Raw genomic sequence first — 70187 nt, 5'->3', positions numbered from 1 at the left:
ACTCTTCCCTTTTCTTCGGAAAGAGAGCTGTTATAGGAGACCATGCAATTGTGCCAACAATGCACTTCAAACGTTCCATAGAATGAAACGGCTACTGCGTTTTGGATGTGGGTTCTTGAATCATCTTCTCCATTGGAAAAAAATAAACACAACATAAACCTACGCTCTTCATCACGAAAGAATCTTTTATACACGTTCTCTTGTTTAAACTTATTTTCTACATTAGATGACTTGGTTTTCTATTGATTTTGCAATTAATTTGCTAATGTTACACCACTCAAAATATGTATATCGTTTCATAAGATGCATAGGCTTTAAAGCCGACACCCAAACCGACGTTTTGCGTTGCCGTAATAACTCCGTTGGCCAGCATCAGATAAATCCATCTCATTATCTAAGCTTTCGTGGCAACACAATGTAGAAAGCGGCCAAGCCCGCGTTTGACGCAAACAGCGCACTCTGACGAACTGGGAAACTGTTTTGCAAACCATTACATGGGACAGAGATGGTGGAATAAATTTCCCGCGATGAAATCCTCCATGATATAACGCGTGCTTTCAGTGTTCGGCAGATGTAATAAATTAGTATAATCGACAGAATTCAGTGGACTTGAGGTGTTTTGGAAAACTATATCGTGCCTTTAGCTATAACTATACCGAACAACCCAAGAGTAAAACATTCTCGACGATCTGGGGCACATGCTATCAATAAAGGATTTCCGGGCAATATACGAGTGTGAAGGACCAGACCCATCATGTGGAAGCCAAATGGCGAAGTAAACGGCAGTATCTGACCGCTTCGTAAACAACGCACCAGAAGTAGGTCACAGGAGACAGAGTGAACCGTACTGCGCCTTCCGTTCCGGGTTGACACGCGAGTCGCAGGAAGTCTTCACGTGTCCTGCCCGGAAACTAGGACATGTCGACTCCAGGTGTCGCCCTGCGGGGAAATTTCTACCGCTTTTTTTTTTTGTCAGAATCACAATTTATTGCAAGTTGTAATTGCGTTGCGGAAAGGTGGCAAATAAATTAGATACCATTAGCTTTCCCGGTCGATAAACAAACGTTGGTTGGGCAACAGTTTTCCAAGCGGAAAAATGGTGGAAATCTATCTGCTTGTTTTATCTTTTCCGGTCCATCTTTCAGTTGTTTTAATTTTAATTTTTTTCCAAAGCTTTTAATGCAATGTGTTATATCCATCCTTTGCTGCACATCTTGCCGAATATTATTCAAATATTCTTTTCAACATTTTCCTTTTGCAAAAACAAATGGTTGCTAAATAAAAGATAATTTCTGCAACCGAATATATTCACCCCCCATGCTAATGAAATCGCATAAAATCTCATCAAAGAAGTATTTCAATATTTCGAAAGATTCCCGACCATCGGAATGGGTGGCGAAGGCCGACACGGACGTCGTTGTCGGCGAACGAAGACGACACGGATGATGATGAGCAGCGAGTGGTTTGGGCGGACCAGTGCGGACCCCTAAAAATAGCACCCGTGGTGGCGTGAAAATTTCGACCACTGCCACGGGCTGCATAACTGACCATCGGCTCACAAGACGCGAGCATGTAAATGTGAATGGCGATTTTTCCGCCGCCAGCCGGAAGGCAAAGGCTTCACCGGGTGTGCGCCCTTGGCGTTTCCTTTGGAATACACATATTTTGTAAGTTCCCTTACGACAAAGCATAACATCTTCTCTTTCGTTCGCACGAGCGGAAGAGAAATTGTACAGACACAAACCCTTTTCTATGCGCAATGTTTCCGTACTGCGAGAATCACGTGGCATCGACGCAGCTTAAGACATAAGTCAACACTTTAAGACGAACCAGTGAAATGGATACACAAGTGCAACGACGCCCGGGAAATGTGGGCCAACCGTTGTTTACTTTTCCGGCTTTCCCGGCCAATTGTAACAGCAAACAGTAATAAAATGGTTCTGTTTAGTTTACACTCTCGAAACCACCGAATAAACTCCCTTCTTTCCCAACTCGGGCTGTGTGTCTGTTCTGTTCCAGTGCCACGAAGAAAGTGGAATCGATCGACACTAGAGTGAACTGTACCCGTTCGGTTTGACCCTCTTTCGTGCGACAAACGGCCGAAAAACCATGAACCCACTCGTGAGAAGGATGATAAGGAGTCTCACGAGGCTGCTGAAAAGGCGAGGTTAATGAAAACAGTCCATTTTTATTGTTTATGCTACTTTTGCTTTCCCTCCACCTGTTTGTGTGTATGTAGAATACCTTCGTGGTGGTGTTGTTTGCATTAATTTCGTTGCACGATTCGAGCGTGTAATTTCAAATGCAATTTCACCGTTAGACACACCTCGTGTGCATTTCCATTCCATAGGTGTTGGCATTGATATATGTTTGCTACGGTTTGTGTGCTCGTTCGTACCATTCCGACCCGGTGCTAATCAGCTCCTTATCGCATAATAAGTCGCTAATGGAAAAGCAAACATCGTGTCGATTTTTCGTGTCACTTCTATTCTCTTTAAGTGATTAAAATTATGTGTAGTGATTGTGTTTCTTTTCCAATTTATTTTAATTTTACTGTTAGTACTAATTAACTGTATTTTGGATGTTGTGTTCACTTGAAAGTGGTTTCTTTTGCTAGATGTAATATCTGCGTCTCTTGTAACAACGTGTTTTGCGACGTGCAACGTAATTGAATTATCCGGAACAACCAAACTCAAGTGTGCGAATGCACTTTCATACTCCCTACCTCCACCCCCAGGTGCACTCAAGTGTTTCCCTAGACAAAACTGCACTCAGCAAATGCATCACCCCAGCGCATTACTCATTTTCCATCATCATTATCATCGATCGTCTCGGGACCGTGATCGTGGGGAAGGGCTCGAGCTTTCAGGGATGATAAGCCAAAGGGGAACGCTAGGCAATAGCAATAAAGCCATGCTCGTTATTATCCGCTCCGATCGGCATTGCACCGGGCGTCATTAAATCGATCGTCAAACTGGCAAGAACATGCTGGCGTGCAATCATGGAGAAAATCACAGTCTTGGCGTAGCATTATTGCGCGCATGGCTACACGTGCCTTGCACCGTTTGCAGAAGCGGTTTCGGAGAAGATTGAAGCAGTTTATGGGTTTGTTTTTGTCTATTATTTTTTGCCAACAACTTCCTTCCTTCCTTGCATCGGATGCTTCCGGTTGAGGCGTGTTTGACGCATCTTCAAACCGTTTGCCTAGTAATTGCGAGAACCGGAGTGGTTAAGTATCGAATTTGCAAAGCAATTACACCAGGGTCACGTGTTCCGGGTACGTCATGCATCGCGACGGAGTGAATTTTATTTAAAACAGAGGTGGAACTGGATAAGTTAGTGGACCATTTAAAATATTTCATCTTAATATCTTATTTATACAGGATTAATTCAATTTAAAGTACAATAACAAATTAATTCATGGCTAAAGATAATTATCTACATTGTATTTAATTTTAAATTTGATAAATTAGTCCGATTCAAAATCAAATTTTTCCGAAATGCTTGACGCCGGAAGGCAAATGCCAATGAGGTTAAAATGTGATGAGCATCTTTTTGTCGCCCAAGGTATTTTTATTTTTATTTCAAACCATAATTTCTGCCTCATGACCTTTGTCAACATCTTCATTTTCACAGCGTAAACGAATGAAGTAACTCCGACCGGAACCGATGGGCCTAAGCTCAAAGAAGAAAAAAAGGAAACAAAAACAACGTTTCGCTTTGTTTTCCGGCAGCGTGACATGGCTGCGTGTGGAATGAGTTTTAAAATTTAATGGCCCATTGCAAGTGGAATGAAAAACAACCCGCGCTGAGGGGTAGGAGGAGCACGGGGAGTTGACTATATACCTTGTCGATTACAGAAAAAAGGGTATCGATCGACGGTTACATGATCGCGCGCGAATCGCGGTCTCATAAATTTGTTAACAAAACCTCCGATTGCGTGATTGCATGGACGGATTCGGGCACTCACAATTATCGGTCGCCTTGCCAATGCCAATGTCGCCACGGTCGGTTGGCCGCATCCGATGGGTTTTGAGGACCACGACCCGGAGTGGAGTGGGGCGCCATTAGCTCTCCGAGGAGGAGGTTAGTTAGCCTTTTTTTCCCAAATGTTGACGTTCTGCATCGGCGGCATCCGATGGCATAATTGATTGTTGGCATCACCGTTTGGTTGGAGGTTTGATGACTTCGCGGTTGATCGACAAAAAATCAACTAATCACTCACATCTAATCCACAGTGGTTTAAGGGACACAGATTAAGGGACAACAAATCTGCAAAAAATATTTTCATAGCCAAATTACATTAAGTTGTTTTTAGGACCATTGCGCACATTTAGGTGTTTTTAATTAACCTCCCGAATATATAGCTTATTATTTACTGTAATGGGTGGCCTCATCGAGGCGCTTCCTTATCACCGAAATGTACCGAAAAACAAAAACTCCCAGCCGTCACGTCATTTTGACACTCTCTGGGACACGTCGACATGGTCTGTCCGTCCGTCCGTCCTTCTAACCTTCGGAGGAGTTGGCGCATGTTGTATTTTTCTCTTCTCCCTCTTCGATTAGCTCATCGAGTGCTGTTCGAATGCAAATTGATATCAAGTGGAATTTTTGAAAAAAAAAAAACAAATACAATCACTCACATATTTTATGCATTATGGCTTTTGAAGGCTTCGTGCACAAGGAAGAAACACGTAGAAGAAGACAACATTCGAAAAGAGGTTTTATTAACAATATCAAATCTTTGAATTTGTCCATGAGATAAGCAAACGTTGTGTTTGTGTAATTGACAAAATCGGAAAGTTACCTTAAATTTCTATAACTCTTTAAATTTTTCGATTAAAATGATAAATTTTGCGTTTACTGACAAATTTCACTGCCATTAATCCGAAATGAATAATGAGTGATGAAATTAATGCGAAGCAACGATGTATTATGGAATTATTTGCATGCTAGTAGGCAACGAAAATTCGAAGAGCTATGGCCTACTACTGAACCGAGGTGGATCTGCGTATTGGAAAAAGTATGGAAAAGTAGACATTGAAATGAGAACGATTGAACGAGAATTCTTGTGATTGATCTTGACCAGAGTGGCTGGCGATGGAAGATGGAGAAAACGAAGCAAATTGAGGAAAAAAGAATACTTTTTATTTGAAAATTGAGATATGTAAAGAAAAGATTTGTGGAGATCACGACACATACTAATATTCAATAAAAAAAAGCTTACCAGAGCTAATTGAACACACTTTGTGGTTCATAATGTTTTGCTTTTTTAACAACAACACCACAATGTTAAATTTTACTCAGTTTTAATTTATGTTTACAGATGCTTTATCAACTCGTATTGTAAAGAATATGTTCTATTGCATCTTCACTGCCTTTTAAGTTGTTTGTTTCTCTTTCGTAGTGCTGTTTGATCGATAGGCTACTAACTTTCTCTGCACTAAAACAAACTCCCTACATTTGTAGCTTTTCACTCTACGGACTAGTCTGGAGGTGAAGCTAGAAACTGTTCGTAGTAAAACCATCATGCCGATTGCCGGCGCAGCACGCACCTAATGCGAAAAAAGCATGCGATGGTACGTGATCGAACCGCTGCCGTCTGGATTGGCAATCTGATGTCATCGCCAACATCCAACGTGTCCGGCTCCACGCCCCAGCCGGCGGGACCTTTAACCGTAAATCCCGCCGGCTGCTGACGACGGTGCCCGACCGGGTGGAATCGTTATTAATAGCCAATCTTGAAGGTCCATCTCCTGCTCTCTCGCTCTTTCTCCGCCTGCTCTGCGCACTGGTGTACAACAGGGTCATCATATCGCGGACACCCGTTCCCGTGTGTTTACATTTTGCATCATCACACCGGAGGTCCCCGCCGTTCTCCCCCGGGCCTAGGCTGGAACGCCTCGTCCGCCATGGTCTCATCAGTCGGCTCCTGAGAAGCTGCACCTTCCGATCGATGTCGCAGCCAGCAACATTGATGGGCGATGAGTTCGAGCGGGGAGCGGGTTGTGGTGTTGGTAGCGGCGTAAACAATTCACTAATTGACATTTGATTTTGTTTAAAAGCCCCGGCACGAAGCGGAACGAGGGGGAGGGATGTTGGCCAAATAGCTGGCAACGGTGACGCAAATTGGTAAACATTTTTTCCCGGTCTCCGACTGCCTCTACCCTTCCAACGGTGACGCACTGCCAGCATGGATTTATTTTTATGAATTTCAAATATTTCACAAACATAATAGAAACGGCTCTGCGGAATTACAAACCGACCCGAGGTATGCTTCGTTTCTTCGCAAACACCGCAGCGTCCTTCGCAAGCCAAACAGTCGCATTTCATATCGTTGATTGAAAAAAACTTTACATGCTCATCGGTCGTATCATCTAGTTGCATCTACAAATATGAACCCGGGCGATATGACGTCATGTACTGTGGAATGATTGTAAGATTGGCGAGTTCCAGCTGGCGAGAGAACAGCAAGACTTTTTTCAGCATGGGTTGATTTTGTAGCGTCCGCTAAAGATTGTTTGATTTGACAATTCTGCACCAGTTTAAGGAATTTCGCATATGAATAAATAAGTCAACAAAATTAAAATCCATCACAACACATTTTTATTATTTATCACTCTCTACAAGAATTTTATGATATAATATACACGACATAATAGCATTTATGGACGCCTTTTTTCCTTTGAGTTCTAAAGTTTTTCTCCTAATTGTTGTGATCTACACGAATCATTTCTACATATTTCAATTTCCAAAATAAACTATTATTTTTCATCATTATTTATTTTGTTTCTTCGTTTTCCATCTTGTCGCCATCCACTCTGATCAAGATCAATCACAAGAATGTCTTATTCAATGGTTCTCACTTTCATTCATCCTCTTTTCCGTACCTTTTTTTTGCGTAGAACTATTTCTGTTCTAGTAGGCCATAGTTCCTTCAATTTGCATTGCCAACTAGCTTGCTTTTAGTTTGACACTTTCCGAAAACACTAGAGAACGCTATAACAAACATGTTTTTCTTTGTGAACGGGTACTTTTCGCTACTCCAAAGAGGTGTACAATGTATTTAGAGTTGTATTTCTTGTCTAGACGATGGTTTGTGAGGATATGAGAAAATATGTGCTTTTACCTTCGTCTCGATAATGCATACTAATCACGGAATGGAAGGATTAATCGTCGGCTTACTTCGCATTGACTGAGGAATCGTTTTGTCAAGACTGTTGTCAGCTCGAGGTTACAAGCTTTGGGGTTTCGACCACACAAGGCACCGGCACGCAAAACAAGGGCTGTTGCATAGATGTCACGACCGGCCAGCGTTCCCATTTTGGGGCGATGGAACGGCATGTCAGGGCTGGGTCCACCATCTCTCGAACCAAGAGAGAAAGAATGGTCCACAAATGGGTAAAAGGCAGCGCGTGCAATAATCCCGCCAAGGTTACGGCACCCAGCTTGGCATGTTTGACTGCTGGCACCATAAAATGCAGTTGAAGCCCGAAAAGGCTGACCGGTTTCGCTCGGTTCAAGAGCTACCAAATGCTGACTTCTTCAACTTAGTTTCACCATCGATAAAATAGCGTTGAAAAATCCGCGCGTGGACCAGGTCCGGTTCTGGTATCGCGTCATCTCGATGCCATCATCATCGGCATTCCGGGCCAATAGCGGGCTTTGTCACCCAGCAGTCATCGATCGATTAAGACCTTCCACCAGATTTGCTTGCCGACCACCGTTCCAAAAATGCGAAAGAATGGTAACTTTATGGCCACAGTCTTCTCCTTACCTTTCTCCGGTTTCCCCTGGCCACCTCGACGCGTTACTGGCGTAAGCATGCTGCCTTCCCCAGGCGACGTGTTATCAAAAACTTCCACCACGTCCGGAGACCATGGTGCGCCTGTGTTATGTGTCCCCGCCGCGGTGCTGATGTCATGCTGCAGAAGATTTTTCGCAGTTCAACCGGTACAAAGTTCTCCTTCTGCCCAACGTTCCGATTCTCTTTTACGGCAACGGTTAGAAAAAGTACAAGAGAATAAAAACAAAAGTTGAAGCCCACAAAACAACCACTCTCCAATCTGTGTCCGCTGCCATTCCGACCCCTTCTTCATGGCGTTGACAAATTGTGTCTCCCCGCCTCGGGGCCTCGCCTAGCCTTTACATAGTGGTACGTTGGGTTTGGAATTACATCGAGAACGCCACGAGCAAAAGGCTGATGGCAAAGGTTAGCAAAAGCTGGTGATTTATTTAATTGGCCCATTCTGGTTCGTCATTGATTTTTTGCAACTGCCAAGGGGTGATGAACCTGATGATCCCGTAAAGATATCGGAACGCAAATTGAGGATACGATTGCGGCTGATTGGGATCATTAGATGTGATACCCCAATCATTCCAGACTGTAAACTGATTGTAGAATGATTTGATAGCAACATAGGACAATGTACTAACATTTGATTTTTGAGGGATTCTACATGTTTTCATATTAGTTTTGGTGAGAACTCCTTCATGTATTCATATTGAGTGTTTATTTTTGTCCAGTTAGATCTTTAATGATTCAGCTTTTAAGTACAGTTTTAGCTGAAATATATCACAAGTTCCGGCTTGAATTCTTCCACGAACGTTCCGGGTCATGCCGTCGAATTCCAGCGAACCCTAAAACCGCTAGATAAGGGAAAGGACCGTATCATAAATGTGCGACAAATGTTTCGACTAATTTACCAATGATTCAGGTGGTAAGTGAAGTGGCCTTCGTCGCCTTTCACTGCGGCCAGGGTGGTCGCACCGTAACACCGTTATCAATCGTTATCGTAATCCAACTCCAGACGATGCTGGGTGGCCATTTATCCAACCGTGACCCGCACAAAGTGTTGCACCTGATGACTCGCGTGGGGCACCTGGGGATGATTTACGATAAATCCGACTCATTGTGGCATTGCAATTCGTCATGCGCGCCCGGAACGTGGGGGGAGGGAGGGGTGGGTTCGATACCATAAAAATAACTCTTCCTCCATCGTGGTGGGTGGCACTTGTTGAAGGACATAAAGCAATAAGACTCACTGCACACGCATGACGCACACGTTCCGATGTAGTGGCTCCACTTGAACTATTGACAAATGTGTTTGGCGAAAATTTTAACGGAGCGTCCGAGCGCCAAAAGCCATCAACAATGATGAGCACGCAGATTTGTGTGGCGATGATGTAAAACGGGACGATGATCGGTCGATTGGAAAAATGCTACATGCTCGATCCCGGTCCAATTTCCCGTCGATCGGCCGAACAAACACTTCACACACCGGGTGACGTCCGGTCGGCAGCGGAAGAGTGTTTAATTTAATATACACCGAACAAGCATACTGCATAACGATGAGATCATCGAATATTTTGCCTTCCCTCGAAGCTGATTCAATTATCGATCACAATACTGATCTGAAGAGAATAATTTTGAAGCGTTACTCAAAATACAGTAGACTCCCGACTGTACACATTCAAGTGCAAAATTGTTGTACGCACATTTTTAAATCCAACAAAAGGTTGGTTTGAAAATGAATTCCACCTTTCAAAAAAAAAAATCATAAGATTATCATAAGATAAAATACAGCCATTCTTTCTCAACACAAATCTTGTACTTAAAATATGGATATGAGATATACAAATTTACAGACTCTATTATCCGCGGATTTCGTTTTGTTGATCTTTTGAGCATTTTGCGAATTATCCACGATTACTGTGCCAACCTTTACTTCGGAATCGGGGGTCTACTGTACCTTAGACCGGTAGAAGGAACACATTCTTAGAAAAGGGTAATGCGGGGCTCAATTAACTTTTGAGCAGGTAAAATATTTAAATTTAACGTTTATTTTTCTTTTTTACTGCTGTGTTACTGATTATTTTATTCAACGAGATTAAAAATTCAAAAGTTTTATCAGACCTTTCAATTTCATTGGAAGTCAGTCACTAGCTTGGAAAACAATCACAATCGGGCTGATTCCCTTAAACATTAGGCAAAAATAACACATTCGTTCGAAACGAAAATAATGTGTTCAAAAGTAGCATATTCTTATGACGTTGGAACAGATAAATCGTTGCGGTCCGTACTCCCCTCTCATCTTTCAAATCGAATCTGATTTACGAGTCGTTAGTGGGGAATGCTAAAATGTTAAATACTATATGAATATTATGCAATCAAATTGTATGATTGTGTGACTAAAAAGTTCGAAAAAGGACACTGTTGCATCCGTTGGTGCTTACATCTCGAACACCGAACCCAAAGCCGTTCTTCGTGTCGTTTTCGTGCGTGTTTTTCGTTGGTGCAGTGATTAAATGTGATTAATATAATAATAATAATAAACATAAAACTCAACCCCACTCTCGTCCACTGTCACGCCAGCATCCAACCAACCTTGACTCCCTATACCATCCAACCACCAACATCACCACTTCCACCACCATCTCCACCACCACCACCACCACCGACCGAAAGTCCAACATAAAAAGAAACCACCAAAAAACGAAAACCCGGACCGCGCCCCCGGGTGTTATGTCGTGTCGCCGCGCAGGATCGAACTGCTATGGCCGAAGACTTGGCTGATCAAATTGACGATTATATCTGTGTATTTGAAGGAGCCGGTGACCTAACGATGGATACGTTCGTAATGCTACTGTTCGCGCTGATCGTGGTAGTGATCTCGCTGGTGTTTGTGACGAAGCTGATCTACGACAAGTACGTCCTGCGCAAGGGCGTCACCGGCAGCTCGGGCGTCGCGGCCGACGCTGGTAGCGTCGCCGGCGGCGTCGGCGTCGGCATCTCCGGGGCTACTTCCGGCGCCGTGTCGTCCGGGGCGTCGGCGGCTGCCGTGGCCGGTGGAACGCGCGTGTCCGAGCCGAAGGAGGTGCTCACCTCCAAGAAGGTAAAGCCGAAGCGTTCTATTTTCGTCCCCAAGGTCGTCTGCAGACATTTTCCGGAACCTTTCGCGGAAGGAGGCGAACTTCAAGGCGATTCCTGGGGAAATTTTCAATGTCTTGTTTTTCATTTCTACGCATACAGGCCTTTGGTAGCTCTAAAAACTTACTTTGTTAATTTATAAACAACAATTTATAAACTTTACTAAGGGCCCTCAGTTATATGTTCACTCAGAATGAAGTTCTCTTTATGGCAGATTCATGTTTTTAAAGATCTCTACGATACTCCTTTAACTTCTCCTAATTTTTTGTAGGAAAAACAAACATAAATTTATTCTGCGCTAAACATTTATAACTCCCATGAGAATGTGGCATTTATTTTAAGCTACAATTAACCATCCCACTGTTTTCGCAGGACGCGATCCTCTCTCAAGTCCGCAATGGAGGCGGTGGTGGTGGTGGTGCACGGATGGGCGGTGGTTTCGGTGGCGGAACTGGCGGTGGTGCCACGATCGCCCGTAAGCGCATTTCCCGCATGAGTCCCGGACCGGAGCTGACGCAGAAGAAGCGTCCGGTGATCCCCCCGTCGAACATCAATGGAACTGACCCGGTAAGCATCCTTAGAGCTTCGTATTCCCATCAGCATCGTCCTAATGCTATTCTGCTCTCCCATTACGACAGCAAATTACCCAGTGGGCCGTCCATCTGTTCCGCTGGCTGTACTCCGACCTGGTGGTGGTGAACAAGTTGCTGCAGGACTGGGTGTCGTCGGTCAACACGGCACTGCTGACGCACGTCGAGCAGCACGAGATGATCGTCGAGATTGTGCGGGTGCTGCCCGAAAGCCTCCCGCCGAACCTGTCCAGCATCCTGTGCGAGGCCACCGAGCAGCCGAACGAGGTGGAGCTGCTGTTCGACGTCGACACCACGCCCGTCCTGCAGATCAAGGCGTTCAAGTCGAACAACCAGAAGACGGAGGTGTCCCACTACAAGGCGACCATCTCCCGGCTGAAGTCGCGCGTCAGCGTGATCGTCAACTACTTCGCCCTGAAGGGAGAGATGAAGCTCGAAGGATATCCGGATGTAGGTATTCTTTCGCGAAAAGGTTTTGTCTAGAGTTGTGTATTTCAGATTCAGATTCATGAATCTGAATGAATCTTTCAACAAAATTAATGAATCTGAATCGCTGAACGAAAGATTCCTGAATCTTTCGGGATTCATGAAGATTCATGAATCTCTCAGGATTCATGAAGATTCATGAATCTCTCAGGATTCATGAATCTCTCGGGATTCATGAATCTCTCGGGATTCATGAATCTCTCGGGATTCATGAATCTCTCGGGATTCATGAATCTCTCGGGATTCGTGAATCTCTCGGGATTCGGTATTAATGAATCTTCATTGACTAATGAATCTTCATTGATTAATGAATCCTTAGGGATAGGAATCTTTAGGGAACAGCAAAGCGCGATAGAGGTAGGGGAGTTTTGGGAAATGTATATTAAATTTGAGCACAAATTCGGCCCAAAAAGTTTATTGAATTTTGACATATTTGTTTAGTTACGTATTTCATTCACCCTTGGTTAGTTTAGCGCATCTAGATGTAGAAATTCACTGAGAAAACAAACTAAAACAGACAACGACGATGTTTTGCCCCACCGTAGGAGGTATATATTTTCCCATCATCTCCTATTTTAATGAAGTGCACCCGATTGACAAAAATTCAAATTTTTTGCAGCTGTCATGTAGTTACAGCAAGTTTTTCCATGGCAGATTGCTGGGACTCTTGCTGGAACTACATGATAACAGCCAAAATTTAAATTTCTGTCAACCGGGCAGTTTGTTTTCTTTTCGGCACCGGAAAAAAACGTTGGTAAGAATATCAATTAAAACGGAGTTTTATAACTGAACTACATTTGAGAAGAGTAGAAATGAGTAGTAAAACAAAAACTCCGATGTTTCGTGGAGAATATATATTCAACAACGAATTGAAATACATCTTCTAATATATAAAAGTCACCGTTGTCTGTATCTATATATGTATGCACTCGCATCACGCAAAATCTACCGGGCCGATTTACACCAAATTTGGCAGGAAGGTAGCTAATTTTCCAGGATTGAATGATCTGAGCTTCGTTTGTTGATATCCCCATACCTCCCTACCCCTCCCGAACACCTACCCTCTAAAATTAATGAAAAACAATTATAGATCAACAATTATTGAACGAATTTTCACAATTCATTGGTGGATATCATTGGTTAAAATTTCATCCATCTAGGGGAAGGAGAAAGGGGGGCTGTCATAAAGGGTGTCCCAGAAAGTATAAGCACGATTTCAAAATTAGGTAAAAAATAAAACCTGTTCCAGAAACTGAACTTTTGTTTCATAAATTGTGTTTGGGTTCTGTTCTGGACTATTTGCGAAAGATAAAAATTTTAAAAATTTAATCGTATTCTAATGACCGCTTTTTTTATCTGTCGCCTCCGATATGGCTCAGCACATACTTATCGTGAACGGTTTTCGACACTTTTGAACGGTTTTACACTTTTTTTGAAAACTGTTGATGTTTTCCGTTGCTTTAACATGTTTTCTCAAGTGTGCCTTCGTTAGCGCCCAAAATATCTCAATTGGTCTGGTCTTGGTCGACTCTTCGTCGAACTGATGCATGAGGGTTGACCACACAGCAGCTTGTCGTACAGTTTCCGGGCCCGATGTTTAATGCATGCAGCCTAATTTGCAGTCCGTTTCGATTTCTTTTGGATTTTGTACGATTTTAAATTCAATCTTGCCTTGTCTCATTGGACGTTACTTTTTAACGTACCCATTTGTTGAGCCACATCGCGAATGGAACTTTCCTATTTTTGCTTGATTGCTTTTGCTCTTTCCCGGTTCAACTGTTGGTCGATAGGACCAGGTTTTTGACCACTTTTAAGCGTATCCTTGAAGCTGGACTCCTCCCGAAACTTTTGGATGGCGGTTCGTACGGCTCTGATACTCACACCTACCGATTTTGCCAATTTCCTTAGCGAAATGTAAGGAGTCGAACACCATTTGTGCAGAACGCTTTTGCGCTTTTTGACGGAAATGCCTCGCATTTTAACAGAAACGGTTTAACAAAATAGTTTGGATGCACTATCTAGTAGGTTTGAATGTAAACAATCAAACACCCGAAGAATCAACTGTTTGGCGTCATCCGTTTTCCAGAAACGTAATTTAGAAATCGTGCTTATACTTTCTGGGACACCCTTTATTACCCCCTACCCCAAAAATAGTAAAAATGCAAGATGGGTATCAATTTCGCAGTATTTGTGGTCTCTAAATCGAATGGCTTCATTCTTAATGTTCAATCTTACCTCAGACTCCCTTTACCTTTCTCCTCTTCAGTAAAAAAAATAGCAATGCTCTAAACGAAAAAAAAGTGCATTCTTATCATATGTATGCTACGCAAAATCTACTAAGTGTATCTGTACCAAACTTTACTGGAATGTTGCTAATTTTTTATTCTTTCGAATACCCTCCTTCCCTGCCCCCCTTTCGAACACCTATCGCTTATAATGATGAAAAATAATAATTATTCGTCATTTATTCAATGGGTTTTTACAAAAATTGGACCACATACTATTTGAACATGTAGCCGTCATGTGATAATATTTCATCCATTTGGCGGAAGGGGTAAGGGGGGCTACCATCCTGAATTCTAGCTCAACAATGGTTACAATGCAATATAGGTATCATTTTTGTACAATTTGGGGTCACTTAATCGAATGGTCACAGTTTGAGTGCTCAATCTCATCTCTCCTACGTAATAAATATTCTCAATCATACAAAATCGGTCAAATCAAATCAACCAAACATAATTATAAGAGAGCCAATTTTTCAAGTGCGAAATGTCCAACATTCTTATGCCTCCTTCCTGCCTATAATTTTCTATCACCTAATCCAGGGTTCTCCAAACTTTTTTTAACGTGGGCCGCATTGGGTGGAATAACCGTAGCGTTAGGCCACATTTACCCAAGGAGGAGAGGGTCGTAGTTTGGAGGCCCCTGACCTAAACGATAGAAAATATCTAAAAAAAATATGATGCCACCTTACGACAGATGCGACGGATTAAAAAAAAAGACGCTATGTAACACCATAAATATCGCGGGGGGAAGATAGAAGTGCTCTTAAATAATTGTCGATTGATTGTTGTTTTGGTCCAACTGTGGTTTAGGCACAGTTTTTCTCATACTTGCTTTAATAGATTAATTTTAAATGCTTGCACTAAGCTGGAAGCACAATTAAGTAATGAATACAAAATGTATATTTACATAGTTTCATCGACTAAAGGTAATACTAAAATTTTCAGCACATAGCAAAATTTAAGATAGTAAAACTGAAAACTGGAATTGATTTCTACCCGGATGAAATCGGGTTAATCGGCTAGTTTTCTATATTTATAAGATAATATCGGTTTTTTTGAATGACTGATTTGGCATACACGTGCAAGAACTGCTAATGTCCATCGCTAGTTGACTCGTATCAATTTTTTTAAACTAAACAAATATGTCAAAATTCAACAAACTTTTTGGGCCGAGTTTGTGCTCAAATGTAATATACATTTCCCAAAACTCCCCTACCTCTATCGCGCTTTGCTGTTCCCTGAAGATTCCTATCCCTAAGGATTCATTAATCAATGAAGATTCATGAATCTCTCAATGAAGATTCATGAAGATTCATGAATCCCGAGAGATTCATGAATCCCGAGAGATTCATGAATCCCGAGAGATTCATGAATCCTGAGAGATTCATGAATCCTGAGAGATTCATGAATCCCGAAAGATTCATGAATCCCGAGAGATTCATGAATCCCGAGAGATTCATGAATCCCGAGAGATTCATGAATCCTGAGAGATTCATGAATCCCTGAAGATTCATGAATGATTCTGAATGAATCTTCCGTAAAAGATTCATGTGAATGAATCTCGTCGAAAGATTCATATGACCCAACACTAGTTTTGTCGCATACCATTAACACCGTTTCCGTTACGTTTATAGATAAAGATTCACTTGAACAGCATCGGCCCGCTGAAAACCGCGAACGCTCAGGACGAGAAGAAGCAGATCGATCTCATCACGGAACTGCTGATCGGTTCGATCCGGGATGTGGTCTACCCGGTTGACTTTTCGATCTACTCCACCTGCCCCCGACTGATGGGCGAGGAGTCCGAGGAGGTTACGTCCGACTATGGATACGGTGTACGTTACCTCGCAGTTCCCTACAACATCGTTTCCGGCTCAATAAAGAGTGCCTTTTGATTGGTTTTCTCCTACCTTAGGGCTACAACGATGGATATCGTGCGTACCAGGACGATCCGTACGGTGGAGGTTTATCTGCGTCGCCAAGGAAATTGCTAGTCAAAGTGCTGAAGGCCGAAGGACTTCTAAAGGTAACCTCTGAAAAAAGGCACAACAGTTGGAAAGTTAAAATAATGCTCGTCTTTCCATCCGTTTGTAGTGCACGCAACCCTTCTGCGTCATCGAGATGGACGAGCCAGCCCAAAAACACCAGTCCGCATCCAAGCCGGGGCAAAACCCTTACTGGGACGAGTCTTTCTTGTTGTAAGTAGCCGACGATGAGCTGATCGTAGAGTTCGAAACGGTAGCCCTTAGAACTTGGCGGTAGAAGATCTCGATCTTAGAGGCGTCCTCCTACAGTCTACAACTCTTTGTCTCTGCTCTATCGTTTCATGTCGTTCGGAACATCCCTTTCCCGTTACTTCTCCCCCGTAGTGATCTGTCGAACCACTCCACCGAACTCCTGTTCGAGGTGTACGATACCGTAGCAGTAGGTAATGAACAGCCACCGCCCGCGGACATCAAAGATGATCCCGGGCAGGCCTGTGACGATGCCGGCAACGGTCATCTCCCACACGGTCTACCCGCGACGACTAACACCGCGGCTTCCGATGAAACTGCGAGCATGCCTTTGACACCTCCTGCCGTCGACAGTACTAATAACCCGCCGGGTGTGCCGGACGAGGTGACGGATACTGACCGCGTTGGTGCGTCTGCCAACGCTGCCGAGTGTCCCGAAGCGGATGCCACAGACGCAAAGGACGATACTGATAGTGCAGCAGCACCCTCCGATGCTGTTGTTGCTGTCGCTAGTGCCGATCCTGCTGCATGCTCTGAAACTACTAACCTAGCTAAACCCCGTAATGCATGTGAGTGTGAGCCTGTCAGATCCCAGAACCGATCTTTAATTACATTTCTTTAGAATGAAATAGCTTCAAGTAGAGGTAAACGATTCATAGATTCCGCTGGATTTAATTTGGAGTTTAAAGTGCAAAATGATTTACTCATCCAAAAGATAGTTCTGTAGTTCTCATCAGAAGTTTGTAGTTTGATACAATACTTACCGTGTTTGAACCTCTGCTTTCAGAAATCAAACCTGTCTTGATAAGATATCAAAGTTGCTTTCAATGTTAATACATAAATTAAGAAGCTATTTACCTAATGTATTAATTATTTTGCTCTTGCATGTAAAATACTAACTGTTCATATTCAACTATTAGCCTACTAGATGTAATTAAACATTGTTTTCAACCTTTCTTTCGTCGCACCACGCCAGCTGGTGGCCAGAAGTTCCTCGGTTTGGGCCTGGTAGGCATCGACGAGCTGTCCAACGGTCCGGCTACGACGCAGATCCTCGAGCTGCAACCCCGTCCATACGAAACGGAAACCATTACCGGTTCACTAACGGTTGAGGTAGGTCGTTCAAGGCGCGATCCAAGTAACCTGTTTTATCTTTTGTAACGAATTTCAATAACCATTTATTTTATTTTCATTTACTTTTACCACCACCAACTTAGTTTGTTTTCATCGATTCGCCGCCGGTTCCTGCCGCTCGACGGCAGTTCCCCCAGCAGCCCTTCCAAACGAACGGAATGTCCAATTTTGCTCGAGGTAAGTCTTTTAATTCTCTGTTCAAGAAAACACACTTTCATGGTCAAGGAATCATTCTCTCAAAAAAAAGTGCATCTAAACCCGTTTCGTAAATTTATATTTCACCATGTAATATTTATCGGCAATGAAAACCCTCCTCTCCACGTTCCATCAACACACCACAAACCGTTTCACACACCGAGTACAGTTGTTTTAAACAATTTTGTATTGTATTACTTGCACCTCGTCTTAGTCCTACGGGACCAGTTTAGTTTGTTCTTTTGATTTAGTTTTGTGGTTTAGTTTTGTTTCTTGGATTTCGTTTTGTTCACCGCCAATTGATTCGTTTTTTTTTCTGTTCTGTTCGTTTGGTTTGGTGTTACATTTTTTTTTATCACTAGCTGCCTTTCGTGTTTGTTTTTTCCTGTCCAACACGGAAAACACGGAAGGATACATTGATTTTTCCCCCTTATGGTATTTTTTTCTCTATTTTGGCACAAAGTTTGTAATCCATGCAAGTGGTATAAACTATCAAAATTTTAAAGTAGTGTAATAAAGCAACAAGAAAAAAGTCGTAGGTGCACGAGGCGTTCGAAAATGCATTTGTTTCAATTTCCTGTTATTTGGTAACCATGTTCACCCGAGCCCATGTGCCATTTCCATTCCCTGTAATATTGTGGACACCATACCCCCCTGGCAAAATGCATAATTTAATCTATTCGCACAACCTTTTTAACAAACAATTGATCCAAAAACATACAACAAGAACAAAAAAACGTCATTGTTCCATCAACACCATCGATTCTGGATGGATAGAATTTGCCTAACATCACCGGAAAGGAATCAAGATCAACAAAGAAAGAAAAACAACATAACTAAAGTATATTTTCTCACATAATACCCCCTTATCTGCCTATTATCTATTTTCTTTTCTCTATCTATTGTTTCAGAATACTAAAACCAAATTTCGAATCTAAAACCAAAGACTAAACTTACAATAGCTAAAACCAAAACTTGTGTACGAAAACTTATCAAACACGCGCTCTTAAAATATCAATATCTCAATCTTTTCTTTACTCAGTTTAAAATGCTCCCTTATTAACTAGTCATGATTGCAAGCACAAAATTAAAAAAAAAGATCCGGTTTTCAGTTAGTTTATACAACACTTCGTTGTTTGTTATCATGTCTATAAAATGTCCATTGTTTAGTGTTACTGATTCTGCAGCAATTTTGGAAAAATAAATTGGAATCGTAAATCAGAAAGTGATGCATTTTTATTCTTCCACCCTTCTTCAATCGTTTCCAAATTGATCATTCGTAGGGTGATCGAAAGACGTGAAACTTTCTACTCTTCTTTTGAATGTTAAAAAGAATCACATGTCCAAACAAGAACCGTAGTTTCACCAGTTGCTCGGAGATCGTCCTTCGGTGGCTGCAGTGGAAACTCAAGCCACATCCTTAGCTCGCACACGCACCGCTGCCTGTACCTCACGCCTCAGCTTAGCGCCAGGAAACAACCTCTTCTTTAATCTTGACACTCTGCGGCACTTACGTACACGAGCAGCGCTCGGAACATGTTTAAGCTAGGAGCAAAAGAACAGACTTAACGTTATCCTCCATCCGTCCTAATCAATACCATTTGAGGAGGAAACTGTACGAAAACCAAAGCCAAAGATAGTAAACTATTGCACTGAAAGAGAATGAAAGAGAAACAGAAAGGGCGAGAGAGATGTGAGTAAAGATATTTTCTGCGTTGCCTGATGCTCTCAAAACCCATTAACAACCTCAAACCACTAATCCGGGATGCGTTTTGTGCTGTTGCTAATGTAGTGTTTGAATTAACTCCCTCATCATCGCCATCATTCGTCGAGCGTACCGTAACTGTTCGACGGGGTTTGTTTTGCATGCGATTTTCGTATTTGCATAAAATCATCTATTTCATAGAACTACAAACACACACTGAATGGTAGAAGAGATAAAAAATACACGTGCATGCGCTTATTCCGTTAGGAAAATGAACACTTTCCAGGAGCGGCTTTAAAATAAAAATCGCTCAATTGTGTTGAGGAAAAATTGTTGTTAATGGATCTTCAAATGCCCCCCAAAAAAGTGTGGTCAAACGTCATCTCAACTTTGTGGAATACACATCCCCGCCCTGAAAACGATCCCTTTGCCCTCAGTTCCACCAACACTCGCAGCTTGTGATTTTTCTTTATACTCTTTAATATAATTTCTCCTGTTTTTGAACGTGTGTCCTTGTGGAAACCCCTTTCCTATCCGAATCGACATAATTCGGACGGCCTTTTTGAAAGATAACTATCGCTAGCTAATGTGTGTTTTGGATTGTCCCTTCTTTGCAGATGCCGTCACGAGTACGCCGGGCGGGGCCAACGCCAGTCTTTCGCTGACCAACGGCACCCTCGGTTCTCCCACTTCCCCCTCGAAGCTGTCCAACAAGGCGCAGACGATGGCGGAACGAAACCAGCGGTTCCAGGCAGCCGAAGCGAATCGAATGGTGAGCCGACGGGAAGGATGGAATTATAGAATAAGTTCCTAGGGAATTTACACCGATGTGGGAATAGTTCTCCACCGTTAATTGATGGTTTAATATTGCTAGAAATTTCGATAAAAAGCAGGGATTACTATATCTAAAACACTCAATTAATGTTTGTTTTGTTTTGGCATAATCATCTATTTTTATTTTAAATTAAGGTAATTGTTCTCATGTTTACGTTAATATTAAATAACTAAATTTGTGAAGCGAGAAAAAATTGGAATCGTAATTTCGTTCAATCTAAGTTGCCTTACTCGTCAATCTAAGTTGCCTTAGTTGCCTTAGAAACGAAAAGACAGCGCTATTATTTCAATCATGTATGCGTTGAAAGTAAACATTTAAAGGTTGTATAACATGAAGCAATTAGTTAAGGATAAAGTTTTTTGAGTCGCAAAAAGTACCAGTGCCTCAAGAATATGAAAATCCAACAAATTACCAGAAAGACTAAATAACAACTCTCTTTTCCTATTGCTTGCCCCCGACAGAATAATTCCTTCCTAAAGCCTTCGGCCGGCGGAATGATGGGTGGTCTGAAATCGGAATCCACGCCTGCCTCACCGGCCCTCTCTTCCGCTTCCCAATCGATGACGGCCAGCCTGAGCAACAGTGCGCCGGTGAGCGTAAACGCCCAGCCGGTGAAGAAACCGCGAAACATCTTCGGCACCCTACGAAACAAACTGACCCCGTCGAAGAAGTCGAAATCGCTGGACGTTCCCCAGTACAGCCCGACCGGTCCGGGAGGTAACGTGCGCAGCGCATCGTCCACGCTCAGTCGAGAATCATCGCTCGATCAAAGTGCGTTTGCGTTATCCAAAAAAATAATGTTTAAAGTGCTGTACGGTACTTGATCTGACCGCTGTTCTTGGTGTTTTTCGTAGGATCGAACATTTTCCGCAACCTATCGCGCAAATCGTCCATCTCGGAGTCGTCCGCCATCTCCGGCCTTTCGACGGGAAGCGGACGAACGTACGTGCACGAGGAATCGACGCTGCTGCTCGAGACGACCGAGAACAATATCGTACGCCACTATCTGGTCCCGCTGGAGGTGGCCACCAAGCAGAAGAACTGGAAGCGCAAGGGCACCAAGCTGCATGTTTACAATGACCATACGTTCGTTGCGAAACACATCCCGGGGTAAATGGAGGGTTAACGGATATGAAAACATCTAACATCGTTTGACATCTGTTGATCTAACCGAACTTCTGTAACATTTCAGGGGACTCCTTTGCTTCGTCTGCAACCGTAGCATACCGCGGCGCCCGGGCAAGCAGGGCTACGAGTGCCGGGACTGCGCCATCCAGTGCCACAAGCCGTGCCACGTACGTGCACCGCAAGCCTGTCCAAATCCAAAAATTCTGTCGATGCAACTGTAAGTACTTTACCTTTTCTTTCCGGAAGCGACATAGCGAGCCATCTCCTTCCGCAAAACTACTTCCTTTTTACTTGCTATCGGGTGGTGGTGATCTTGAAAAGTGTTTTTATTTTGGCCCCACACTCCTTCTGCCCCGCCCGGTTTGATGGACATTTCTTTGACCCTAGTTTTTATTCTTCTTCCCCCTACCTCGCCACTCTACCGAAGGTCCTCCATGCCTGTACTTAGAGACTAGTTGTACCTACTACTGCTACTACACCACCGCCGACACCGTAAGGCCATAGACCATGTCGACCATCCTTTACCGTTTGCGCATCTTTGGCTTTCTAGCGGCAAAACGATTCTTCCTTCTTTGGCGTGCGCGCTACTGTAGATGCAACCTTTCCGATATTAGCTCCGCCTAACGGTAGAAACTGCCGACCATTTTCGTTCGCGCGAAAGTGAACCGAGAAATCCATGCAATAGGTTTCCTGAAGCGCAAATTTACTTCTAAAAATTGTAAAAAAAATTGGAAAAAATGGCTTGCTGTGTCCTGAGAATAAAACAAAAACCAAAACACACGACAACCCGAACAACCTTCGATCCGTTTCGTAAGTGATGGAAGAGAAGAAAGAGTGTGTGTTTTACGCTTGCCTATAATCCCCTTTTGCAGCTCAATGTTGTGTACATGTTTGTTACCCGGTTCGGGTCAATCTTGTCGTTTGCCAACTGTGTGTTTGTCTGTTTTTGTCCCGCTAACCGATTGGCCGATGTTAAAATTTAAGCCTTGATGTTGTTGTCATTTTTAACGTTACTTCATTTAAAAAGTAGCATTCTTTCACATCTCTTGTCCAAATATTTCCATCCTTCGGTTTTGTACAAAAAAATGTTCATTTTAATTTTATTACTACATCATTACCAACTTTCATGTTATTAAAAACCTTTTCCTCTTGATTTCATCCATTTATACTTCTTTTCACCTGCTGTTATTTTGCTTATGCTTATGCTTATCTTCTGTTGTTTGCTTGTTATTTTTGCATCGTATTTTGCACAGTTTTAGTTATTTCAACTTTGAAGCTTCTTTTGTTGATTTCGTTTGCTTTGCTTTTTATTCGCTTGTGATATCATTTTTTGGAAAAAATCATTTCGTTGCTTTCGATGTCTGCTGTGTAGTTTTTATTTCGTTTTTGAACTCGTAGAAGATTACCTTTCATCATGTTATAATATGCATTAATAACTCCGATTGAAGAACTTGACAAACTGCGTGCATAAGCTCCTTCTCCTCAACGCGTGCTACTAAAACTGACTCTTGGATCAACTGAATTCTGCAGTGTTTTAATATTTACCATGCCTTTCTTTCAGATTACGGTGGCCATGGACATAAATGGGAGCGTGGACACATACGATACAAAAAACAAAAAACAGAAATCAAAGAAGAAAACGAAACCTCGACGATCAGCGAAAGGCTGCGATACACATCAGCTGCCAAAGGAGCATTTAGGACACAACAGAAGGACCACAAACTCACTCTCAGCGTGTCTCTGGAACTATTAGGAACGAAACCAATTGGAGTCTGGAGATTGTTTGTGTGAATGATGAAGGAACAGAAACTGATAATGAGATAACATCCTTTAAACAACAAAAAAGGCTAATTTAAGCGCAACAAAAAAAAAACAAAACTAACGAACGCTTCCACTTACGATTTCAGCTTCTGCTTTTTTTTAACTCTCATTACTAGATTCATAAAAAATGAAGGGGAAAAAGGATCCATTAGAAGAAAAAACCAATCTCGAAACATTACTCTACGAACAAACTTTCAAACAAAACGAATAATTCTTCGACTCGCAAGATCGCTTTCTTAATTGGTTAGACTTTCTTATTTGTTATCTTGTTTGCATAATCTCTTAGCGAAAGTCATTCTACTGTGACACTCACTCCCTCTCTCTCCTTTTGTCTCTCTTTCTCTATCTTTTTATGCTTATCAATCTCGCGTATTTGTTGTGTAACATAGAAACGGTTTTATCTTTCAATCTCGTTCTGAAAGCGAACGAGCAAGGATAGCTTTAACAAACAAAATTAAAAAGGCACACAATTTTTCAGGCAACTGTTAGTAGATATTTGTTGTAGTGTCGACCAGTTGGGGAAGTAAATGATCCTGTGTGCCTACGACGATGCCAAGCAGCAGATAGTCATTAGCGGATAAGGAAAAGGGAAACGATCATCAGCCATCGTTACCACAACACATGAAGCAGGGATTTGCGAAAATCAGTAGAAAAGCTGCCCGGTGAGTAGAATGCGAAGCAGGAGATTTGGTATTTTTTTTAGTCAAAATTTCATTAGATTCGAATGAAAACGGTGCAATTGTAAGAAGCTAATACAAAACTATTCACTTAGAAGACCGACGCAGACATATTTATTATCAATGCCATGTTTTCCTCATGTGTAGTTCCACTGGCCGAACCGAACCAATTCATTCAATCGTAAACGATAAAGGTTTCACCCATTGTGGTCACCTCTTGAAAAACAGGCTATCTTCGGGAAGGTGGATCTTTAAGGGAGGTGGAGGAAGGGTAATGTTCGGTCATAGAGAGCAGGTAATTTAATTTGTGTTTATCATAATTTCCCCGGGATACAGACGTCCGGAACGAACGTCACACACTGTTGAGTTTTTGTGTTAATACTATCGTTAAAAGTACCATTATTATTATTATTATTATTACTATGATCTTTTCTGGAAAAACTTTGTTCAACAAAAGCAATCGGTTTAATAAAAGTCCACAATGGCGAGAAAAATTTTAAGGATGATGTTGTATTAAAAGCCAAATAAAAGATTTCGTTGTAATTATCAAACATACATATTATATGCAGTTATGATATTAATAAAAACCGAATTTCTCTTTTACAACTTAAATCGGTGAAAGAACACTTAATCCCGTTTCGCCCGTTTTTGGTTCAATAAGTTTAGTTTTATTGATAACATTATTTTCCGCACAGCTCATGTGAAAAGTGTTCGCTACAGTACCAAAAAACGGTATCTTATTTCCTGCGAGTGAACAAACGGCGAAGAGGGAGAGGGGACAGCCTGCAGGGTCTACGACACTAGCTTAGTATCCCCCAGAAGTTTATCTGCTAATCCTACTAAAAAAAGTCATAAAGATGCTTTACATATTTGGTAAAACTCTACAATGCCCTTTGAAGGCCTCCCAGTTTCCAGTGTCGGATGTGGAACAGGGTGATCCGTCCATCGGGGCAACTATATTTCGCTCCTAATCCTATCACCTCTTGCAGTGGTCGTGCTTTTAGTGGCTAAATTCCTGTTCTTCCGCGTGACGCTGCCCTGATCCAACGTCAACACAGGCATCATCTATTGTCTTGATGAACCAGGGACGGGCTCCCTGTTATGGCGCTCTTCTCTAGTTTTATTCTATCGACTACATATTCTTGGCTCCGCATTTTTCTTTCAGTACTGCTCGTAGCGATACGCGTGGAAAAAGCGCAGCACCTTCTCAGGCAGGTTGGGCGCACGGCATATGTATTTGTGCCCGTAGTGGCTCGTCTTCTCGAACCGATGGAACTCGATCGGGCCCCACGATTTGCCGCGGGTGTCGAGTGCCTTCCGATAGAGCTGTAACACAATCAGGAGGAGAGTTTTTCAATTAAATAAATAAATTTAAAAAACGGGCAGCAGTTGTAAATATTCCTACCTTGTAGCCTAACTCGAACGGTACGACGAGATCGTCCTCGGCGTGCAGGATCATCACCGGCTGCCGGAACTCGGCAATGTGCTGGTCGGATTCGAAGCGCAGCTTGTTGGCGTACATCGGTTTCGAGATCAGATAATCAAACCATGGCAGATGGCGATACAGCTGGAAGATAGTGAAGAGAAAGTTTCGTTGTAAGTGTCCCATCTATGTACGCCACCGTGGAACACTTACCTTCGAGAACGGATGGGCAATGATCTCCTCTTTAATGTTATTAAATGGACTCTCGAGCACGAGAGCCCGCGGCCCCGGGAGACTCATCTCGGTCAGCAACGACAGCAGATGCGTGGAGACACCGGTGCCAAGCGAATGGCCCCACAGGTAGACGGGATTGCGTGTAATGCTCGTGATGTACTGGTAGACCGCGAGTGCATCGTACACTACGCCCCGCTCGGTCGGGGAAAGGTTGGCCGAGTCACCGTACCCGCGGTAATCCATCGAGATCACGTGATAGTTGAGGGACCGTAGCATCCGATACAGTTCGACCCGATGCGGTGCCCCACGGGACGCCGTGTTGCCGTGCAGGTACAGGACCACATCGTTCGTGGTCGCACGGAGGCACTCTTCGAAAAGTTGACGCTGGTGCGTTTCGTCCGAGGGAGAGAAACCGTCGGCGTGCAGTATCCGGTCGATCTGCCGGTATCGATCGTCGGCATGTCCTTCGGGTGGTAAGATGCTGCCTCCACGGTTTCCGCCGACACTACCCTCGATCGATGGTATTGTACTGTTGGAGATTGTTGCCTAAAAGAGCGGAACGTAACAGTATGTTAATCACGAGTTCTATTGAATCAAAGCTGTGGTTATTCGAGGAAAATATTCACACAACAAACAGATTGCATCGTACAAAAATAACTTACACTACAGGATGATGAAACTAGCGATGAGTGTAGTTAGTAAAAACGAATGAGTTCAAGCTGCTATAGCGATGAGTAACTATTTTACTTACTCATTCAATCTTTTGGTATTCAAACCTTTTTTTTCCCGATCCCAAGCTTTGTTTGGAAAGCAAATATATGCCGCGAATTACAACTGATTCCACATATTTAGTATGATTCATTGGCTTCAAAAGAATATTTTTTCCCATTTCAAACAAACAGGAAAGATTTTAAGACCCGTTTTTTATCTTTTTTTGTAGTACAGCAGACTCTGTTATCCGAGAATTTAGCAGTTGGGTTATGTTCAATTAAATGTACCCTTGTTTTAACTAAAAACGTCGTCGTTAATCAAACGTCTAATGGAAACAGGACATTCTGTCGGCCCAGCGAGGATACAAACTTAAACTTTACTTTAGATATACCTCGTGTGAATAAAACATATGTACGTCCAACACGAATGAATGGGGATCAAAGTGCATAAAATATATGAAAATTAGTCTTTTTTTGTTTACAACTGCATATGGCATGAGAATAACCACTATCGATCCGACAATTGATGGAAAATAAACATTTTCTACAGGAAAAAGCAGTCTCCCCCTAGCATATCGCAAAACGGATAGTCAGCTATCATGAGGACTCGTGGGGGTGAAAACACATTTCCAACCCATAATCACATTCTGCACGCAATTTTTCCCCAATTGGAAAGGAACATTACCCGTGGGTGATACACGCACACACGCACACGTCCCTTGAAAGTGGTTTCGTTACAAACAGTTCCTGGCAACTTTCTTGTGCCACCCTTCCACCGTCCTTAATTGCATAATGGGATTGAATTGGTCATAATAATTGTACGCTGTGGAAGCACAGGTCCGTCCCTCGACGGTTTCGGGACGGTGCAATGCTAAAAATAGTACCGTCGTGTGACCATTACCACCACCACGCATCACAGCACACAGTGGTCGTGCTCGGTACGTCATCAAGCGACGGAGTCGAGATGACTGATCGAATGATCGGTCATGAGAGATGGTTAAAAATAAACCCCACCTCCCAGGTTCGAACCGTAAGGTCATGACGTTGCACCTTCAGCGTGAGAAAGCGCCGAGCAATGCGGATGCCGTAATTTATCGCTTGAAAGCCTTGCAAACGGTTCTGGAGTCGCGTTCGTCCTCACCTCGTCGACTTGAAGCTCGCGGGCGTAGCGCCGCACCAGATCGTTCGGTAGCACGTGCCATACGGCAATGTCCACGTCGATGTCTTCCTCCTGATCGCGGTAGTTGATGTAGAAGTTGCGCGTAGCGTACAGACCACTCTTTTCCGGTCGCTTGAGGTCCAAGTTGGGTGGGTATGTTACTAAAAGTAAAACACAAATTAAAGGCATCAGAATATGATGTAGCAAAACTCTAAGGCCGACTTCTCGTTGGGTATACTTACTGAACGTGAGAAACAGAATGCCCTTCTGCAGTGAAAAGGAATACTTGAAGATAATCGGGAGAATGACAAACACGATCAGTATCACCAGGACCAAGATCTTGCACGTCAACAGGCCGATTCTGAAATGAGAAAATTAAAGAAATGGTTTTTGTATCAGTAACCCGTGCTTCGTTGCCATGACAGCAAACAGGTGTTAGTGGAAAAACTTTGTAAGCAAACGTCACTTGTGAAGCGATATCCTTCTGAGACACTCCGAGGCGCGCGACATATCAAATGGTGCGATCCCTTTCGGTGCGAAAACTCCGTTCAATTGGCGTGCAAGGGCGGAACAAACGCCGTCGTCGTCGCCGTCGTCGGTGCATCCCTTGCACTTGCACTCTTGCGTAGCGGTTTAGAGTAATAGGGTTAGTATGGCCACGGCTTACGGCTGCGCTGAGGTGTGTCTGTGAGCTCGGTACACTCGGGCAAGTTTGTTGATGCAACGAAGTTGCAAACACGACTGCACTTGACCCTGAGCGAAAGTTATGGGCTGAATGGGGGAGAAGGGGGAGGCAGATGCGTCTCGTAATGAGAAACCGACCGGGAGGCCCCTCTTGTACGCGATAATCTTCCGTGCAATCGAAGGAAGATGTGCCCCCGGGGAGGACTGTTACGATGCGCTTGGGAATTAATGTTTTACTCGCGTATAATTCAGTGGAATCAAGAAATGGTCGTCCTTGGCGCATTCCAGAGATAAACACGATAGGAAAGCAAATGTGGCTATTACACCACAATTTCATGAAACGTTTGCAAGCATGAAGCATACAGGTTATTTAGTAACACGTTTAAAAAATTATAAAACGAAATCGAAAAAGCTAAAAATAATGATGATTATGTTGTGGGCAAATATAATGACCATGGAATTTTGTTTAGCTTATAACAGCAACAAATATGCATCATGCAGATAAGCCGAACTGCAACAAAAGTCAATTAATTACCAACAACTAATCAAATGTAAAACAATGACGAATGTGCAACAACTTTACAGATAACAGTGCGCAGTCAACTTTATGTGTCGTGTACAATTAAAATAAATTTTAAAAACATCCTGTTTGGAACCGTCCACAAACTTATCAATCGACACACAACATTTCCTATGCTTCATATCAGCAAGGGAAAGCAAAGCGTGTACTTGTTACTAATAAACCCTCAGTGGCTACCAGAATGCGAATACTCGTAATGATCGTCATGTTTACAAAACCAATGGTCCCCGGCTGGTAGGAGGGACGCCGGACTGATGATAACCAGGAAATACAAAGTTCATTTTGCGAATTACGCAACAACGACGATGTTGATTTGTCTCATACGCCGGCGAGCCAGCTAAATCTTGGGGTATATTTAGTGGTCGCGTAGAAAACCGAAAAGTTTTTAGTATATTTATCATATCTAGTCCATCAGCACACAATCTAACGGCTTTGTTATCTTTAATCTCACTGAAAGATGATATGGTTAGAAATAGATAACAGAAGAACATATTTCGGTAACTTTCCCATCCTCAATCAATGAAGCATTTCTTTAGATGCATATTCTTGAGTTAGTAAAGGAGTGAAAGCATTTGAAAGAAAAACAAGCCGCCTTGCAGTAAATGACCAGCAAAATATGGAAGCAGAGAAACAATTAAAAAACTAAGAACTTTCTTTCAATTGTTTTGTTCATTTCAAACCAACCGAATTAATCTTTAATTTAATTTCGAACTTTTTTCAATTCAAATCTTTCTCCTAATGGTTTCTGTTGATAATTTATTTTTGCTTTTTTAACGAATGAAATTATTTGAATATGAAAATAAAGTTTTTTATCTATTGCATGTTTTGTCTATTTCCCTCATTATTTTTCGGTCATTCTGTCTAGTTATGTCAGGAAAAAGAGAGGAGGGTCCACTTAGCATGCAATTTTTTATGCATCCAGCAACAAGAGGGAGAAACGGCCTCGAGGCTGCAGTATGCTGTTCAGAGTTCTATTATCACCTTTTATTTACTGTTCTTGTTAATTTGTTATCTTGGTTTAAATGAAATATGACGAACAAAAACTCAAGCCAAGGAAAAAATGAACAATTCTCCTTGTTAACAGAACCACAGTACTTACATAACATTGAGATGTTTTCGGGACACGAGTTCGAAAGACACAAAAAGAGAGATGTAGGTGGAAGGTGCACGACGGACCACCCGAAATCGGTCGTGGTAAGGTGAGGATACATAAATCTACTTTCGATGGTAGGGGATTTCGGTTTGGGTGCTACTACTTACAAATCGGTCAACCAGAGCCCGACCACGATCCCGGGCAGGACGGTGGCCTTGAAGAAGTCGGTAATGATGCGATCGAGATCGAACAGAACCATGGTGGAGGGTTGGTAGGTTAGTTGGTCGGTTCTTCGGTGGAGGAACACAATCCGTTCAGCAGACGTTCACGCCCTTGCTCCGCCTTAAACGGGTTCAACTTTCCTTTGTTCCGGCAAGGATCGTGTTCCCGTGTGCTTACGATGGGCCGATGAGGATGGGGATTTAGTGTTTAGGGAAGAGGAACGCTTTGCCTGAGAAAGCACAATCAACCACGCAAAACAACACTCGTTTCGTCCAGCAGAAACTTATCACCCACAAATTGGCGGCAGAACAATAAAGGGAGGTTTATTTTTGATATTACTCGATCTTGCACGATCGTGTGACAGAAGCGCGAATGGGAAACGTCAAGCGATACGCGATCCGTTTATCCGCAGCGTTTCGTTGTGTAAACAAAGGAATGGGCCCTTCACCCACGTTCTCCCCCTTTTTTGCACGGGGGAGGGGTTTTATTTTTTTATGGTTTACTCTTTGCGATGCACAGTAAACCTTTTCCCTTACTTGCGCCCTTGCCTACAACTGCGAGGAGAACATTCAGATGAGTCACGCTGACGATGAACACGCATAAAATGGATCAATTGGTTCCACCGGGGATTGATACACTATCGCGGATATTTTTTCGCTAACCCTCAAAGTCGTCGTCTTGGGGACGCCAGAGTGTCAACATGGCGTAATTTTGTTCGCTAACTGAACAATCGCAGCAGCCGCTTCTTGAAGATGCACTCGCACAAAACCCACGCAAACCACAGCACACACACGCGAGCGAAGTAAAGCCTAGCAGGGGATAAAAAACCACAATGGAAGCGAAACACTGCGCTAATCGTAATCACCTTTTCAGACTGCGCCGATTGACGGACCAGTGCATGCCTGCGTACGGTATGGCCGCTGACAGCGAACTGACGACGATGAAGATCGGGACTCCGCGCCACGGCGACCGTCGATTAACGGGGAAATGGCGGCACGCCACTCGCGTGTTGTGTTGTTGTGCTGCTATCGACCGCCACCGCCACCACCACCCGCTGCAGTATATTCGCGGTCGATTAATTGAATCGTGGTTGATTATGTACGAAGAATTACTACCACCATCGCGGAGGAAATGGCAGCGTCAGGAATTGATATCGCGGCCGACCGAGCGCACTGTAGGCCTTCTTTGATGTGGGTCTTCCAACGATTCAATGAACTTCAGTTTTGATGACCGTTAATTTTTCTTCTAGCTTCAAAGGTCACTTTGCTTTCCTTTACACAAATTCGTTCTTCTATTTTAGCCGGGCGGTTAAAAGCCACACTTTGGAAAACTCACACGGAAACTCTCACGATTTTCCTTCGCCGGAAGACGGTGCACGACTGGCCACTGAAAATGCCATCTGGTATTTCACACGAACAATTTCATGCGATTACGATTTTCGTAATACACACGAATACACGGCAGGATCAAACAAACTGAAATGAAAAAAAAAATCAGCCAAATTCGTCTGCCGCGAAAATGCGCAAGAATAGCACACTGGCCGAGGGAAAACGCGTTTCCCGATGCGCGTAGAAAATTGCGCGCTGCAAACACAGCTTGCCCGGTGCTGGCCACTCCCGTGGCGTAGGAAAAATGCAGCACGGAATCGTCGAAGGGGGAAAGCGTTTGGAAAAAAAGTTATCATCAACAAACGACCGGTGATATTTTCGTCTGCGACTCGTTCATCTTTTTGCGTCGCTTTTCGCGGACTTTTGGTCTCTTGACGTCGGTTCAGTTACGATCGTCTGCATTCGTTCTTGTGGTGTAGCTCTTTTTTTCCGGGACACACGGTTAAAATATTTGGGACATTTTTTTTGTGACGACCGCTTGCTTCGCGGGTTGGCACTAGTTTTACGACGAGTTTTTGGCAACGAACGACGGTTTGCAGAAGGAAGCAAAGAGGGACAACACGCTTGCGGATTCGGTATAAATTTGCCGGTTGTTGGTTTGGATCGGGGCTTGCGGGTGGCAGTGGCGTGAAGTTGGGTCCGGGAACCGGCTGGTGATGTAATTGCACTTGTACGCTGTAATTAAAATAGGTTACTGAATCATTTATGTTGCCGGCATAAGGACAGTTTTACTTGGAAAGGTTTCGTGTTTTAATAGGGCTCATAATTGGCTTGTAATGATCGTAAAAGCTGGGCAAACATTGTCATATGACGACAGTCATACAAAGGAATGTACAGCTATTAAAAAACCATCATAGGAAAGAAGTGAAATTTAAAGGAATAGGTGTTGAAAAATACAATTGAACTTTCTGCAGAGCAAAATTTTAACCAAACAAAGTTAAACCAAAGTTCATATTTACAATGATTTCACACAAATCATAATATAATCAGGGTTTAAGAAGTTTTTACAAAGATAGGCATGGAACCATATGGTTGCTATTGGCGTAACGAAACAACAGAAACCGGTATTGCGAAAATATCTGATCTAAATGCACCATACCACACAACTTCACTCCTTCATTGTAGATGAAAGGAAACGTGCCTAAAACGACGATTTCTTCCAAGAGTTTACACTACGACTTGTGCTACTTACAATTTACGTTCTTGCTCGTCGGCTCAACTAATAATCCTGTTTACAAAATCAGAAAAACGAAAAGCAGGGTAAGCATGTGAAAAAAATGTAAACAAATACAATCTGAATTATGCGAATGTCAAAATCAGCTGACAGCCCAAAAGCTCCACCTGCGACGTTTCGATTTCGAAAAAGCTTTCTTTCGAACTTTCCCTAATCGATTCTGTATTTTTTCATCTGTTGGTCAAATTATTAAAATACTGTAGTTTATGTTCCAACGATATATGATTTATTCCTAATATTTCACATCATCTCACATCGTCCCGCTGTACCGGGTAGCATAATTGCGTCCATCCGGTACGGATGGTTTGTAGACGGCATCCTTGCAGGACCGTCCCACGAGAACGTGTGCACATTGGCGGTCGAAATTGCCACGATATTTACTTGTTCGACTCCCACTTGAGCTTCTCATCACGCTCCCGGACAACCTCATCCAAGTACGGTTCCAGATACTTGGTGTCCTCCTCGTATTTGGTCCACTGCTCCTTCGGCAGGATGGTTTTCGTCATCGAGAGGTGGAGGGCGCGAGTGATGCGGAAGTTGCGCTCATCCTTCAGCTTCTCCGGCAGACGGCGGATCGCTTCCTTCACGTCCTCGTTCTCGTACAGGCAGTCGTCCCGGTGAAGACCTACGATGAATGAACAACAGTGAGAAAATTGCACAGCACGTCCACCCCGAGAGTCCATGAAAGGTTAGGGTTGCATCCGACCGGGGCCGCTGGCTATCGATGACCCAGCTTCAAAACAAACCATCCCAACTTACCGTACTGGTTGAAACCGGCCATGTTGTACGCCCATTTGCTGAGGGCAGCTGTAAGCAACGGAAAGACATTCAAATTAGAATGTAAACAAATCGGATTCGATGTAGGAGAGTACAAGTTAAGGACATAAATTCTTCAATATTATGTAATTTGTGCAATCGGACGCAATTCTTCTGGAGTTGAAAACTATATCATAGGACGTTCTTATTGCAACAAAAACACATTGCACCGATCTTAAATCAACTTATTTCACTCACAGTAAACGGCGGGTCCTTTGCGAGCGACGTACGACATTTTTATCGACGAAAAAAGATTGGCAAACTTTTCTCGAAGAATTCTGCGGTTTTGCGACTTCAGAAACGAGTGAACAGCACAGTAGAGTTGGGTAATCCGAACTGCACTCAATAGAATGTGTCGTTCACGGTACAGGAATCATGTACCTAGTTCCGAAGGATGACGAATGGCTTTGTGATTTTGATTTTAAGTGCCACGCGACTGAAAAAAAGCAAATTTAAAACTAAAAATCATCACAACTACATAATCTTGCTTCTATATAAATCATATTGTATCAAGAGTGACGAACCTAGATCCATTTCGAATTTCAAAAATTGTACCATCCCTATCTGACCTAGACGTTGATGACAACCAAGGTGGGTCCTAAGGGAGGTGAGCTCAAAGGCCTGGTTGTGGCAGCCATTTTGAAATCAATTTTTGACAATCGTTCCTGGTTTTGTTTACCAACAAAAGGATTACGACGCGTTAGCAAGCTGCTGGTTCCAGTTGATACGGTTACCGGAAGAATCTGCCCTCTCTAGTAAATGAGGTTGGACGAGATGGGTAAAGCGGTTAGGTCGTCCAAAGGCACATATGTTAACACTTTGTTGCTACAATGCTACATGAAACGTGTTTGTTAAAACGACAATATCTTCATTATATCGCATTTTTTCCCATTCCATGAGTTATTTTTGCAAAAAACAGCTGAACAAGATAAATACGACATTCTTACGCTATCGGAAAGAACTTTGAAAACAACAACTGGCAAATTGTAAACATAAACAAAACCCGGAACGATTGTCAAATTTTTCCTTTATTTTTCTAAAAAAATCAAGGCGATTTGTTCGGGATGAACCCACCTGGATAGTAATCACTTTGATGACAACCTCACCTCTGACTCGTTTAAACAGCATCCTTCAGGTTTCAACACATGTTCGCCAAAAAGCGATCGATGGAGGCGCCTCGATCATGTCTGGTATAAATTTTGAAATAATGGTTAGTCGTTTATCAATTTAGAGCATTCTCTGAATTCTTGTTTGAAAATTGTAAGCAGAATTCTAATACTTAAACACATGTCAACTGAATTCGATAATAATTGAGCATAAACAAATATAATCCAAGCACAATAATTGGAACCTGGGTTAGCACTTTCTTGGATTGATGACATAGTTTTGCGATCAAAATCAAGGATCACGTGGAGATTTGAACTTGATTTTTGTATTTCACGCACTCAATTAGAACAAGAGCATTACAGCATAGTTTTTTCTTTCAATCATAAAAGAACTTTCTTTCGAAGGCGTCGCGTTCAAAGTTCAAACAACAGATTTCATAAAAGAGAATAAATGTATTTACTTTCTATCCTACTTCTACCTATCTTATTTGGTTTTATGGTCATTTATATATAAACAACTGGTTTCTCTTTTATAACAGAACGCACGGTATCATTCCTAAACTCCCTTACATTCGTTTGCCCTCAGGGCGAAACATAGAACGAACAAAAAAGGCAAAGTGTTATAGTCCTAAATGAAATGATAAGAGAAATAAATCAATATACTAAACTAATGACAGCCCGATCAAAGCCCGCGGGTAAACGTAACACAATAGGGGTTATCATGAAATCGTCGTTTCGTTTTAGCGGTCGCTAAAGGCGCTCATTCGTCGCTAAGGGTGCTCATTTGTTCATTATAATGAACTTTTAGCGACTGAAATGAACAAATGAGCACCTTTAGCGACCGCTAAAACGAAACGACGATTTCATGATAACCCCTAATAATAGCCAACTAACTATAAAACTCGTCAGCGGTATGTCGAAACGAAATGATATGATCGTATTCTTGATGTATCCTCCCGCGCGTCCTGCCCAAGGATCGATTTGCAATCCGGTATGCCGTGAACGGCGGAACAGACGGAAAAACGGGGCCCAGGCTGGGAGGCGGAATTTACCTAACTAAAACTAGCGGAAAGCAATAAATTGAAAAGTTTATAACTGTTTATCATGCTCTTAACCTATCAGGGTTGTGCCTTCTACGGTTTTGCTTATGCCAAAAGAAGAAAGAAAGCTTTTGTGATGCAGACATTTATGCGGTGTTTCTATCTTTTTGTTTCAAACCAGTTGTAGGGCCGAGTGCATATTGAAGTTGGGTGTGAATTAGCCAGCACATAATCAAGTAAACTTAAACTAACATACACGAGCTAGTGACGATCGGTGGTCAGTTTCGAGAGTAAAGCAAACGTTAACCCTGCCGTACTGACCACACCGGAGTCATTATTTCGCCTAATCACAATTTTTATCGTCTTTGAGAAAAATATTACGTTGCATTGATGAAGAGAAAACAAAAAACGGAGTCAGATAGTCGCTTCATCGTCTCTCGCCGTTATCATTGACCGTGTCTCGGGTGCTAAAACTAAAAAACAGTTGCAGATCGTTTACTGTTTGTCTCGCGGTTCACTGTCGATGCCTACTACTTTGTGTAAATATGTTGTTTCTGTTTGCATGCAAAGCACACTTATTGCCTTCATTACTTTGTAATCGTTCGTCTGGTTTGTCTGTTGTTTCCTTGTCCCAGCTTTTGCATCCCGCCACCCGCCACACACAAACAGCTGATTAGCCGTATTAAGGCAAGGTCGACCGATTGACCAAGCAGAGGCGCGGGGGTCCCGAACCCGATCGGTGCATTCTGCCGTCGCTGTTCTTTGCCCGGTGACAAAGACAACCGGCGCGTGTTGTCCACATGGTGTATTTTATGCGGGACGGGAGGCGAGGTGGCTCGTTGGCGGTCGTGATTTCCAAAGGAATCTCATTTAGATTAGCCTATTTCATCGAACGTTCGGTAAAGTAAACGTTTAGGAAAACGATTAAGGTGGTGGAGGGAGTTGTTTTCGAGTTGCTTGTTCGATCGAGGAGACCTAGAAACTGAGCCTAGAAAGTTTTTGCTTGTTGCTAACGGTGTGCGCGAACGATGTCGTAGGACAGGCCCCCACGAGTCAACCACGAGCGACTTTCGGTGCGACTTCATGCAATTGTTGCGTGTTGCGGGGCGTGAATGTAAATCACAACTACGATTGTCAACCCCCCGAGGAGGGAGGGGTTAAGGTCACTGGTGTGCGAACTCTTGGCTTCGTAGGGGATCTATGAATCAGCCATAACGGCGAGCGATCGGTGGGGTGTTCTTCTTTTTCCAGCAGCTAACGCCGTCCGTCACCTTCGTCGGACCCGCTCGCTAGTGCTGGCAGAATAAACCTTCATAATCCCATCGTCTGCTGCATGCTCTCGGTGTTGGCACCCTTCAGGGCGTCCGCGATGCCATGGAAGCAATCCTCACTGTATGGTCGGCCGATCATATCCGACACCACTGGAATCGGCTCGTGGTTGGGTAGGATGAGGCTGATTTCCTTAATCAGCGCCTAAAGACAAAACAAAACCGATCCGATAAGATAAGATAAGCGCTGGCAGGGTGGCACACCGTGCGGCTGATAACGGCAGCTTCCACTTACCTTCTCCACGTCCACCTTCACCTTCATCTCGTGCTGCTGTTGCTGACCCGCCGTCTCGCCCGTCTTCAACTGGATCGCCTTCTGGACGGAGAAGGCGGGCGTCTTGCCGAAGCGCCAGTCCCACGCGGCAAAGTTCTGCCGCAGCTCCGTGATACCGGGGAACCATTTGTCGGTCGGGTTGATCAGCTGGAAGCCGCGCTGTTTCATCAGCAGCTCCCGACCACCATCGGTCAGCTGGGTTGCCGGCGTTCGCAGGAATTCATATCTAAATAAAGAGAGGAGAATACACGACATTAGTTTATTGTTGTTTATATCTCCCAAAAAAAGAGAAGATGATTTCGAGCCACTTACCCGATGGCGGACAGAAGCTGTTGAATGTTGACGGTACGGTTCACATCGACGAGGTTCTTGATTGGTGATGGGACGGATGCCGTGGCCTTGCTTGTTATTTCAACCTGAAACCATAGGAAGTGAATACATGTAGATTCCGGCAACGGGTGTAAATTATTTGGGAATAAATCATAGAACCCAACCGCCGCCAACCTCTCTATCGCAACCGTTCCAAGTTTTACACACAATCGTAGAAGTAACATGTTTATTTTGATTTACAACAGCGTGTGCGCAATTTAGCCGCCATATGTTACGGCTCTTCCCAATCCATCATGCTCTCCTCGGACCCCCAGTCAAACGAGACCGCCGGGCCACTCGAGATAACCCCCCACCGGCGGGTATGTGTGAATGACGAAGCTGGCTGCCGAGTTGCGTCCCGCTCATTCGTTTTGACAGACTGTTAAGGTTTGTTACAACAAACAGCCCTTATCAACGCCACGTAAACGCGGCCCTCCTTCCCTCAGCAGCACCACAATTATTTGAATTTGTCCTTCGACGTTCGTCAAGCGTGCAATAGTAAACCCACGGGATGCGCGCGCGCGCACTACCCCTCCACCCCTCCCAGTGCAAAGTGCGCATGGTTTGCGGCGTCATAACGTTCCGACGGGCTCCCTTTTTTTCAAGGGAACAGACCCTACCGGGAGAGACCGATCTAATGGAATTGACCAAAACCGGTTTAAACCGGTGCCACTTAGCTAGCAAATGGCGAGTGCAGCCGCGGTGTTTTTTTTTTCTATCGAGATAAATTGAGACGGTCTGAACCGGAATTGCTCAAGTAACCGAGATTGGCCAGACCGGTATTGCTCGGTACGAGATGCAGCGCTAAAGCGCCTTTTGCTAACGGGATGGTGATGGCGTTATGTAGCATTTGATTTTGATTTTTTTAACTAGCTATATTTATATAACTTATGGTTTGGATGCTTCACATAAATAACATGCATTCTATAAAATTCCAGATTAATAAACAGACTATTGGAAAGCAAGAAATAACAAGTGTCTTGATATAAGAATTAAAATAAGGACCACCTTTGTGTAACAACGTTCAAGTATTTTGGACTCCTTTTTCATAACAGTCATATTTATTTATTTTGATTCAAACAAATCTTTTGTTACTAACAGATTTTTTAAATGTTTTTTCTTAGATGTGTTTTGATGTAAAATTTCAAATCGAAATTGGTTAACAAATATTAGCATTCAAATGTGAATAACACCAGCTGTCCTTTTGGAAGCAATAATTGTGAGTACAGCGAGATCGTTAAAAATTCGTAATAAAAAATCGAATAATAGCCGCATGCAATGGAACAGGTATTATAAATACCTCGATAATCGCACCAACCACCTACTCCAACGTGCAGATTTATGGTTCTGTTTTGTCCCTGAACAGCAGTCTCTTGGGGTTCCGCGTCCTCCGCCTCAAAGAGGACGCAATCGGTAAGCAACAGCTTCTTATCGATATGGCAGATTCACTGAGCGTAGTTCGCATCACCTCCGACTTTCGAGCGTCGGATGGCCCAAAAAAAGGTGGGCCGAATGTTCCGGAGTGGAAAATTTCCACAAGTACCATTGGTGAGTTCACCCAGCACGATGTTTGTTATCACACTCGCATTTGGGGAGCAGCATGTGTTTTCCTTCCTTCGCTTGTGGTGTTGGTAGCATTTTTTTTGGTGTCTTCTTCCTTGGGCACACAGTCTTCAAGATTTGATTGAACGACCAATCCAACTTGACAACCGAATGTGTTTTCAGCCCGCGGGAGAGATTCCGTCTGGGTCGCATTTATCTCCGGTCCGTCCGGGATAGACCTCGCTGCGAGCCTATCGGCCATTTCGCGCAAAACAAAAAGGGTCACAATGATTGCGCGTATTTGTGTGTTTTTGTAAGGATGTAGGAGGGCGAGGGGGGGTTATTGTTCTCCCCAGAGTCCCCCCATTGGGTGCGTTATCACATGCAATGAGTCGAACATTAAATAAGATCGAGAAGAAAGCCTTATCATGACCAACGGTATTGGTAAACCGGTTCGAGGCGGTCCCGGTGCCGGTACATCGAACCAGTTTATAGACATTTGGCCTTAATTTTGCACTAGAAAAAGAACATTACGAACAACACAAGTACACAGCCCATGGCACTTGTTTGTTTGTTTGTTTGTTTCCTCCCTCCGGAGGCGACAGCTTATCAAGCGGAGACGTTTATCAGTTTGCAGTGAAACAGAGCGGTTTTCTTGCCAGTTTGTACCTTCAAGCTTCATCCTACGTGCTACCCTCTCCCCGGCGACAACTTGTATACCCGGCTTTCGGAACTACCGGCACTGAAACGAAGACTCAGCGTTCAAAGTTCAGTGAGTGTGGTCAAGGATACGGAGATACGGGAAAGGGATGAAGACAGCGTAAGAAGAACAGGGACGATAGAAGGTACAATGACTTGATGAAGTCACCCACGATGTCGCGGAATGGAGTTTATCGCTCGGCAACAAAGAGACCAACTGTTGGTTCGGTGGCTGATGCAATCCAATTATTGCCAATTGCGTTTCGTACAGATGCACCATCGGATGACCCCAATTCGTAAGACGTCTTGGAACACAAAGAACCTCAAAAGAAACAGAATGTGCTGTGGAGCTCTATCTTCAAACAAACAAACCACAGACACAAACGTTGCTGTCGCTCCAGTGTTTGTTCCAAGAAACGTCTATTATGATCTTAGATTTAGTGTGACCGTATAATGACTCTCGCCTCTACCGGGGACATCATAAAAAACTCTCCTTTTCATTGAAGCAGCTCCAGCAATAAAGACGAAAAACAGAGGGAAACAAAGTATATGGTGCGCGACTATCAGCAGCAAACCGGTTTATCTTATTTGTTGATGATCAGGCCATCCCGTGGCCGGTCACGATACGGACGCGTGCCACGATGGTCATCATATTTCCCACCCTGGCAACAGGCGGGAATCAAACGCGGGAAAAGGATGGACCAGCGATAGAGTTTCGGCCGGCACCACTTAGAATTGATTTGACCCTATTTTTGGTGGGGTTCTCTCGGCGGTTTCAAGTCGATACTTACGTTATCTTTAGCAAGGGATGTTCCCAGATGGAGTTTGTTCGAGTTCACCAGCAGCGTGCAGTGGTGATAAGCGTTCGGTTGGCCCAGTTTTGCCGCCGTGCCGGATATCTGCAAATATGAAAACAAAATTGATAAATGATTTCTGCTGGCAGGCCACAGCTGTTAGTAAGATATAATGGATAGTGATAAGAATGGTACGAGAAAAACCAGTAAAATGGTAATTACTATCATTCCAAACTCATGGAACTTTCCATTAAATTGATTCCACTAGAATTTCATTTGGTCTTAACAAATAAATTCAATGGTTGCTCTGATGGATTGTTCAGTCTAAATGAACCAGGAACGGTAAAGCAGCCCTCGCCGAAAAACAGAAAAATAAAAATACGATTAGATTAGACACACAACCGAAGCAAGCTTCTATTCTTAATGTCTTCATACTAATAAGCATCTTCAAGAAGCCTGGCCGAACAAAACATGGCCATCTTTCTGGCGCAGAGGTTATTGCTAGAGGTTATTTTGATAGCAAAACTAATGTGACTAGTTGATTGTCCTTGGAAACATGTTTGGCGAACGGTATTTCGGAATGGCCCTACAGGCGAGAAGCTAACGCAGCTAACAAATCGTACACATCGTCTGATGGTTGCTTCCTTCCGTTACCGGTTTTTAATAGTTCCAGTTTTGTATCATCTTACCAACGCGTGGACAAAGAACGGACGTGAACGTAAGTGACGCAGGCTGCATAAGCAAATAGCAAGAGCGTATCTTGTTGTCTCCCATTAACAGCCCACGTTGATGGCGGTGCCCATCGTTGTGGATGTTGCTTAGCAACAGCGATGGCCAGAAAAGCAACTCAATTCTGCTGTTTTAAACCTGCCCTCAGGAGGTAATGCTAGCGCTTAAAAGATCTTAAGACGCTACACACGACAAACAGCGCTGAGTTCAAGGGTGAATCGTGGCCGGTTCCTGCTGTGCTCCACGTTAGCGGTATTCCTTTATGGGCAAAACGCGCTCGCTCTTCCCTTCCGTCGTTGCACGCTGATGGTCTATCGGCGTCAGTGCTTATCAGTACAACTTTGTTGCCTACGACGTCTACGATGAGAGTGAATACAAAGACGCGCCACGCGTGGGCCCTAGGAATTGTGTCTAGCGCACACCCGGACTGTGTCTAGCGCAAAATTGTGCGTCCGCATCGCGCCGAGTGCACGTGCACCGGAATGACAGCGGTGTGTGCGCCAAGCTGTGCGGATGATTCGCTTCCAGTGCTTGTTCCTTCCGTAAGCCACCGGTGCGCGTAGGGCAACCGAAACCGGTTTCATGGGTCACGCTCTCAACACGTGAAGAAAAGCTCCACGGCGTTTTGCCAGCGGCCATTCCGCTTGCCCCCTACAAACCCGTCCCTATCTGCTGCTGGGTCGGTTTCTTGTTTGACTTTTCTCCGTTTGCAATTCTTCGGAATCGAAGCCGCTTCAACATACGCGATACACCGCGGTTTATAGCAATGCATTTTGCAATCACTGCATCGCCACACACATACACACACACACGCACGCAGCACAAAGAGAGCTCTGGAACATCTGGTAGCGGAGTCTGATCGAGGCTAAGGATGTCATGAAATCCATCTTTTCTGTGCATGCTGGACCGATGTGACCGATCGCACGTAGGACAACGACTTTTGGAGTACGTGCGTCCTTGCATGCACGTAACCAACTGGCCATTCGCGGAACTGCAAAAAATACCCGACATAAAAACTGACGTTTGTGTAGAGACCGCTTTTTACAAAAAGGGGAAACCCCTTTAAAATTTTGGGAAAATCTATTAAGGGAATTTACATTGAACAAGGTCTTTTTTTATCCTGTTTTTCTTTAGCTATTGAGAAATGGCGTCACAATCGAGATATGACTTTCTGCTGGTTAACAATGTCGTTCGTAATTCAATATCATTTTTGTTGTTATCATCAGCAAGTATTTTGAAATGAAAGCGAAATGATGATTCAATTCGAATTTGGGGTGAAACGAAAATAAGCGATTCCGTACCTTTTTGCCCAGCAGCACAATGTCGTCCCGGTCGGACAACTCCGCGTTGATACCGTACTCCCGGTACAGGGCGCGGATCATCAAGTTCAGGTTGTACTTCCGATCGTACCGTGCCCGCGGCATGAAAAAGGTGCAGTTCAGATTGCCCAGGTCGTGGTAGACGGCCCCGCCGCCACTGTTCCGCCGGGCCAGCTCGATCCCGCTGCGCTCCAGCGCCGACACGTTCGTCTCAGCGAACGGATTCTGGTGCCGGCCGACAACCACCGCCGGCTTATTGATCCACAGCATCAGGATGTGATGGTGCGTCAGGTCAAAGTTCCGATAGATCCAGTCCTCCAGCGCCAGGTTGGTGAACACATCGTTCGACTGCGAGATGAAGACGGACTTGCGCACCTCACCGTCCGGTATGCGCTTGATGTCGGCGGCGGACAGCTGTTTGCTGGCGCTACTCATCGTAAGGTGCCCGGTCGGGCTGTTACCATCGTTACCCCCGGCGCTGGCGCCCGTCGATGAGAGTGTAGTCGTGCTAGTCGCGATCGCGCGCGATCGCTGATTGTACACGCTTGCTGCCACCGGCAACGGCGACGGTGACGACGTCAGGACATAAATGCGACCAAAGGATCTCGCGAAGGATCCCACACGCTGCGCTACCATAGCTGCCATCTTGCCGTGAGTTTTTTTCCACTCAGTCTTCTCTCGAAAGTCTTCCCAAACGCAAAACAGACACTGCTCTTGTTAAACACTGACACACACACACACCAGCACAGCAAAATGCAGTTGCTTGCACTTTCTTTGTTATGCAGCCGCTTTATTTTTTATCACTTCCACCGATTTCGGCAGAATGTGTTGTTTTTGGTCGGTTCCTTTGTTTTGATTCGGAAATTCGTAGCAACCGATCGCGAACCAGGGGCGGTTTGCACGTTTGCCGTTTGGAAGTGATTTCACAGCGGAATATTTCTGGATAGTTCTTCACGCACCGAGGTCAGTCTTCGGACTGGTTACGTTGTTTGACCGTTTCACAAACTACAGGCAGTGTCACGTTAGCTGAGGATTTGGCCTTCGAAGTTCTATTTTTAAAGAATGATGATCTCTTCTATGCTTCCCTTCTACCTCGATCACGATGGACGTTTCTTGTGCACACTCGTGTGGCCAGTCTTTGAAGCCGATACGGTTCGATACGGTACGATGACGTGTTCGTCTGCTGACTAGAGTTTACTGATGTTGCTACAACTAATAATGCACTGCTCGTTTAAGGCACAAACGAGGAACAGGAATTTTATTGCACTAAATTACTTTTGCTGCCTTATGTTTCCTAAGCACCACACACTGGGAAAACGTACGTCGTAAGGATACACTTTTGCACTCTTCCTTTACGCTTTCTTTGTCCTTCTTAGCAGGCAACGCAGATGTTGTTTTGCTGTCCGATGCCGAAGAAGCTGTTTCCCTGCTGTGGCTGAGCGGAGGAGTGCGGCTGCTTGGTGTTATTCGTGTCAGCTGCGCTCATGGAAATCAGGTACTCGTGCAGGGCGATGGTCTGGTGCAGCCACTTCCAGGTTTGGTGCAGCGAGTTGATGCGGTATCGAATACCCACACAATCGCGACTGCAGTTAAAGGGCATTCCTTTCAATTGGCCAGACGAGGGTGAGAACTGGTGACACCGTTTGCCAGCAGCTCGACTGAACTGCGTTTTCGCCAGCCTGTCGACTGTTATTGCTGCTCGGCTCGCTATACACGCACAGGATTGCCCGCACAAGGTAGGCAATCAAACGACACACAACAACCACCGGTCGGTTACTATGCAATTCAACAATCGCAACATGTAGGCACTAGATGTCGATAGGGGAGTGTTACTTTCGCAACTTCACTGGAGTCACGGGAGGAGTTTGAACGGAAGGTAGCTCGTTTACGTTCCACTCGATCAGACGGAGTTTGATCAACTGATTCCAGCTGGTGGGGAGTCAATTTAATTTATACACTTTGATGTGCTGCTTGTGGTAGTGGATCTTATCGCGACTAAGGTTGTTTGAATGATGCTATGCTTTTCAGGTTGGACCATTTAAAGCATTATGACAGCAAAACATAGCACCAACATGCAAGTAGGGTAAGGTGAGGCAATATGCACTTCATATTGTCCTAAATCCACATAGTCCATTAAAAAACTATCCCCAAACATGGTCAGACATCAATTATCATAATTTGTTTCTATTACCATAAAATACAAAAATAATAATTTAATTCTTAAAATGTTACTCAAACCAAGATTTTTCCCTCGGCGATGAATTTTCAATGGATGTGATATAAGCGTTTGATAAATTTTGAAATTGCATAATTCAGCTAAACACACGTCGATACGTTTTACCCTACCGTTGGCGTTACGTTTACTCTTCTTCCTCTTAAATCGAACCAAAACAATGCTTGATGGACGTGTTTATTTGAATTCTACGATAGGTTTACTGTAAAGGCTTTTCCCAGAAGAACTATCTTCTAGTAATAACCTAAACAATTTACCGGATATGAAAATAAAAGCTTATAAACTACAGTTAGAAAGAACTAGAAATAGTAAGAGAATATAAAAATTGAATTCTTGTTAGAAGGTTACATTTCTAAAACTACAAAACTTACATCTTTTCGAATCATAAAGTTGCATATAATTCTCCAAATTATCCACTCTTTTTCTTTTGGATGAGTAAAAGCTACGACCTTTTTTGCTTAGTTCCGGTATCAACAGGAAAAGTTTTCCTTTTTATCCACTCCAAATTATCCACTCTTTTTCTTTTGGATGAGTAAAAGCTACGACCTTTTTTGCTTAGTTCCGGTATCAACAGGAAAAGTTTTCCTTTCTCTAGTCTAGGGTCTTCCCTTTCTAGTTCTTTCTAGAGTTCCTGTTAACTGTTACACACTTCGTGTTCTTGACCAGTTTCAAGATCACGCCACATTTCACGATCACGCAACCCGCAGCCGTCTGGTTATATGATCCATTGATTGTACGAGACCGTAGTCCTCTCCCGTACAATACCTCTCCCACCTCCCGCGAAGCGCTCGAGTGTCAACTGACATGCTTCGTTTATCTTCTGTTACCACGTGTTAGGGGAGTGCAACCGGGATGACGCGCAGTGCATTCTCTTTACGGGCTCGATTGGTTACAAAGTTGCGGCAGCAGTGACGTGGGCCAACGCCGCAACGTGTGTCGCTCCCGCCGGGCCCCCCAACGGTCCTGACCACGCACAAGACGACATCTGGAGAGGGGGAGACCAACCCGATCGTCTCCCTTAAGGTCACCCGATGATAATTGACTTGGAAGCGTGCGATTGCACCAGCAGGTGCATCAGCATCCACGCGAACTGGATTCGATTTCAATGAGATTCATCCAAGTACAACTAACCAGTCCCTAGGGAACGTTAGTACATCTAGGCAATCTTCCTGATAAGAATTTGTTTCCAGTAACAAACGCTTAATCGCGTTACATTACGTTCACAATAGGTTTGCAATGCGCACTGTGACGTAGTGTAGCGCCATCGTAATGCGAAATGACCCACATTTGAAGCCGGGTAACTGCGCAAATAATTGCGCACGAATGGTAACGAAGTGCCGGAAGTACTCCGGGTTCTTGTTTTGCGAGTTATGTTCCAGTTTTTCATTGCAATCACAAGATTGATTAGCTTCACTGATGTGGGAAAGGTTTTACGCTTTTTAATCTCTTGTAAGCTAAAAATAGATTGCATTATGAGAAGGCACATTTTCTTTCTATGATATGACGGTTGTATGGTTTAAAATATTTTGCAATGTAACAAAAGTAACACCGTAAAACGAAAAGTAAAATTGTGTTAATAATTTAAAACATCAAAATTGGTTTCGTTACACTTAAGCTTGCTGTTAATCACGTGGCGTTTTTATTATTATTTCAGAATCAGATGTTTTTCTCGCGTGTCTCACCTTTTATTTTATCTTAGAATTCTTAACATTTGATTGCGATTGTTACTTGCCTCCGATATACTTCTATTCGGACTGTCCCAAATTTAAGCGTTCCACACATCACGAGCATTTCCAACTTCCAGCCCAAGCCAGGCAAAGCACCTTTCATTTGGAACACACAAACACGGAGAGCTCAAGCCGTTAGACGATTGCAATCGTGTGATTAGTTTACCTGCCATCCTGTTTGGTGCATCATTGTCTCAAGCAGGATCTTCCTTCAACCAACTTCCGCTCTACCCAAAAACATCACGCGTTAGATTTGATTTTTGATGTAAAATGCAAGATCTTTATCGAAGGGTTGAAGTTGAAATGTGACTACATGAGAATATATGCCGATATCGGTTAACGTGTTAGTATAGGATCTTTCCTTTTCCTACTCTTTTGTGAACCAAAAGACGGTTGGTAAATCGTGGATGCCTAGCTAGCAATTAGACACAGCCTCGCTCATTTGTCCTCCACCGTTCTGATAAATTGCGTAAAAAGACGCTTGGATGCTACATATGATTACCCATTTGTGTTGAACTTTACTTTTTTCTTTTTTTTTACTTTTACTGCTGGACCGCTAGCAAAATGTATAGGAAAGAGTCGGTTTGTCTTAGTCAAAATTGGCATAGTTAGTTGGGGATAAACGACAGTAGAAATGTGCCCCTTAATTTTGACCCTCGCAGGAAACACATTTGCTTTAGAACGAAAAGTAGTTTGCATAGAGCGCTTACACAAAAAATTATACTTAACAAATCTTTAATATATTTCCGTAAATTATAAAAAAAATAAGCAGAAGCCATTTGACAATGTACGCAACTTAATTAAATTAAAAATAACAAACTAAAACAAACAGAAATTACATTACAACACAAGCCACTCGATACTGCTCCACGAACGCTTCTATAGTGATGTGTATTCGCTTCCTTCATCTGAAACCGTTCGTTTCCGTCCGTCTTGGAACATCGAAGTCCGCTTCGCGGAACAACGCCAAATGCTTACGACGATTGATAAAGAATGTAGCGGGGGTTTTATCTTCTTACTATTGCACACCCTCTCTCTAGGGGTATGATTGCCTGCCCTATTTGCGGACTTCTTTCTAAACCTAATGCACTTGTGAAAATGCATGCCCAATGCTAAACAAAAATACACCATCATTCACTATCGGCGGCGGATCTACGTTTACTCAAGCAAGGTAAAAACTTAACATTACTAGGAGTAGAAAACTGAGTTTGAATGTGGCAGATAGAATGCAGATCAATTGAAACGGCCCTAACAATCTTTACTTCATTTTACTACGCAAGATGTTATGGAATGTTAATGTCAAACAGAAGCGAAAACGACGAAAACGTACGACAACAAAAGTTCATGAAATGTAAGCATAGTTTGCAAACTAGTTTAATCGCGAGATAGAAAGAAAAGTGCAGCAAACGGTAAGCTATTACCTTCCAGGATATGAGGTTTGTAAAGATGATCAATCAGTTGAAATAAGGCAACGATTGTTTATCTTCTGTCACACATGTAAGAGTTGTAAAATGTCACCCCCTCGTTACCCTAACGGTCGTTTTAAATAAGCAACGATGAATAAATTTTGTAAATTTCACTTCCACCTCTCTGAACTATTAATGGCTCCACACTTCGGTACGGCTTCAACCAATTATGACTCTGGACTTTTTTTTTCTTTTTGCACACCGACCGGATCTCGGTCGAATTGAACACTGTTGGGTGTATTTGGTTTGCATCCATTCCTTCTCACGTGACGAACAATTCGCAGCCTACTTTAAATGTGTTAATCCAATAAATTTTCATCAAAAGTTGCTTCTCATTTATTTTTATTCGCAAAGAATACTTGAACAGAAGTAGTTAAACTAAAAACAAATACAAGTAAAGCACATTTTGCAGTAGATTACTTTAATTCGATCCAATCGTGTATAAATATCTATGCTTGGTTGGGCTCTTGTTTTTCAGCATAACAAACTGATTACTCATTCTAAAGTAAGCTTTCTTTTCATTACTCCTTTCTTGTTTCACTTCCCCTTGTGTGTTCTCTTTTTGCTCTTACAAGCGTGTGTTGTTTTAAATTGTTACTTCCACAAGACACAACGACAACAACTGTAAATAATCATTTCGGCTCGTTTCTTAGCAAATGCAAACTGTTGTAATTTTAACTCTTACTTGTTTGTATGCCCTGAAAAACCCCCTAATGTACTCCTTAACATCAAAGATTCTTCTTTTTAACCTTCCGTTTATGGTGCTTTAGATATAGTTTTAGCTGTTTGTTGCTTGTCCACTGTTCACTGCATTTCTCTCGTCAAGCATTGGTGATTTTCGTAAAGCGAATTTGATTGTTTGCTTGTAGTATTTTGTGTATATGTATGTGGTGTATATATGTTTTCTTTCATTTGTTTCCGTTTCACATTTAGCATTTCTTAGATGCACTTCACGCGTGCACTTCCGAATGTTCACCGCCCGCTTTAAGCAATAAATAAATATATGAATAAAAATCTTTCCTTTTTTCTTTTTCTCGCTCGCCCGACTATCTATCTCTTTCGCTTCCCGCTGTCAACGACCCTAATGTTTCTAACGATTTGCACTTTTTATTCTTACTTGCATTAAATTGTAATGTTATAGACTCCCTCGGTCCTTTTCATCGTCGATTGTTTTTTCTTCTGCTGCAAAGCACGGAAACAACGCGGTGTAAGCGAAGATACACACTACACGCATAAGATCGCAAGCAAAAGGAGTGTCAGAAAACTGCTCTCGCCAATCCACAACTCGATATGCCTCGCGCGAGGAGGCACATGATGATGGCATCACACAAACACACACTCGTTTTCGTTTTCTTATCATCGAAATTGTCATCTGCTCCCCCGGTGTATCTAACCCACCCCGAATGTACGACGATATTCTGCCGTAACACTGTGTGGCGTGTTCTCGAATATGGCCCTCGTCCGTGTGGCGTTTTTCTCATACCTAAACCGGTTACTGCGTTTGCTGTTGGATCTCGATCTTTTCCACCGTCATGTCCGGGTTCATGGCGGTCGCTTCCTGTGAAATTGACGGGGGGAAGATAAAAGGAATATAAAATCGATCAGTTGGTTTAGTACAACGCATTTTAGTACAACGCACAAAGCAACAACGTGCGCGAACGATCAACCGGGAAGTGCGGGGGAAGAATTAGCCACTAGAGGAGGGGCGGAAGGAATCGAAGCAAAACTAGGCTAATATAACGCGCGTTGTGCATTGGTAGAAATTGTGGTTAGGATGTAGAATGATCGCGAGGTTGTAAAACATTGCGTTCCAGTTATTCATCCGAAAAGCGAACAGCTTCCGGTAAGGGCTACAACTACCGACTCAGATATAGGCGCAAAAAAAAAAACACTCCGATGATTCACTCGGAAGCAATGCGCGATAGAACGGATGAAAATAAAATTCAAAAGTGTGATCGATCGATGGGAATGGATGAAGAATTCCTTGCAGTCCAAGCGAAGGCGAATCTTCAGACTGAACTGTGATTTTTTTCGCTATAGGACTCAATGGCTTTAACACTGCTAATAACGATAGTGTTTGTGAGAGTGTCTGTGTGTCCATGTTGGCTTGTTTAGGGCATTCCAGTCTAGCACACTCAAACGGGGAGCAGTTACGAAACGATCTTCGTATGGCAAAACACTCGCGCAAACAACACGGGGCATTACTCAACCGTCATCAACATATCCACATCGATTGCACTGGCGTAGCTCTGACCACTGGCCAATCTCCCATCAACAGCCCGCTATAACAATCAATCTACTTCCGGGCGTCCTCCTTCTCGCTCTGGTCACTTCTTGGCCCTCGTAAAGGAGCGAGCGGTGCTTGGCTGGTGCGCAGTAGGTACCTTCGGGCGGTTTCCCGTCGATCGAACGGGTTGATATTTATTTTAAGTGAAGCAACCTGCCCGGATCGAAGATAGGGAGAGGATGGCGAATTCGGAGGGGATGATTTTGTAACGACACAATCAATACAATGGTTTTAAGATTAGCATTTGCACAGGAAGATTTGAAACAGTTGGTGCTAACTTTTACTCGGAACGCATGTTTCTTTAATAAAAAAATGTTCGATCTTTCAGCTAGAGGATAACAGCAAGGAAGGATGGATGGAAAGGAAAGATGAAGCCGTGCGTTCTTGTTTTGCTTGTGTCTTTTGGACGTGTTTGGAAATGCCGATAAGTAGTTATAATGCCCCTAGCGGGTGAAAGCAAACTGGCCACTCCATTAGACCCTACCTGGATTGCCTCAGCGAGGGCCTTATCGTGATCGATTGGATCGCCGTCGGACTGGATGGTGATCTTCTGTTCGACGCGGGTCTCCACCACACCGTCCCGTTCCGTTTTGTACTAAAAATTGGGAAACGAATGTTCGATTAAAAACATGTGATAGGAAGAACAACCGTCGACTTACGGTAATGGTTTCAACGGTTCGCGTTTTGCTGGACACCGTTTGAGACGAGACGATTTCACCATGCGCTGTGGTTTCGCCCTCCTCCAGCAGCACCCGACGGTGCTCCACGTTCGGACCTTCCGGTATCTGGGAGGCACCGGCGACATTGTCAGCTCCCTAAAAAGTGTGCAGATAGGTGGACAGAGATCGATTAGTTTCGGTTCCACTTCCCAAGTTCTGTACATTCGTATTATTTATTTACATATGGAACATACGATCGTAACAAACATTCTCATGCAAAATAGTAGTGAAGAAATGCTATACAAACCGTGTAGGATTTGTTGTAGATCACCTCCGATAGCGATTCATCTCCGTACGGGCCATCGATCGGTGTTCCGGAATCACCGGAACTCGTCGACGAGACACTGTCACGGCGTGTGTACTAGGACACGCAATGGAGCCATCGAGCAGAGTGTTTCGTTTCGTGCAATAAGTATGATATTGGATCCACAGAGTAACAGTACAGAAAAATAAAAGATTGAGCCATGCAGCAATGCGTAAATCAGAAAGGCACAACACGCAGGATAATGCAAGAAGAAAATAATATAAAAAAAGAATAACATACATAGATAAGTAATGGAGCAGTGAAATTAAAAAAAAAATAAACTAAAGCCCAACTCCTCACCTGATCGCCACTCGTAACGGTGGCGGTTGTTTTTACTTCCTGCGTAATGACTCGCTGCTCCTGCCGTTCACCGTGCTGGGTGGTGGTCGTGGCCACCGTCTTCTCCTCGAGCTGCTGCGTTTTCGCGTTCGTGCCCAGATCTTCGTGGGTGGTGGCGGTACGCGTGGTGACGGCGGTGGCCGTCACGAATTTACCTGCATCGGCACCGCCGGTCGGTGCATCGGCCTGATGGTGGTGGTGATGTGGCGGGAAGGATGTGGGAAACACATACACAACGACCATAATTGGAACGAAAGCGCATTTCATTAATGGCAACGGAAACAAACGGATTAAAGAAAATCAATTTGAAATTAAAACAAATTCAACGAAACAGCTTGGTTAGTGATCGTGCGTGAGTGCATTGATCATGCCGCGTGCACAAGGAAGTAGGTTATCTTAAATGTATGCAGCGTGTGAGTTCACCATAACCGAAAAGTCGAACCACAATCAATTGTTTAGATCACTAAGATAAAGTGGTTTACGTGAACTTGCAATTGCCATGAGTTCTAAAATGTTGTTTGACACAAACATAAATACGTCATGAAACATAAAAGCTGAAGTAATCCCAACACTTTGGGATGCTTAGGTTTAGCTTGGTATTCTAAAATCGTTGGTTTAATAAATCTTATAAGCTAAATTTATCAAAAATGATTGTACCGAAATCCTGTACTAAAACAACTTGGCAGACAACGTGTTAAACGAATTGTTAATAAAACCTTTACTAAACCACAAGCGTGTCAATTTAAAAAAATTTAGAAGATTCTATATTAGGTACATGAAGTACAAGAAGATTTAATCTATAGGAAAATATCAATGCGTCTAGAACACACCTCGAGTACTAGAACAACAGCTACCACCTACTAAGGAGACAATACGATGCAACCGAAGGATGTGTAAACTACATATAACTACGACAACCGACCGATTCTCCACCAGAAATCAACCCATTACAACAATATTTAAAAAATACGAAGGAAAACGACGATAATAATAATACCATGCACAATACTATCAATGTGTGTGTAGAAAATTATGAAAATATTATCAACCAGGGAGAAGAAAAACGCAGCGACATGCAGTTGAATTCAAACAACGTATTTACAGCCGAACAATAAAGCGTAGCAGAAGCAGCCAACAGTAGAACGACAGCAAAATAGAGAAGCAGATGAAGGAAAGCTCAACAAGAAAGCAACTTATGTTAGGAACCCAACTAAAAAAAATAAAAGAACAAGTTGGTTCTAAACCGATTGTACTAAATTAAACCCAAAAAATATCCCAGGAGAAGTAAGAAAACAGAAGAAACAACACAACAAAACATACTAAAACATAGAAAATAATATGTAAGTGGTTAATATGTGGCTTGCGTGTAACGGCGGTTTGTTTGTTTTTTGTTTGCTGTTTTTGCTGCATGCGCCACCAAACTCGGCGGACATGAGAAGTAGTGCGCTTTATGAAGAGGGTACACTACCTTGTGCTCCTGCGTGGAGTATACAATCTGGCCGGTGCCCAAATTCTGCACCTCCTCCTCGACGTTGTGCGTGACGCCGTCCTCGTTCTTCGTGATCACCTGCTTGGTGGTGGTCTTAACGACGGTTGGCGTCGTCGTGGCCGCCGTGGTGGAACTGAATTTGCCCGCCTGGCCGGCGGCCGCGCCCGAGTGGATCTCCTTGATGGTTTCGCTACCGTACTGGGCAGTCATGTCGTCATCGGAGCTCTCCGAGTCACGTCGGGTCGCCGTCTTGCCCATGTGCTTGATGCCCTCGTAGAACTGTTCGCGTGTGATCGGTACCGTCTCCTTGGTGACGGTTACGTTCTTGCCGAAGTGGCTCGGCTCGATGTCGGCGTAGTTGAGGATCAGCTTGCCGGTGACCGGGTCTTTGATAGCCGTTGCCGGATCGATGTCGCCCGTGTTCGGATCGATGTGACCCCACTCGGACTTGATGCGACCGGTGACGGGATCGATCTCACCACTCAGGGTCATCGTCTGTGTGACGGTGGTACGTGCACCGGCGACACGTGGATCGTTCGGATCGACGTTGTACGTTTCGCCCGTGATCGGATCGCGCATCTTGTACAGGTAGAGTGTCTTTGGGGCAACGTTCCGGATGTGACCGGTCTCCGGATCCATGTCGACCGTCGTAACGTCCACCTCCTCCGGACGGCCCCGTTCGTCCTTCTTTGTGATGATGAAAATACGGATTATCACTAGACGACCCGTCTTCGGATCGACTCGGCCAACCTTCGTGTACATCTCGCCAGTTTCGTCGTTGATCTGCGTGGCCGCGAACAGTGGCTCACCGGTGCGTTCGTCCAGTTGGCCGGTCGCGGCGTAAACCTGCCCCGATGACGGATCGACCTTCGTTAAGTTCGGATCCAGTTTCGACTGTCGTTCGATTTCGTTCGTCTTCGGGTTGAGATAACCGTACAGTGTAATGACAAAACCGGTGCGCGGATCGACTTGACTCGAGGTGTAGATCGTTTCACCCGTTCGCGGATCCTTGCCACCGTCCGGTATCCACACCTGGTTCGTCTTCGCATCCACACGGATGTCCTTGTCGTCGACCGTAGTCGCCGGGACGTGTTTGCCCGTTACCGGATCGATCCGGCTGTGCACGATGCGGATCGATACGATACGACCGTAGTCCTTGTCCACCTTGCCCGTCTTCGGATTGACCTGACCGCCCTTCAGCATCACCTGTCCGGTGACCGGGTCGACCTTGATCTCCTTGGTCTCCGTCTTGCCCGTCTTCGGGTCAACGAACGTGATCGTTTGCTTGACCAGGTCGAGCTGTCCGAACTTGGTGTTGATCTTGCCGTCCTTCGTGTCCAGCTGGCCGGTGCTCTTATCGATGACGACCGTCTTCGGGTCAACGATGCCCTTCTTGTCCAGCTTGCCCAGTACGGAGGTGACCTCCACCACCGGATCGACCTGGTTTCCAATGGCCAGCAAGTGCGCCTGTCCATTATCAACCTTATTCGTCTTCGGATCCATCACACCGACGATCGTGATCTGTCCGTTAGCACGGTCCACCGTAACCGGGCGTACGGCTGATGCCGCCGGCGACGGACGACCTGTCTTCGGATCGATCGAGCGTAGCTCTCCGGTGCGTGGGTTAATATCACCGTACTTGGTGCTCAGGACTCCGGTGCGGTGATTCAGAATAGCTCGGCTCTTCTCGATTTCACCATTGGTGGTGTCCAGTTTGCCCGTCGTTGGGTCCACCTTCGAGGTAATAGTGGTGATCTCGACCACCGTATCATCGTCGGGTACAACGGTGATGGCCTGGCCGAGACTTTCGTCGGCCTTACCAGTGGCAGGATCTACCACACCGCCAACGACGTGCAGCTGGCCCGTCTTTGCATCCGTCTGACCCTGGAACGTTTCGTTCTGGCCCGTGCGAGCATTAAAGTTCACCACGGTGCCCGCCTTCGGATCGATCAGCCCATACTTGCTCTCGATCTGACCGGTCTTGGTGTCCAGCACACCGGTCGAATGCTCCACCACACCCTGCGCCGTGTCGACCTTCTTCGTTTTGGGATCGAACTTCGAAATGATCACCATGATCTTTACCTTCTTCTTCGCCGGCTCTGCGGCGGCGGCAGCAGCTGCTGCAGCGGCAGCGGCAGCGGCCCCGCTCTGTTCCCCTTGAATGAACGCGGTACTGGTGTCATCCAGTGGACGGAACGTTCCGGCCCCGGATGCCAAAGGATCCACCGGCGTACGGCCCTTGTTCGGCGAATACGATCTTGCGCTCGTACGCACACCCTTTTCGGCGTCCGTCTCCCCAGGCAGACCACGGGCGGCCGATTTCGGGGACAGCTGATCGGACGTCGGCTTGGTGGCGCCACCAGCCCCAACTAACGGTGAGCCAGGCGTCTTGCGCTTCTCAACCGATTCGCGCACCTTCTGATCTTCGCCCGGTGCGTAATTGAAAGCCAATCCGGTCGCACGGCGACTCTGCGAGTTCGGACTCAGCTGCGGCTCGTGCTCGTCGTTCGCGGCACCACGCAATGGTGCCGCCTCGTCGTATCGGAAGCCCCGGGTTTTAACGTTCTTCTTGTGTGCGGCCGGATCCTGCTCGCTCTCCGAGTATTCGTACGGCTTGGTGAAGCCCGGTTTTTCCGGTGTCGTTTGCTGCTGCTGCTGAACTGGGACCTGTTCCTTCTTGCCATTGCTACTACCATCACCGTTTGCGGCGGCCATCACCTTAGCGGCGGCTGGGTCTTGCTGTCCACTGCCTGGAGTTTTCTTATCCTTTGGCGACTTGCGACCGGACGAAAACAGGAATCCCTACAACCGACGGACGGACGGACGCACACACATATACACACATACAAACAAAACATGGATGTGGACGGGCGGGTGGTGGTGGTGATGGTTGTCGCAATGAACGAGCACAGGATGGACATACGCACACCGTTCGTACGTAGGCAAACGCAACAAATGTACAAGCAACGTCGTAGGGTCCGGTAGGGTGTCGTTCGGATCGAAGGTGTGTCGAGGAAAACACAAACGTGAACGAGGATCATGTGGGTCATTAAGGAAACATTGGAGGAAAAAGGAGAAAAACGAAATAAGGGAGGAAATAGAATAAACAAAAAATAATATCAATCAATGTGCTACTCTTTCCATATGGAAACATTTAAATCACTTTATGAAAATCTTATTTGCGACTTTCTTCATTCGGTATGTGTATGAATTTGGGAGGCATTTTCTGTCCTAGCACATACGAGTAAAACAGCGTTTGATTTTAGGAAGTATAAGAGTAGGTTTCGTCGAGGGGAAAACATGGTAAATCTACAAACTGTTGGTCAAGAACAGAACAGAAAAATGCAAGAAAACTTATTAAAAAGAGATAAAACTCTACCTTAAACACGAAACTCAAAGGAGCGAAGAAATACGAAAATTATTACCGGACAACATTCCACACATACACGAAGTAACAGGATCCACGACGACGAGAAATACACTTTAACGCAACAGTTGTGCCATTTCACTTTCAACCAGAACAATAGGAGAATGTTTACGTAAGGGAGAAATTGGCAACAACATTACTGGCAATCAAATCTACGGTAAGTGAGTTTTAGCGCATAGTTGGATCGAAAAAAATGTCAAAAAGGGACACTAGTTATGTTGAAAATTGACGATCAAAATGCTACTAACAAACGGAGTAAAATCGTTCTAACGGGGAACAAAATCGCAAGATGTTTTACGGTGTTGTATAACGATTGAATTTCAATGTGCTCTGAATTTCGAAAAAGGTGGTGGAAACTGTTAAAGCAAACATCCGACACTTACCCTACGTTTACCGGATGGCGAAGTAGTTTCTTCCGCGGATGAATTCAACGGATCCGCCGCTTGTCCATTGTTACCTAAAAATAAATGTAAGAGATTAGCCTTAAAGGGTCCCGTTTTTAAACGGTTCTTTCTATATCTACCATTAAGCGCTTCATCTTTCTGAGGAGTCTGTTCCGGTTTGTCTTTCTTGCCGACCACTGGCAGCACTGCAACCCCTCCGGCCGGTTTCTGTAAAGTGTGTGTATGAAGAAACGGGTACCAATCAATATTGGAAAGTAATAAACAATCATATAAAATGGAATAGAAAATTGTACTGAACGAAAACATGCAAGAGTGACAATGATGCTGTGGACTAAATTAGCAAACTATGCAGAAAAAAACGGTGAAATTGTGCAATATGTGTATAAAGCACTCTACACTACAAGCAGAGTATAACAAAACTGACTAGTAATACTTAACAGCAAGTAAGCAGAAATAACAATACCAAAGGACTGATCAGTTAATACAAATTTGACCGAAATTGTATCGTTTTATAAAACAACAATTCCGTTATTCTGTCGTAAAATAACCTTACATAATTTCAAAAATTAAATTGAAACCAATAACATTTTCATTCTGCTCAAATCTTTCACTGAGATTAAATATCACAAACAAGGAAACAAAACAAACTAATTTAAATGCGGAAGGCAAGTTTGGAATACCTTTAGAGAACAAAAGAAAAACCAAACGGAACTAGGAAACTAGATATTCGAAAGGAAACGAAAACGGAGCGGACAGAGTTTGTTGCTATTAACCTGTGCCGGGACAACGTTCGGCGAGTTGGTTTCGTACTCGCCCTCGAGGGAACTCTGCGATGAAGCGGACGCCGTGCCGGTGCTGGACTCGCGCTTCAACTATACCCGCGTGTTCCGGTTTAATTCATTCGACGGTGAAATTGTTTCCACCGTTATATAATACAAATAGATACAGACAAGTAGGTAGTATGTTAGTGGCTTTGTTGTTATACCTCGTATGTGACGGACGAAACGATAAGTAAGAGCAACGTAAAGAGTTTTGTGTGAAGTTAACTCGCGATTACTTCTTCAGCACAATGAACGAGAGGTGAGAACAGGGGGTTGGAGATGTGAATCGATTCTATACGAACGTAGAGTGAGTGGGGAGTTTGTTCTAAATTTTGCAGTAAACATCCAAACAATGCAACAAGTTCTACAGGTGTGTCATTGGGTTCGGAAGGGGGAAAGGGGGACGGGCAGTAATAAAAACGAGCCATTGGAGAAAGAGATACAGAGACGAGGGAAAGAGAGATGTCGTGTGGCAGAGTAGTGTAACGATACAACGAAACTTCATTAGGTGATCGCGCGCGATATATTAACTATTTCAGGATAAGGTTCACAGGGGTTTAGTGTTTGGAGGGAAAGAAGGAACTTGCTCTCGGAAATACTCACGCGTTCCTTCTTGTCCTTCTTGATTGGGCTGCGGGAGCCGCGCGTCGGAGAGTCCAGGTCCGGAATGTGGTCCGGTGGATGGGACATCGTGTGACGTTTGTTGGCATCCTTGTTTGGATCCTTGGCTGCGGCACGTTCCTTTTCTTGTTGTGCCAGAGCTTTAAAAACAGAAAATTCAGTATCAATAAATGGCACAAATGGTTTCAATCTCTTCTCCCAACTCACCATCCATACTACGACTCGAGAGCCGCTTGCCGGTCAGACTGCGCTTGAAGTCGGGCGCGGGACGCTCGACGGGCGTTTTGCGCGTCTCGTAGTGTGTGCGACCGGAGTAGCGATACTTCGAGCCGAGGCGCGGGAACAGACCCGACTTTTGCTGCGGTTCCGGTGTCATCAGGCGGAAGAAGGTGTGATGTTCGACGCACGCCTTCCAGAGCTTCTTGGCCGCCCGGTGATTCTCCAGCTTGAACCCGATCGTCGACTCGTACTGCTCGAACTCACCCGGTCGGATTTTGATGTAGAAATTGTTGCGCTTGTACGATATCTTCAAGATTTTTGGCCATGCGAACCGATTGATGCGAAGTCTGGATAGAGGAAGTAGATAGTTAAATTGCTTGTCTCTGGGGGAAAACTTTACAGTTACATACTTGTCTCTGTACACGAGCAAACCGGACGCGCACACACCGAGCATGATGTCCACCCCTTCGGAATCTTTCGCCGGATGCAGATCTACGCCGTACATGGCAAGCTTTTTCGCATTTTCCAGATAGTGTAGTTCCGCCTCTGCCGGTGTTTGACTCCTGATAATAAAAAATAAACAGATAACAAAAGTGCTCTTTCTTGCATCTCCGATTTAAAAACAAAACGTACTTGTGGGTCTTGTGAAGATCGATAACCTTATCCAACAGTTCGGGCGTCTGATTCGGTGCAATCTTAAAGTCCTTCAGGTAGGCTCGGTCCTTCATCTCCGCCGGATCGTAATCACCCAGCTCCGACTGCACCAGGTACGAGCCGAGCAGGGCATGTGTCACGAACGAGCAGGGCAGCCGACCCTCGAGAATATCGTTGCGCACCTGCAGACACAGGTGGTACCGCGTGATGTCCTCCTGCAGCTGGGCCGGCTCGGGTGGATAGAACTTCACCTCGAACGACAGATCCCACGGGTCGGAGCGGAAGAACTTCGTAACGGGCCGCTCCAGGTCGAGCCAGGTGCGCGGATCGTTCGCTGTGTGATACGTCAGCCCAAAGTAGTCCTTCTCGAGGATGTTCAACCCGGCGCAGACCGAGTTTAGCAGGTCCCGGCCACGACATTTTCGCTGAAATCAGAGGAAAGAAAATATCGTCAGGCCAGGATTCATAACAAAAAAAACCTTGCACAAAATACTTACATCGATGGTCACCTCCAGGATCGACCCATCGAGCAGTGTCACCTTGGCGAGGGCCGCCTTCGTGTTGGAGGGCTTCTTCTTCGGTGTGGTGGGTGTGGTTGCGGCGGCCGCTTCCGCCGCCTTGGCCGACTCTCCTGGCATGGCGTGGATTTACTCCTGTTGTCGGACACGCTTTTTTGCTGGATTCCGATCTACTGGTTCCGAAGAAGCTCTTCCTACTTCCTACCGCTACCGACGACACTACGACGATGTTTACTCGGTCACTCGGTCAGCGTGTGTGGCCGTATATGTGTGTTACCTCCTAACGGACGCGAAACTGGAAACGAACTTCCGGCAACGGAGCTGTAAAACGGAAGGAGGAAAGAAAAGGAAAAAATATCACGTTAGTACCGGGGGGTATAAGAAAACGGAACCTAATTGCATCCATTATCGTGGCGGCGATACGCGAGACACACAATGTTCCCTCACTCCCTCCCTCCCGGTTTCTTGTCATCCGATGGGAGTCACCACTCGGGGGTACGGTCCAAGGGGAATTCCATTGTAATGTGTTGTTTTGCAGAATGGGCTCACAGGGAGTACGAGCAGTGGCCGTGCTGTCTCGACACACTGTCGTCATCATTACACAGCCTGGTGCTGGTGGTTGATGAGCAACACTTGCCGAAGATAAGATCTACATTTCATGAACGTTTTCCACCAGCCGGTTTTATGCGTCTGTATGTAGGTAGTATTTGTGCGTTTAGGTTAACATATTTCCCACCATGTGAACATTATGCAAAAGACAAAAAAAGAACGGGGGCAAAAATGAATGTCAGAACAACCCTCGCATTCCAAAAGACAGGCCCCGACCGTTCAACCATCGACACACACTCACACACTTCGGGCCAGACTGGCTGCCGTCTAGTCGCGTGGCTTTATCGGCACCTCTCGATGGCGACCGTCCGGGAGTTCGCAAACAGGGTATGCTAATGAGAAAGGGATGTAAATCGATTCGTGTCAATTATTGGCTTCGAGACCCGAGAGATTGTCCACCGGGGGTTCATGCGGCGATCGAAGGCAATGGTCAATTAGAACTAATCCTGGGGATTGCCATTCTATGAAAGCCCAGCCTGAATAGATTTTTAATAGAATTTCGAACCCATACACTGCACTTAACGAGATTAAACGACGGTGCAATGGATGCCATGTTTATGTTCTCAAATGGTTTATTGGTTATGAGTTGAGTGCTTGGTATATAGAAGGAACGAACAATGTTTAAATAATTACAACAATTAATTTTTTAGTTTGAGATTCTTTTCAACAATTTAATTGTTGTTTTAGAAAAATGGCGTCAAGTAGTACATTGGATTATAGAAAAATTCTACACACTTGGAAAACATTTGCGAAATGAGTCATGAATTCCGCGTTGTTCGTCGGGGAAGCTACTAACACAACAACGATGCGTTCGGGAGCATTATGTCTCGATGGCCAAATCATCGCCGGCCGGAAGAGCGTGATGATAAGCCCCGTGGGAAGGGCGGGGAGGGGCCTCCTTCGCGTGCAGATAAATCATGATCACGTCAAAAAATGATTTCACCGTTCTGAGAAAAGTAAAGCTAACGTGCACTTGCGAAAGTAGACCTGTGTTCGAGGCTTCTGATAAGAATTCTGTGACTTCCCTCTTCTGAAAGAACCGAACGTAGATTTATGTTTACCGTTTGATAGAACAGGGCCTGCTTTGTTTGACATTGATGTATCTGTGTTCCATTTTTCCCATCTAATACACGTCAACCGGAACACGACGTCCGGCTTATCGGGTGCATAAGGTGCATTTCGTTGAAGTAGACCACCAAAACCAAAGGGATCGAAAAAATTCCAACAACATTGACCGCGATTTGATGGTGTGTACCACAACTCCCGGTGCCCTTCACTTCTTGTGCGTGTGTGTAGTGGTGGTATGTGCGCCCTTGCAAAGGGGAACGACAATGTTTATCTCTTATCGGTACGATAAGAAAGGACGCGATCCAGCAGCGAGTGTGACTACCTATCGTTATCTGTTTGATTTCAAAACCGGAGGAGTGACATTGAGCTACGCAGTGTCAAGTGTCGAAGAAATGAAGAGGTACCACCACCGGCCGAAACGGATTAGATCGAACACTTGTCGATTTGTGTGCTTTAGCCACATTTTATTCAAGCCGAACAAACCCACCACCATTTGATGTTCCAGCATTTGAAAGCGCTAAGGCGATCCAGCATCGCTTATCGACAGTCAGCGTTTCGTTTATTTTTAGTCCCACGCCGGAGGAGAATGATCGAGAGAAATTGCGGTCGCTCGGTTCTCCTTCCCTGGTCTAGTGGACGAAACCCTGCGCGTCACACAACCGTGATATGTTTATGTTCGAAATTTATTCAACCCCCGGCTTGATTCGGTCGAAAGTGGGAAGAAGCTAAAAGGGGCAGCAACGACCGCGGGGGGAGATGAAAAGTGGGAGTCACAACTTTCGTTGATTATTACTGCGATTGCATGCTATTACTTTGTTTTGCATCCGTTCAAAACACAAAACGTGCCCGCACGCGGATTGCAAAACGAAAATGGCTTCTGCATTATCGGAGGACGAGCATCGGAGTGAGAGTCAGAGCGGGTATTTTTAGAACCGGTGACCTCAGAGTTATTTTATTCACAGAGTCATGTTATCAAAACATAAGCTGCACTAGATGCACTAGGGGAGAATGCAGAAGAGATTCTACATTCAATGACTCACTCCGATTGCTTGGTAAGCCTATCAGAAAAGGTCAAACTAAAAAAAATTAACTGTAAACTATAGTCCACTCGAATAGAAAAAAATGTGATAATAACAACAAACATGCTTGAGCATGGTAGAACTATGTCACCAACGAACGATTTGTAAAATTAGACGCAAGCTAATTTGAATCTAATGTGGAACATACGCAAATTGTTTAAAAAGAACCGCAAAGGGTTGGTGCTTGCGTCAAAAAATTATGATATAATATTTTATTTTGATAGAATGACTTCGGATTATTCAAAGTAATTCTTTCAACATCATTGATCGGCACAAAAGAAAAATGATTCGTCAAACATGCGAAGGAATGATTGTAATGGAACTTTCTCCAATTTAGCAGCTACAGCAGCAATTAGTTCTGAAAAGTTTTTGACCCATAAACAAATGAAAATGCAACATAAAAACTACAGTTATATAAAAAACAAGTTCTTTGGGGAGCTAAGTCTTTGCTTGTCCTTCGAAAACCGTCGATTTAACAAATGTTATAAACAAATTTTATTAAAAGAGATTGTAGTAAAAAAAGTATGCTAAAAACGCTTGGCAATGAACGTGTTTATCGATCATGACCATCATTATTTCAATCATACTTCTCTTCAATGTTCATCTACTAATTGCACTTGCAGTGTTTTTTTATCAATGTTTAACTTAACACGTAAATTGCACTGGAGATTAAGTTTAAGGCAGTTTTTGTCCAAAAACACTACTGAGTACATCAACTACAAACAAAAACACATCCAAATGAATCCCCCGCAAACAACAAAACTCGTGTATTTGTGTGCCCATGGAGCCTTTCACTTTGAACCATGCTGACACATTTATCTTGCCAACTTTCCGGCGTTGCTTTTCCCCCCCGAACTCGATCGTGTTGTTGACTGCACGTTCACTCATCGTACATTTTCATCCATTATCAGACGGACGCATCCTCCTCCATCCCATTGCTCGCTTGTGTTTGCCACCTTCGCACCACTGCGTCATGCGACCGCAGCATAGTTGCAGACGAGCATGGGAGGATATCTGTTTCACCTCCGTGGAACAAAAAAAAACTCCCAACCCAAGCCGAGAAACCAACGCCGACGACGCCCTCGAGGCGCCAGCAGCAGTTTTCCTCGTCGGTATATGTTTACCGTACCTTTGTTTCCTTCCCCCATTGTTTCACCACCTCCCGCCAACAACGGTCGCCTCGTCGTCAACCGGATTGGATACCGTTTTTCCTCGGTTTCCTGATGTCGCAAACAAACCACCACCCCGCCGCCGGGTTTTCCCCCGACGTCAGTCGTACACACTTGCGACAGACAACGCACAGTCCCCGTCGATTCCACCGAACCGGGAGGCAGAGTCTTCGACGTTCGGCACCGGCGAAAAACCCATGGCAAGTGCATGTTTGTTAATTCGATGTCAGAGGACGGGGTGTGCGCGCGTCCACCGTTGCGAGTGTCATAAATTTCCGCGATAAAAGGGCCGCACCCAGAGGTCGATGGGCAGGGCCATGTAATAACATGTGGACAGGAGAGAAAAAAAAAATTACCACCCATGCTTATTGCCAAACAAAAGAATTTTATTTGCAAAAATACTACAACAGTTACTGACGCTTTCCAACTTTTTCTCTTATTTTGAATCCATCGAAAAAATGGTTGGAACAAAAGCGAGTAATAAGTAAACGATGGTGGAAATTCGCACCCAAGAAAACATCTGATCGCTGATGAAAGACAAACATAGTTTTGCTTTTCCGAGGGGCGTTCACCACTACACGGGAGATAATTAAGTTACAACATTCAATTATCGCTGATGCTGATACGAGCTTTTTTGTTCACGTACACGCAAACATTACTTGGTGTGGTTTGCGAAATTATGTTGCTTGCTTGGTGGAGGAAAATATAAGGCCATTTTATGGGCAGGTGAAAATTTAATACGAGAAAATGGTTCACTCTTCCACGCAGTAAAGCCTCCCAAAAAAAGGGAAACAGCCTAAGGGAACTCTAGGGCGAGGAAATGGGACGAAAAAGCGAGGCGAAAAAAAGGGCATCGTATCGATCGCACAACATCGTGCCGAATGCCGGACACAGCATAAAACCAGCCCACGAGGAGGATACAATTTATGTCAGTTTGATGTCATTTTTTATGGGAGTATTTTCTTCGCTTTTATTCTATTTATTCGCCAAAAGCTAACATGTCTACCAAAACCCAGGCAGTAGGGCTGAGGTATGCGCGGAGTGTTTGTACTTCTCTGCTAAAAGGGCCTTCTCTCCAACAAAAAAAAAACCGTAACCATTTGTGATTCATAAACTTTGCATGTTATCTGCTCTTTGGTTTGCCTTTCTTTTCCTTTTCCACCCATTATACAAATCATTAACATTGGAACCTTGAAATGCCAAACACTTTCCACCAACCGAAATAAGGGTCAAACACATGTTTTTTTTTGGCCGGGAAAGGTTTTGATTTGCAAACAGCTCACACACGCCACGTTCTGGAGCGCGCCATTTGTTGCGCGAATGATAATGTTACATTTGCTGTGCCGGTAAAGAACGAAAAATGAAACTACATCGTCTCCGGTGGGGTTTTTTTTGTTTTGGGTTAGCTAAGCTAGGTGGTTTCTTGTACGTCGCCGTGGATTATCGGACCTGATAAATCCCGCCCCAGAGCAACCTGTCACGCATCGTCACAGATAAACATAGTCCCGAGACACGAGAAGGAGACGGGGTGCGTACCTTTATCACGCACGCGGGAAGAAGGAGGAATTGGACACGGTCGTGTCCTTCCTTAGGTTCTGTTTCTTGCTGCGAACGAACGAAACGTAAAACAAGGATGTAACGGCGTTCGTTAGGGAACCTTTTCCACCGTACGTGCTCAATTGGTCGCGCTGGAAGACCAATCCATCCACCAAAAAAAAACCCCGAATAGAGCATCGAATCGAGGTAGCTTTTTCTTCATTATCAGCGATTCCCGGCGGACGAGGGAAGTTACGCTCGTTACGTAAAAGACCGCCACCCCAATAGCGGAACTACATATATGCTTGCCGTGCGCAATCAAGTACGATGTTTTGGTTTCATAATTGTTGTTTATCAGCACGGGAAAAGAACGAAACGATATGAGTGTTTTATGCTCGACCGCGTACGCGGAAACTTATCAAGAAAGAAAGAAACCCCATCAAGTTATGCAACGGCACGTGACGAATCAACAAAATCTTTAAATACTTCTAAAAACATTGATTGTTTGTCTGTGATTAATTTAAATAAAATCCAACCTTGAAACATTACTAATATTATGCTTGTCATCAACACTCCCACCACCAGAGATTGGCAATATTTTGTTGGCGACCTTTTGATTTTGGTAGCAACAACAAACAGAGCGTCGCAGCTTATGATTTTTGAAACGGGCCAGGCTTTATCGCACCTAACCACCCCCGGAATGGATTATTAGGGAGCTCAATGTTCGCGCCGGTATCGAATATCAGCTCTTCGGTTCATCCGTTGACCCCAAAAAAAAAAACATTATCCTCCCGGTAGCCCGGAAGGGAAGGGGGGATCGTGAAACCGAATGCCGGTCCTCCTCTTCCAACTTCCGCCGCGGTGTCCACGTGCTGCAGCAGGATATCGTTTACGGATCGCGGCCACAACGCGACAAAGCCAACGAACACTCCTCACAGTGTCGACGTCGAACAGGCTGGGGCTCGGTGGTCGGGAGGGGCAAGGATCGATAATAATCCAAAAATTATCGACCAAATACAGTTGCACACTGCGGCCGGGCGGATAGTTGGAGGGACGTACCGGTGATGACACGAAACACGCTCGGTCGCGTTGCAGATTGCGGTCTTCACTGTCTAAGTGGAGTGTATCGTCGAGGACACCCGATGATGATGATGATGATGACGATGATGGTGATTTTGGTACCGATAATGTGGTGGTTGAAATCTGTGCGACTTTGTATTTGGACACCTCAGGCCAGCCAGAATTCTAGTGTCCAGAAGAGTCATCGGCAATGTCACCAACAACTAAATACTTATTGGACAGGAGAGTTTTTCTAATACTGCAAATATGGATGATTTCAACTTTATAGTTTTAGGACTATTTTCTTCAAACATACGACACGGTTCTGATATGTTTAAATGTAGAAGAAAAAAAAGTTGTATGATTTTAAACATCCTATTAACACCTTGACCGCCATGTCCCGCAAAAGTGGGTGACAGCAGCAATTAGTTCTAAAAAGTTTTTAACCAATAAATAAGTGAAAAATGAACATGAAAACTACAGTAATATTAAAAACAAGTTCTTTATGAAGTCTTCGCTTTGAATTCGAAAACCGTCGTTTGATAAATGTAATAAATACATTTTATTTAAAAAAAATTGTACTAAAAAGTGTGCTAAAACGCTTGGCAGTCAACGTGTTAATTTATTTTTGGCTAGCTCTTTTGTCCACGGTGTACGGTTTTTAGGAAAACACTTTCCACGTCCATAGATCACTATCTAAAAGTGCGTGCGTGCGTGCCTCCGTTAGAGTGCGTGTTGTTCTAACCTCACTTTCTGGGCTAGTTTAGGATCAACCACCACACTTACACAAAAGGTTTCATATCTTCCCCTTCGCTATAGTTTCTGGGACGCAACCTAAAAGTTCTGAAGGCGTCCAATAAAAAGTCATACCTTACCCTGGTCGCTTACGTCATTCTGTGCACAGTACACTCTGGGTTGGATTGACCAAACTTTTGACCGCGACCCGGCTAGAGATCAGATTGAAAAGTGTATTAAAATTGAGGCCACCGGTAACTGACACAAAAATTCTTATCGTGACCATCTCCCTTCGTTGACGAAGGTTGCCGGAAGAAAAAGGCAAACGACTCAAGGTTTGAATTTTACATAAATGTATTTTACATACTTTATTTTGTTTTGCCTGTTTTGTTTTTCGAAACCTTCCTCCAAACTCCCGTTTCAAATGCAAATCACCAGCAGTACTATTTGAATAATGTTTCCTTTAGTTAAACATAACATAACTTGCCTTTTCTCTGCGTACTCCTGTGTTGCCCGGCGGTTCGTTCGAAATTTAGGAAAGCCGGTTCAATTTAGATCCATTCCGCTGATGGACTTTTACGACCGCGGTTTGCGATACGATGGTCGCTCGCCTGGGTTCTGGGTTGTTCCGTTCCCCCGATCGTGCAAGACTTTGGCTGGTCAAAGTAATGAAGGTCGTTTAAATCAAACTACTGCTAACGAAGGAATGGCGTCAGCTTCGGCAACAGGCAACAAAGATGATCAATTTCAATACGTTTACGTAAAGGTTAGCGAACAAAGTAAGTATAAGTAAGTAGCGAACGGTGCCTTGACGTTGAAGAGAGCAACGTAATAGTTGTTTAATTTCATTTTTCACACACGAGTTTAAGAAGAAATGATTTATCAAACATCACAAAATTCAATTCGTTGCCTAACAGACGGAACGTATACATAAATCATTCCGATTGGAATTGAAATGCGAAACGGTAACATTTTAATTAAAAACTTCGGAAGAACTCTAAGCCCGATTAGTTCATCACATGAATATATCAAGCGGAACCATTCAAGAGACGGCGCCCATTTTCCAGCCTAACTTATTTGCTTATTCGTTTTCCCTCTTCCCCCAACTTTTCATGGATGTCCTGCTGTGTTTGAGAATCTATTTATTGCTTTCCCTACACAGACACACACTGTCACACACAGTACAGTAAGTTGAATCCGGCAGTTGAAGGATATTGACGAAATTGATTTAATAATATACCATCTGCATCCCTTCAACGCCTCCATCCATGAAAAGGAACTTTGGTGGGGTTTTTGGGGATGCTGTCTCTACACCCGTTCAACAGCATTTTCCCTTACTCTCCGAGAGTGTGTGTGTGTGTGTGTGGGCCGCCGTCTGTCGGGAAGGCGATAATTTAATTTACCATATTAAATCCGACACGCTCCAGCGCTAAAGCGATCCATTATCGTCATTGTGCCACCCCGGTAGCATTGTATATGCTGGGGATGACGACGAAGAAAGATGACTCTTATTTATCCCCACCGTCGTGATGATCATCGACCACTGTGTGCGATGATGGTGTCCAACGCGCCGCCGTTTGGAGTGTGGCAGATAAAGTTCAATTTTAATACTCCATACCACCATGTCCGGGGGTGTCATCCCGTAAAAGTGCGACGAGGCCTTCCCGAAATCGTCCACCGTTTGAAAACAGAAAAATCCATGCGACTGGAAAACGAGGAAATCCTCTTGTTTTTGTCGTCGTCGTCCCCCGTTTGATGTCATTGGAGTTGAAATCGTTGCCAGTGACGTTGTCAGGCGCGATGCCAGTCTGGACGGGTTGTTAAATATTTATTCTCCATCCTCTTGTCGCTGCCCGGACGGTCGCCTGGTTGCTTCCTGCCGAGCGCCAGAATGGCAACGTGAAAGTGAAAGCAAAGCCAAGCCAGCCAAGTCGAGTGTGGGTCGAGTACTCAACCTCCCGTTATCGCTACCGTTCTACACCGTTCGTCCTTTTTTACCCGCGTCCCGGAAAAGGGTAATTGCGACCGGCGGAGGACGGTCTGAAACTATAATCCCAAACCGGACGACTTTTGCACACCAAGCTCATCGTCCCACCTCCCCCCTTGGCACGGGCGCCTCCCACACTGATTCCGTGCAGGATGCAATTTTAAATCCTCTTTGCATGTCGTGAAAGAGGGGTTGGTTGGCAAGGGAACACCCCTACACAGACACACATACACAAGGGAAGATAGCTAGCGAAAGATTTGCAGAACATTGGATCGCATAAATCATCATCAGCGCCGTTTGCATACGCGACATGTTTTGCGTGGCCGTATGTTCCGTGTCCGGTGGACACGCGCGCCTCTTATGTTTAATTAAAACTACAGCCCCGGGGGACGACTATGTTGCAGCCGGGTTGATTTGGATCTTCACCGTCGAGGGAAAGACGGATACTAATCACACAAATGAGGGAAACATTGGTCGCATAAGAGATAAACTTGCTGAAGCTATGTTTTAGTCCGGATCTATTATTATGATAGACTGTTTTCTCCTAATGGTAGCAGAATGAATAGTTTTTTAATATCTTGAGGCATTCTCCAACTTAAACATGATTGAAATAGTGTTTCAAGATGGATGTCCAATGCATCTATTTTTGATATAACGCATAATTTTTGTCTTTTTCTTCAGAATTTGTATGTTTGCCACGCTGTTTTCTATTTCTCTCCCAAGATTGATTTCAAAGGAACAACGTCCCAAAAATTTGGTTTGTAGCATAAGAGCAGTGAATAATATTTGACATACAAAAAGAAAAGTATGAAAATTGCAAATAAAATAAATGCTTGATACTGTTTTATGTCTACGACTATGGAAATACGTTATTATCGAAGGGTTAACTAAGGGTTCGAAAAAGGTAAACAAACATACACTCAGAATATCGATAAACAATATATGTTATCATAT

At 44.2% G+C, this 70187-nt stretch overlaps 6 protein-coding genes across 10 annotated transcripts; 1 reads left to right on the top strand and 5 right to left on the bottom strand.

The window, feature by feature from the left end:
* Nucleotides 1-10556: 10556 nt before the first annotated feature.
* On the top strand, nt 10557-23458 carry LOC131289140 (uncharacterized). Of its 3 annotated transcripts, none has more exons than XM_058318346.1 (14): nt 10557-10895; nt 11303-11497; nt 11569-11970; nt 15926-16126; nt 16207-16317; nt 16386-16489; nt 16661-16719; nt 17502-17638; nt 17743-17836; nt 20177-20331; nt 20856-21165; nt 21249-21504; nt 21587-21739; nt 23084-23458. In XM_058318346.1, the coding sequence occupies exons 1-14, from the start codon at nt 10557-10559 to the stop codon at nt 23103-23105; spliced, it is 2538 nt and encodes an 845-aa protein (XP_058174329.1). In that variant the 3' UTR covers nt 23106-23458. The 3 variants fall into 3 exon arrangements, with proteins under 3 accessions (XP_058174329.1, XP_058174328.1, XP_058174330.1); XM_058318345.1 differs by lacking the exon at nt 23084-23458 and adding an exon at nt 21950-21977; XM_058318347.1 differs by lacking the exons at nt 16661-16719; nt 20177-20331; nt 20856-21165; ... (1 more) ...; nt 21587-21739; nt 23084-23458.
* A 1493-nt stretch (nt 23459-24951) lies between these two features.
* On the bottom strand, nt 24952-32792 carry LOC131289991 (lysophosphatidylserine lipase ABHD12). Of its 3 annotated transcripts, none has more exons than XM_058319367.1 (7): nt 32713-32792; nt 30991-31600; nt 27789-27907; nt 27529-27707; nt 25657-26223; nt 25426-25587; nt 24952-25346 (listed from the first exon to the last, which is right to left on the bottom strand). In XM_058319367.1, exons 2-7 carry the CDS (start codon nt 31023-31025, stop codon nt 25182-25184), a joined length of 1227 nt encoding a protein of 408 aa, XP_058175350.1. In that variant the 5' UTR covers nt 31026-31600; nt 32713-32792; the 3' UTR covers nt 24952-25181. The 3 variants fall into 3 exon arrangements, with proteins under 3 accessions (XP_058175350.1, XP_058175349.1, XP_058175348.1); XM_058319366.1 differs by having other exon boundaries at nt 30991-32188; nt 32706-32752; XM_058319365.1 differs by lacking the exons at nt 30991-31600; nt 32713-32792 and adding an exon at nt 30071-30291.
* Nucleotides 32793-32960: 168 nt separating this feature from the next.
* Nucleotides 32961-34097, bottom strand: LOC131285798 (cytochrome b-c1 complex subunit 7-like). The gene is made up of 4 exons (XM_058314653.1): nt 34088-34097; nt 33762-33899; nt 33507-33554; nt 32961-33372 (listed from the first exon to the last, which is right to left on the bottom strand). Exons 1-4 carry the CDS (start codon nt 34095-34097, stop codon nt 33125-33127), a joined length of 444 nt encoding a protein of 147 aa, XP_058170636.1. The 3' UTR covers nt 32961-33124.
* A 2716-nt stretch (nt 34098-36813) lies between these two features.
* On the bottom strand, nt 36814-43827 carry LOC131287200 (lipoyltransferase 1, mitochondrial). Its single transcript, XM_058316230.1, has 5 exons — nt 42746-43827; nt 40713-40820; nt 37624-37727; nt 37273-37537; nt 36814-37182 (listed from the first exon to the last, which is right to left on the bottom strand). Exons 1-5 carry the CDS (start codon nt 43406-43408, stop codon nt 37021-37023), a joined length of 1302 nt encoding a protein of 433 aa, XP_058172213.1. The 5' UTR covers nt 43409-43827; the 3' UTR covers nt 36814-37020.
* Nucleotides 43828-43951: 124 nt separating this feature from the next.
* LOC131288477 (uncharacterized) lies at nt 43952-44363 on the bottom strand. The gene has a single exon (XM_058317615.1). The coding sequence runs from the start codon at nt 44361-44363 to the stop codon at nt 44136-44138; it is 228 nt and encodes a 75-aa protein (XP_058173598.1). The 3' UTR covers nt 43952-44135.
* Nucleotides 44364-47451: 3088 nt separating this feature from the next.
* On the bottom strand, nt 47452-60111 carry LOC131288839 (protein 4.1 homolog). The gene is made up of 14 exons (XM_058318017.1): nt 59971-60111; nt 59453-59898; nt 59230-59382; nt 58808-59166; nt 58583-58740; nt 57932-58030; nt 57278-57365; nt 57138-57211; nt 53307-56129; nt 51800-52024; nt 51443-51556; nt 51136-51291; nt 50961-51071; nt 47452-49747 (listed from the first exon to the last, which is right to left on the bottom strand). The coding sequence occupies exons 1-14, from the start codon at nt 60109-60111 to the stop codon at nt 49682-49684; spliced, it is 5013 nt and encodes a 1670-aa protein (XP_058174000.1). The 3' UTR covers nt 47452-49681.
* Nucleotides 60112-70187: the final 10076 nt, after the last annotated feature.

The sequence above is a fragment of the Anopheles ziemanni genome, chromosome 3 (genome assembly GCF_943734765.1).
Source record: "Anopheles ziemanni chromosome 3, idAnoZiCoDA_A2_x.2, whole genome shotgun sequence".
Classification (NCBI taxonomy): domain Eukaryota; kingdom Metazoa; phylum Arthropoda; class Insecta; order Diptera; family Culicidae; genus Anopheles; species Anopheles ziemanni.
This window is presented reverse-complemented; position numbering and strand designations above follow the sequence as displayed.

Excerpts from the sequence above, each read along its gene's own strand:
- LOC131287200 (XM_058316230.1), bottom strand. The coding sequence starts at position 43,408 with ATGGCAGCTATGGTAGCGCAGCGTGTGGGATCCTTCGCGAGATCCTTT. Across the intron at positions 40,821-42,745 it reads TTGTGCTGCTGGGCAAAAAG|ATATCCGGCACGGCGGCAAA; the intron begins GTACGGAATCGC and ends TCATATTTGCAG. Across the intron at positions 37,538-37,623 it reads CAGCTTCTGTCCGCCATCGG|ATATGAATTCCTGCGAACGC; the intron begins GTAAGTGGCTCG and ends CTCTTTATTTAG.
- LOC131288477 (XM_058317615.1), bottom strand. The coding sequence starts at position 44,363 with ATGCCCTTTAACTGCAGTCGCGATTGTGTGGGTATTCGATACCGCATC.
- LOC131285798 (XM_058314653.1), bottom strand. Across the intron at positions 33,555-33,761 it reads CAAAGGACCCGCCGTTTACT|CTGCCCTCAGCAAATGGGCG; the intron begins GTGAGTGAAATA and ends CGTTGCTTACAG. Across the intron at positions 33,373-33,506 it reads GGCCGGTTTCAACCAGTACG|GTCTTCACCGGGACGACTGC; the intron begins GTAAGTTGGGAT and ends CATTCATCGTAG.
- LOC131289140 (XM_058318345.1), top strand. The coding sequence starts at position 10,557 with ATGGCCGAAGACTTGGCTGATCAAATTGACGATTATATCTGTGTATTT. Across the intron at positions 10,896-11,302 it reads AGGTGCTCACCTCCAAGAAG|GACGCGATCCTCTCTCAAGT; the intron begins GTAAAGCCGAAG and ends CTGTTTTCGCAG. Across the intron at positions 11,971-15,925 it reads AGCTCGAAGGATATCCGGAT|ATAAAGATTCACTTGAACAG; the intron begins GTAGGTATTCTT and ends TTACGTTTATAG.
- LOC131288839 (XM_058318017.1), bottom strand. The coding sequence starts at position 60,111 with ATGCCAGGAGAGTCGGCCAAGGCGGCGGAAGCGGCCGCCGCAACCACA. Across the intron at positions 56,130-57,137 it reads CGCCATCCGGTAAACGTAGG|GGATTCCTGTTTTCGTCCGG; the intron begins GTAAGTGTCGGA and ends CGTCGGTTGTAG. Across the intron at positions 51,557-51,799 it reads CCGTTACGAGTGGCGATCAG|TACACACGCCGTGACAGTGT; the intron begins GTGAGGAGTTGG and ends TGCGTGTCCTAG.
- LOC131289991 (XM_058319365.1), bottom strand. The coding sequence starts at position 30,162 with ATGGTTCTGTTCGATCTCGATCGCATCATTACCGACTTCTTCAAGGCC. Across the intron at positions 26,224-27,528 it reads GCGAGCTTCAAGTCGACGAG|GCAACAATCTCCAACAGTAC; the intron begins GTGAGGACGAAC and ends CCGCTCTTTTAG. Across the intron at positions 25,347-25,425 it reads CGTTCGAGTTAGGCTACAAG|CTCTATCGGAAGGCACTCGA; the intron begins GTAGGAATATTT and ends ATTGTGTTACAG.